This window comes from Miscanthus floridulus, chromosome 9 (genome assembly GCF_019320115.1).
Source record: "Miscanthus floridulus cultivar M001 chromosome 9, ASM1932011v1, whole genome shotgun sequence".
NCBI classification, from domain to species: Eukaryota; Viridiplantae; Streptophyta; class Magnoliopsida; order Poales; family Poaceae; genus Miscanthus; species Miscanthus floridulus.
In genome coordinates, this window is record NC_089588.1 from 7,975,085 (window position 1) to 8,047,173 (window position 72,089).

The following is a 72,089-nucleotide window of genomic DNA, read 5'->3' on the forward strand; positions in this document are numbered from 1 at the left end:
ATAAAGGTTACACAGTTTGATGTGTAGCCTTTTGGTGAAGTTGCGTTCTTGTTTTTTGGTGGTGCCTGATTTAGTTTATAACTTGTTTAGAGCTGTGAATAAATCATTTGCTTATCATCTTAGACTGCCTTATGTGTTGCTTTTCGTCTATGATGAAGAGAACCAGAACCGGACCATCATCATTTCGTGGTTCAGTTTTCGTTTTGTTATTATGACCATATTAGCAGTTTTGTGTTGAGTCGAGTGTGGGCAGATTGAACATGATTATTCCCTTGCGATGGTACGTAACAAAGATCATGCTGGTGACTATATATAAACTTTTTTTTTATGAAAACTTTATTTTTTTATTTGCCTGATCATAAAAAGTCATCATCTCAAATGTGCCTGGAGTACTATCCCCAAGTCATTTTGCACCCCATTTGAGATTTGACTAGAAGCGCTCCACCAGTTTGTAGGTAGCGGTACTGCAGGTGTAGTAGTATACTACTGCTCCACCAGTTAAGCGGTGCTCATGTCTTGGGCTCTTCAATTTCTGAGAAATTTGCCCTCCTTGTTCTCTGCTTTCTTGTTCAATGTGTATGGTACACTAGTAGAGAACAGACCTTTGATCCTCGGCCAAAATAGGCTCTAGTCCCGGCATTTTTTGCGCCCGGGACTAGAGAGACCTCTCTCGATAAAGTTATCATTAGCTGCTATTGCCTGTAAGTAATAATTCTTTCAATCTATTATTAAACTCATCATATGTGTGTATATGCATATAAATTATCCTAACAAGTACTATATATATGCAGATTTATAATGACAGAGCACAGAAAGAAAGGCTGCAATGAAATTGGTTTTGTTGAGCCCCATATAATATTCAAAGACCCAGTTACTCCAAAGTCTAATTGGAAGTCTGAGTCAGAGAGTAACCTCATGAACTTCTTAGTGAACCAACGCCACAAGAAGGATATACTCTTCCCCTACAACTTCAAGTGAGTGTTAATAATGTCGATCATCCTTAATGGCTCATATGTTGATTCTAGTTAATTAATGAGTGTTATGCGTTATATCCTATAAACACATGCAGCAATCACTGGATATTGATGGACATCGATCTGGTGAAAAGTCACTTGATAATCTATGACTCGATGAGAAAACCACAACAAGACTACCAAGATATGATAGATATTATCCAGAGGTAATTTCGGTATCTCTAACAACTATATATACACACAAACTTGCATTGATGATTAACTATATCTGATGACGTGGCAAATTTTTTATTGGGCAGTGTTTGGAAAACCTTTATTGAGAAGCAACACATGGAAAAATGCAAAGCGCCACTGAATGTAATCCCTTTGAAAGTAAGTCCCCTAAATCGCATCATCTTTATTAATTAAACATATAGCTTTCACCGGATCACTAGATTGGATGACAAATCTTTTTCTCGTAAAGTGGTGTGTGAGGCAGGAACAGGGGAACAACTACTGTGGTTACTATGTTTACAAGTTTATCAAGGATATCTCCCAAATAACTCCTACAGAGAGACTCAAAGTACGTTAAAAATACACTATATATTCATTTAATTATTATTATTGATTGTGTTACTATGTCTTTATATATATATATATGTATGTATGTACATATATTAATTTATTTTCCTTTAATTCAAACCTGTAGGCTCGATGGTTGGAGGAAAAGGTCATACGGCAAGACCAGGTCAAAGCAATTCAAGAGTCTATAGCCGGATTTTTTAATGACCAGGTCATCGATTCCAAGGACGAGTTCTACTTCGACCCAACACTGCCATAGAAGCCAAACTAGAGGATGAGAGGAAATTTGTTATATCACAACAACTGTAATGCAATCTTTTGTAATATATGCACATGAAATAATATAATGTAAAATACACATATGCATGCATGCATGTATATATATATATATATATATATATATATATATATATATATAGTTCTATGCTTGAATTGTGTCATTTAATACGTTCATTGTGCTTGAACCGAAACATACTATACGTGCGTATAAATGTATTATTAGCAGCGTACAATACGACTTCGAAAACCTATTTTGAAAAGAAAACAAAAAAATGAAAAGAAAAAAGAAAAGAAAAAAAAATAACCTTTAGTCCCGGTTGGTATTACCAACCGGGACTAAAGGGTGCCGTCCTCGTGGCATGTCAGGAGGCACCTTTAGTCCCGGTTGATGTTACCCACCAGGACTAAAGGTCCACCATTAGTCCCGGTTCCTGACCCGGGACTAAAGGACCCCCTTTAGTCCCGGATGCTTGCTCCCGGGTGAGGAACCGGGACTAGAGGGGGTTCCCCACCGGGAGTAAAGCTCTGTTCTCTACCAGTGGTAAGTGAATGTAGCTTATATGTAACACTTTGGTTGCAGATGAGACCATGATATTTTGATTCATATCATCCCTCGCCTAGGTACACTGAAATTCCACGGCATGCCAAGCCTTGTTTGGCAGCACATTGTATTCACCTCAATCCACTTCAACACACGTGGACTAAGGTGGATACGGGTGCAGCCAAACAAGCCCTAGTGTGGACGATGAGCGTGGAACATGCAACGATAGGTCGTATTCAGGTTGCCGGATCCGACTACCATGGCCCACAGGGACCAATGATGTAGTGCCGCCTGAAGCGCTACATGGAATTGATTGACCATGTTTTAATGTTCATCGTCATAAGGAAATAATTATTACTGTAAAACTTGGTGAAGCGTGTTAACCTCTGTAGAGGCAGCGTCTACGTGTTATATAGCTCCCTGAGCTGACCAGGCGAATGTCTTGTACAGACTACAAACCAACATCCTGAAGATCAGCCAGAGTTTACAACATACTTATGTTATCTATATACTAACAACTAATATCTATCTTGTACAACAAACACTAATGTTGGCCAATGATCAAGTGTCGGTTCTCAGTTTATTACATGATATAAGAGATAAACACGGACACATAAATCTTCATTTCGTAAAGAAAACCATGGCAATATGTAATACAGGGTAGTAACAAAATTCAAAGCACTCCTGAACAGACTTCCCTCCCACTTCCATTATTCACACATGCATGCATTGGCTAATTTTAGTTGAAGCGCCGACCATCGCCTTGCTTCATGCTTGCTAATCAGTTTGTGTTTGTCTTGCTCTTGCCCATGTAGCAACAAGGACATATACTTTGTCGTACAACTTGTCCGAGAGTCGAAAGCAAGCAATTCTCCAGTTTCTCTTGAACAACAAAACACCAAATGCAATCCATGTACCAACCACGAAGCCGCACCCGAGTCCAAGATAAAAGAATGGTATCCCATAACCTTCTTCAGTTCTTCCCAGGCCACCCTGCTTTGGTGCATGACGCTCGCTCGAGCAATTGTTTTGAAGAGGATGTCCACAAAGACCGATGTTGCCAATGTACATAGATGGATACTCTGCATACAGGGTATCAAGCTGTACTCCCGATGGAATTCTTCCTGTAAGATCGTTGTATGATAATTCCAAGTAACTTAAGAACGTCAGATTTGATACAGTGGCTGGTATTTCCCCTGAAAGCATGTTCCTCGAGAGGTCCAATGATTGCAGTGATTGCATTTCCCCGATCTTCTTTGGAATAACTCCAGTCAAGTGGTTCCTTGATAGATTCAAATTCACAAGCGCATCAAGAACAACTATTTCTTTTGGAATTTCACCGGTTAAGTCGTTTGAAGATAAATCAATGCTCGTCATCCTTGTTTCCAAAATTCTTTGAAAGGAACCATAGTTCAATTCCTGCCCCTTCCAGACCGTAGACAAACTATTAAGACGAGAATCAATTATTGTCATGCCTTCAAAACAACCCATCATGGATGTGTTTGTCATAAATTTAAGATTTGATAGGTAGATCGGCAGAGAGCCTGATATTTTATTGTTATTTAGATCCATGTACTGAAGGCAAGAAAGGTTTGTGATGTTCATTGGAATGCTACCAAAGAACTTGTTGTGACTTAATCCTATAACTTTTAATGATGTTAAGCTTCCAATCCACATTGGCAATCTTCCAGAGAATTTGTTCCAAGACAAATCTAGGAACTGCACATTTGTCAATTTTTGCAGAAAAGACGGGAACTTTCCTGACAAACTATTGTTACTTAAGGCTACGAATCCCATATATTCTGTTACCCCGAGGCACAATGGTGGTTCTCCCTCCAAAAAATTGTTGGATAAGTCCAACTTAAATAATTGTTGATATTTACAAAAAGATTCAGGAATATGACCAGTGAGTCGGTTGGAGAACAAAGACAACAATTCTAGATTGGCGGATCCAACAGCAGAGTGACCAGTGAGTCCTGACAACAAGTTATTCGATAAGTCCAAGAAACTTAAGTTTGGTGGCAGCGTGGGTATCTGACCAGTTAATTTGTTTGAACTGAGGTAGAGTTCCTGAAGTGACATGGAGCCCATATCAGCCGGCAAAGTTCCGTTGAGTTGATTGTTGGAGATGTCCATGAACCAAACATTTGAAAAGGCATCGGTGAACCACTGTGGAATCCTATCAGCTATACCTGCACTCGAGATATAAAGATGGGTGATGTTCACATTCCACTGAAGCCACCCAGGAAACAGTGGGCCCATCTGGCAGGATGCAAAGGATACATACTCTAATGTAGACGGTGGTTGCCAGTCCGAGCTGATCTCAATCTTGAGGGCATTATATGACAAGTCTATATATTGCAAGCTCCTTGCACTAGCAAAGTGTTCCTCAGTTATCGTGCCATCCAGTTTATTTCTCTTTAGATCAAGATGGGTCAGATTACTAAGCTTACCAATCTCATATGGAACATGTCCTGTGATGTAGTTCCCACCTAGATTCAGAACAACCAAGCTCATGAATTGCCCTATCCATCTTGGTAACATCCCGGTTAAATGGTTCCAATTGAGGTCCAATTCTTGCAATTTGTTGGGTGAACATCGAGGTAGATTCCTAAACAGCTCAGCTACGTCGCCATATAAGAGAGTGCATTCAAGGTTGAGAACCTCCAAATTGCATAGGTTCTTAAGATCCATGGTCATGCTGCGCATGTTCTTGTCATCATCATGATAATCAAAAAAATGTGAAAGATCAAGGACTTGCAGGGATGTCATTTCTCCAAGAGCATCCGGAAATGGACCGTACATACTAGTGGAGCTGAGGTAAAGGAATCTAAGGCTTGTTATGTTCCAGAACCAGCTGGTCACCATTGGATGGTGGAAGGAGTTCAGGGAGGCACCGAGCTCCTCGAGATTTGTAAGGTTCAGGTGCGGCAGCGACTGGTTTGCGCTTGCAAGAGAGCAGCCTGAAAGATGGAGGGCCCTCAAAGAAGGAAGCATGTTCATGACACGAGGCCAATCCGCTACTGTGCTGAGGTTCACTCGGTCCAAGTAAAGATATTGTATGGAAGGAATGTGCGTTAACCATGAGAGATCCATCGAGTTCATACCTCCATAGTATAAGTTGGAAAGATCTAGATACTGCAGCCTTGACAAGTTGCCAAGCTGGGGAGGCACGCCACCGTAGAATGGTATGCCAGAGAGGTTAAGACACTTGAGATTCTTTAGAGAGCCCAAGAACTCGGGAAGACGACCCGTTGGCCCTGCTAGATCATTCCAGCTGAGGTCAAGGTGCTCTAGGTGATCCAGAGCAAGCAAAGAAGGACTTATCTGGCCGGCCAAATTTTCTGGTAGGAAGCTGCCTCCACCTGCAAGTCGAAGCTCGTGGACGTGGCCAGTTCGGTTGCTGCACCGGACGCCTCTCCACCGGCAGCAGTCTTGCTCGTCGTGGCGACCGTCTCGCCGCCACGAGCTGAGGACGCCGCCAGGGTCGCTGGTGACTTCGTGCTTGAATGCCAGCAGGGCGTCCCTCTCGTGTGGTATGCAGTTCGGGCTCGCTCTGTTACCACCAGCGGCTGGCTGGAGCTGCTGCTGCTGCTGCGTGGCGAGGAACAAGCAGCAGCAGCAGAGCAACACGAGCATGGCAGCAGCTAGGCGATGCATGGTGGCAACCATCGACAATAATGTCGCTATGGTAGAAGAGAATGGCAGGATCAGTTCTGGAGTCAGAGTGGATCCGTTCTGGAGTGAGAGTGTTATTATTATAGTAGACGGATGCAGAGGATACTGCAGCAGATCAAGTTGGAATTAGAAAGATCTAGATACTGCAGCCTTGACAAGTTGCCAAGCTGGGGAGACACGTCACCATAGAATGGTATGCCAGAGAGGTCAACATACTTGAGGTCGTCGGTCACCTGCCGTGTAGAAGCGTACTGGCGCACTCCTCCGACGCGGATTGGATTGGGTGGGGAAGGCCGCTTCACTGCCTCTACAGTACAGTACTCCTTCCGTGTAGAAGCGGTCAGGCGTGTGTCAGTGTGGTCATCATCGATTCGATTATTGCCTCTGCCTCTCATCCCCTCACAAAAGCTTACTGTACATTAAAAGCTTACTCCCCTTCGTGCCAAAGAAAAGATGTTCTCACCTCTCGACAAGTTAACTTTTTTTTAAAACTTTGATCAAATATATATAACAAAATATTAATATTTATAATACATAATTAGTATTATTAGATAAATCCTTGAATATATTTCATAATAAATTTATTCAGAGATATAAATGCTATTAATATTTTAATAAATCTAGTCCAACTTAAAAGAGTTTGATCAGTACGCATCCCATAACAGACGGAGCAAGTATACAGTACTAGTTGATTGATTGATTGATTTCTCGACGGGTAAGGAAAAGCGCCGCGCTGATGGCCTCCGCGTTGCACCCCGTCTACGCGGACAGACAGGACGCTAATTGCTTGGCTTGGGTGCCTCCTCTCCATCTGTTTGTTTCTATGGTCATCCAGAAATATATAAAGAAATATGTTTTGCCGCGTGTAAACATGTGGCACTCGGCAAATAATTTCTTTTTCTTCTCTTCTGACCTTGAAACATTTTCTACTCTCCACATACAACATGTGGTATTCTATGTTAAAATTTGGTATATTTCTGGATCTGTTTGTTATATTTAATTAATTTATTGCATTTCTAGGAATTTTTAGGTATAAGTCAAATCTGAACAGCAAGTGATTCAAATAATAGAATAAAATGAGTAGAAAAATGATATTCATGTTATTGAGTCCAGTGTGAGGCCTTACCCGGGAAATGAAAAAACAATTCGAACATCTTGGTCCAAAAACACGACCACGAACGTGTGGCCGATTGGTTTTCAAATTCTAAAACAAGCAAACGAAGTCTGAAAATCATGAGATTTGTCGTGATGTGATGATATCATATATGGAGGCTGTGGTAAAAAATTGAGAAGGTTTCGCACAATTTGTCATGTACGATGTTTACAAACCGAAGCATCTCAGAAGAAGGATCGTAGCGTTGAGAAGGATCCGGTATGATTTGTAGTCAAAGTGACGGTCGAATTGGGGTTTGGCTTCAAAACTTTTTGTATAGGCAATAGAGAACATAGATTGTTTCATGTGAAATTTGGGTAATTTTTTGGATCCGTTTGATAATTTTAATTTATTAAGTGCAATTATAGAATTTTAATTGATATAAATTAAATTTGAGGTGTAACTGCATAAAATAATATAATAATATTAGTAGAAAAATCAAATATATATTGTTGAGTCAATTTGACAAGGTATTTTCAAAGTACATCAGAAAAAAAGAAAAAACATGTTATGGAAAAGAAGGAAAAGAAGGAAAATGAAAAAAAGTGGGGTTAGCCGAGTGCCCCATTTGACACTCGCCCCTATCCGACACTCGGCAAAGCCCGATCCGACACTCTGCAAACCTTCTTCATTTCTAGCCGGCGCTCCCTCACCCGCACACACGCACATATGCAAACTCACCGGCACACACGCACCTCCAGCGCCCGCGCCACTCCACCGGCGCCGGCACTTCTCATGCCCGCGCCGCTGGCTCCCTCCCGCACCACCGGCCTCTCGCGCCCGCGCCGCGCCCGCCCCTTGCCCCCCCACCGCCGCCCCCTGCCCCCGTAGCCGCCCAATTGCCCTCGGCCCCTGCCCCCGGCCCCCGCCGACGCCGCCCCCTATCCCCGGCCCCCTACGCCACCCCGCCGCTCTTCAACGCGTCTCTTTGCCAGTTCCTAGTAGGACCCATCGCCGGCGACGAGCACCAACATAGGTATGGCGGCCCCTTCTATCCCCAGAGTACGATCCGGGTGGCCCATGACCTTGATGGAGAAGTGATCATGAGGGCGGGAGGAGGCAAGAAGCATGGCCGGTTCTGTATTGGCGATGGCACAATCGACACGGCCAGTACTCCCATGACCTTGTAATATTGGAATGAAATATTGTAGGCTCAGTTGTAACAAGAAACGAGGCTCTGGGAGGAGCTAGAGGCGAGGATGGAGGTAGAGCGGTAGATGATGGAGGCAGAGCGGCTGCAGATGTTTCAAATGATGAGGGGTGTTTACGCTGCAATCGGTCAACCTCCGCCATCGATGCCAGTCCCTCCTCCTCAACCTGCTCTAAATACTATTTCCTGCACTGTGAGTCACTTCACAACCTTATAATCACCGTTTCTAGTTTATGCATAATCAATCTTTTCTCCTTTGTGATGTGCGTTTGTTTCTAGTTTCTAATTTCTAGTTCATTTCTAGTTTGTAGTTAACCTTGTAATCACTGTTTCATTCTTAATCACTATAACTTAGCTACTTTTAGTTTCCGCAGAATTAATCACTATTTTTAGTTGCTAGTTTATTTCTAATACTTGTATGTTTCGTTCTCAATCACTGTGAATGATTTATCTCTTCTCCTTTGTGTAGAATCAATCTGCGGCATCGAATGAGCCTTATGATCGACCGTGGTCACAGTGACTACGTTTATTTGCATTTCTGATGAGCCTGGAGGGCGATAGTGAACAAACTTATTTGTGAATCTGATTTTTTTGCATTTGTGATTGTGAATGAACCTACTTGTGATTCTGAAGTTTATTTGCATTTATGTGTTATCGATATATCTAAATGAACTGCCTGTGATGCTTATTGTGAACTATCTGTGATGGATATAATGTTTATTTAAGTGTGGTACGTTATATGTGACCGAACCAAATAAACTGAATATATATGGTATCTTTGCCGAGTGTTACACTCGACAAAAGGGCTATTTGCCGAGTGCCATGCTAAATACACTCGGCAAAGAAGCCACGTGGCAAAAATCTATGCGTTCTGGGCCAAAATTGCCATCTTTGCCGAGTGTCACTATGACACTCGGCAAAGAGGCAAAAATCTAGGCCTAGAATGGCCAGTCTTTGCCGAGTGTCCGGGATGTGACACTCGGCACTCGGCAAAGAAGTCATGTTTGCCGAGTGTCAGGTCCTGGACACTTGACAAACAAAGGCATGTGTTGCCGAGTGTCATGGCCGGGGCACTCGGCAAACAAGGGCATGTTTGCCGAGTGCCCTGGCCGTTAGACACTCGGTAAACGCGCCGTAACCGTCTCCGCGCCGTCACATTACTTTTTTTCGCCGAGCGTCGGTTTTAGCACTCGGCAAAGTCTTTGTCGAGTGCCCGATAAAAAACACTCGACAAAGAAACTTTTGCCGGAACCATGTACGCCGTGTGCTGTTTGCCGAGTGTAACATTCGGCAAAGCCTTTGCCGAGTGTTTTTTGGGCTTCGCCGACACACGGCAAAGCTACTGTTTCCGGTAGTGAACAATCATGCTGCTGACTATAACTTTAATTTTTACGTCTAGTCATAAAGTAATCTCAAATGTGTCTGGAGTACTACTGCATCTCAAATTCATTATGCACCCTATTTTACTGGCACCTCTCCAGTGCGTCGTCAAGATTACAAGGTACCATGCATGTTCGTCACTAGGCAAGTAGGCAGTGGAACTCCTGCTGTAGCAGTGTACTCCACCAGGGAAACTGTGCTCATATATTGGGCTCTTCAATTTCTGAGAAATTTGCTCCCCTTGCCTGTTCAATGTTTGTAAGTGAATGTTACTTATAGTGTACTTTGAGTATGCAACTGTTTTTTTTTTTTTAAAGAAACCGGCAGGACACAGGAGAGGAGATCAGCTGCTCAATCATACAATCTCCGAACTAAAACAATGTTTTGCCAGAAAAGAAACTTCTGAATGTCAGTGCAATCCATCTTTTTTTTTAGAACAACCAGTGCAATCCATCTACCTAAGCAACACCACACAGGAACCGATTTTGAACTGCTGGATCAAAGTCAGAGTGGGCCCACACGGGAGCCATCCATCTGGAAGAGAGGTGGGACCCATCTCCATCTGGAAGAGATGTTGGCCAAATGTAAAATCAGAGAAATCAACCATGAAATTTAACGTGGATGTGGATATTATGTGTGTCAGTAAGTGGTGTGCTAATTCTACACTGAACATAAGTGTAGTCACCTCTTTCTCACTTCAGCAATTAACGGTTGACGATGATCATGAAACAATGGTCATGGAGGAGACGTGAGCCTTCCTTGATGTGGATGACGAACATGGAAACATGGCACCACAACACGAGTAAGCAAGTAGGCAGAATCCAACATCAAAACAGGGACGCTGTGATCAACATAAGCACAAGCCCGAATTATTATTAGCATTTAATTTGGCCATGTCTAAGGTAGTGATATTACAACTCTTACGGCAAAGGGTGTGGATATCACATTTTTCATTCCAAAAAGAAAACCAGCAACATTATGTAACAACTTCTGCATACACTTTGATTCATGCATGCGTTGGCTAAATTTAGTTGAAGCTCTTGAGAGTAGTATGCCAGAGAGGTTGAGATACTTGAGAGAGCCCAAGAACTTAGGAATATGACCAGTTGGCCCCTCTAGTTCGTTCTCGCTGAGGTTAAGATGCTCTAGATGATCCAGAGCAAGCAAAGAAGGACTTACCTGGCCGACCAAATCTGGTTGATCGGCCAGTTCGGCTGCTGCACCTGACGCCTCTCCACCGGCAGCAGTCCTGCTCGCCGTGATCACCGTCTCGCTGCCACGAGTTGAGGCGGCCTGCAGGGTCCCAGGTGACACCTTGTTTGAATGCCAGCAGGGCGTCCCTCTCGTGCGGTATGCTGCTCGGACTCTTTCTATTGCCACTGTCGGCTGGCTGGGGCTGCTGCTGTGCATGCGTGGTGACGAACAAGAAGCAGCTGGACAAGACGAGCATGGCAGCTCGGCGATCCAGCATGGTGCCAACGATGGATAATAATGTCCCTATGTTCAGCTTCCTGTGAGTGGTTCTATTGGAAGCCATGGTATGGTAGGTAGAATGGCAGGATCAGTTCCAGTGTGTTAGAGGACTGTAATAGGATGGATCGGTCAATATATGGGTCCGAGCCTCCGAGGTCGTCAGTCACATAGTGTGTTCATTCAAGCGGTCATCTCATCCATTATTCCCTGTCACCTAACAATCTAATTACTGGTGCGTGCTGGGCAACTTGCAGAAGCCAGAAATAACCATATACCTGGCCATCTTCTGCTTGCGCAGATCCTCTTGCGCGATCGCCTGAAGAACAAGGGACCTGCCGCCGCCGTCAGAGTCCACTAACATAACATGAGCACTTGACTCCACTATCCTGAAGACTATAGGTATAGGACTCGACTCGAGCACAAGACACGATTACACGACGTTGGCTGACATGATAACAGACTAAACTGAAATACCTGAAACTAAATACTTAAACTGACCAAACTAACACCACAGCTAGGATTACATCCTTCACTGTCCAGTGGCAGACTAGCAGAGCTCTGCGCCCGGCGGCTGCGTCATGCATTTGTGCGCCCCCCGCTGTGGAGCTCGTGCCCGGCGGCTGCGTCCCCGCACGGCCGGTGCTCGCTCCCAGAAACGCCCGTGCGTTGCACAGCTCGCGCCGGCGGCTAGCGCTCGCACTCGGAGGAGCCCGCGTGCTGCAGAGCTCGCGCGCCCCGCGGCCGGAGCCCGGAGGACCACGCACATCGAAGCTCGCCCATGGCCACAGCAGCAGCAACCCGCAGGCACCCCCAAGCGCCACCGCCTCACCCCCGTCCATGATCCACCACAATGAGCTCAGAGTCTCGCACCGTCGATTCCCTCTTCGAGCTTCGCGGCCTCGTCTTCTCCAATAGGACCATCCACGACACCGACGGGTGCCACCTACATATCGTTGACTACGGCCTTGGCTACGGGTTCCGGTGGCCGGGCCTAATGCGCGTCCTCGCCGCAAGGGATGGCAGCCCGCCGGAGCTCCGGCATGGACCTGCCGTAGACTGCTGCCGGAGTGGACGAAAAATGCTAAGCGTTGTAGGCTTTTGCTTTGAATTCGTGCTGAGTTGTTGGATACAGAATGGAGGGTGGAGATCGCAGGAAAGTTACAATGTAACTTTGCTCCGTAAAGTCACCTAATCTGGCTCCCTAATTTACGCCATGTTCGCTTGAACTTACAGCTATGGTACAATATTTTTCTCTCGTAACAAAACAGCATCGCCGGCTTATCGGCCGCAGAAACCATTATCCGAACAGCCCGTTGGATGGTTCAGTGTGCAGTTTGTAAACGGTCAGCGTGTTGTATCAGCTACTTTGGGCGTGTAATAATTAGTACTCTTTGTTCTTGTAGTCTTAACCGGAGCTGGGTTTGGTTTGACCCGCTACCATATGTGGCATGTCGAGGATCTCACATATGGGTCCCACATGTAAGCGGCAGTACAGTTTGGCTCCCTGAAGTTTGTATCAATTTTTGGACCATCTTAACGATCTCGAACGAAAAAACTCAAAACGAGGAATTTATAAATCTCATCGACAACAACAATTTTTATATACAAATTATCTTTATTCGACAACGAACAAGACTGATATTATTTTTCTAAGGTAACGAGCCATAATTCGCGATTAATATGCTGCTGGAATATTATATTATTTTTTTAGCCTCTTAAGGACCTCAAATGAAAAAACTCAAATATAAGAATTTATAGATCTTATCGAGAGCTCATGGCACAAAAAAAACAATAACTTTTAGAATGGAGTATTTTCGAAAGGAGTCATTAAATGTTCAAAAATAATATAAAATTCAGCATAATAGTAATCATGACCAGGCTTGTCTGGGGTGAGACTTCCTCCTACTTCATGCCTTCACCACCGTCATGCTCTCTGTAGAGGCCGCCTGAAGCGTGTTAACCTGAGCTGACCTGGCGAACGTCTTGTACAGACTACAAACCTACATCCTGAAGATCAGCCAGAGTTTACAACATACTTATGTTATCTATATACTAACAACTAATATCTATCTTGTACAACAAACACTAATGTTGGCCAATGATCAAGTGTCGGTTCTCAGTTTATTACATGATATAAGAGATAAACATGGACACACAAATCTTCATTTCGTAAAGAAAACCATGGCAATATGTAATACTGGTAGTAACAAAATTCAAAGCACTCCTGAACATACTTCCCTCCCACTTCCATTATTCATACATGCATGCATTGGCTAATTTTAGTTGAAGCGCCAACCGTCGCCTTTGCTTCATGCTTGCTAATTAGTTTGTGTTTGTCTTGGTCTTGGCCATGTAGCAACAAGGACATATACTTTGTCGTACAACTTGTCCGAGAGTCGAAAGCAAGCAATTCTCCAGTTTCTCTTGAACAACAAAACACCAAATGCAATCCATGTACCAACCACGAAGCCGCACCCGAGTCCAAGATAAAAGAATGGTATCCCATAACCTTCTTCAGTTCTTCCTAGGCCACCTTGCTTTGGTGCATGATGCTCACTCGAGCAATTGTTTTGAAGAGGATGTCCACAAAGACCGACGTTGCCAATGTACATAGATGGATACTCTGCATACAGGGTATCAAGCTGTACTCCCGATGGAATTCTTCCTGTAAGATCGTTGTATGATAATTCCAGGTAACTTAAGAACGTCAGATTTGATAGAGTGGCTGGTATTTCCCCTGAAAGCATGTTCCTCGAGAGGTCCAATGATTGCAGTGATTGCATTTCCCCGATCTGCTTTGGAATAACTCCAGTCAAGTGGTTCTTTGATAGATTCAAATTCACAAGCGCATCAAGAACAACTATTTCTTCTGGAATTTCACCGGTTAAGTCGTTTGAAGATAAATCAATGCTCATCATACTTGTGTCCAAAATTCTTTGAATGGAACCATAGTTCAATACCTGCCCCTTCCAGACCGTAGACAAACTATTAAGATGAGAATGAATTATCTCAGGGTTGGCATAACAACCCATCACGGATGGGTTTGTCATAAATTTAAGATTTGATAGGTAGATCGGCAGAGAGCCTGATATCTTATTGTTATTTAGATCCATGTACTGAAGGCAATAAAGGTTTGTGATGTTCATTGGAATGCTACCAAACAACTTGTTGTGACTTAATCGTATAACTCTTAATGATGTTAAGCTTCCAATCCACATTGGCAATCTTCCAGAGAATTTGTTCCGAGACAAATCTAGGAAGTGCACCTTTGTCAAGTTTTGCAGAAAAGACGGGAACTTTCCTGACAAACTATTGTTACTTAAGGCTACAAATCCCATAGATTCCGTTACCCCGAGGCACAACAGTGGTTCTCCCTCCAAAAAATTGTTGGATTAGTCCAACACACCCAGTCTCTGAAATTTACAAAAGGATTCAGGAATATGACCAGTGAGTCGGTTGGAGAACAAAGACAACGTTTCTAGATTGGCGGATCCAACAACAGAGTGACCAGTGAGTCCTGAGAACAAGTTATTGGATAAGTCCAACCACGTTATGTTTGGTGGCAGCCTGGGTATCTGACCATTTAATTTGTTTGAACTGAGGTAGATTTGATGAAGTGACATGGAGCCCATATCAGCCGGCAAAGTTCCGTTGAGTTGATTGTTGGAGATGTTCATGAATTCGACATTTGAAAAGGCATCGGAGAACCACTGTGGAAGCCTATCAGCTATACCTGCACTCGAGATATCAAGATATGTGATGTTCACATTCCACTGAAGCCACCCAGGAAACAGTGGGCCCATCTGGCAGGATGCAAAGTTTACAGTATCTAATGTAGATGGTGGTTGCCAGTCCGAGCTGATCTCAATCTTGAGGGCATTATATGACAAGTCTATATATTGCAAGCTCCTTGCACTAGCAAAGTGTTCCTCAGTTATCGTGCCATCCAGTTTATTTGTACTTAGTTCCAGATGGGTCAGATTACTAAGCCTTCCAATCTCATATGGGACATGTCCGTTTAGGTTGTTGAAAGAGAGGTCAAGGATCTGCAAACCAGTAAATTGTCCTACAGATGTTGGGAGAGATCCTGTGATCTTGTTCCAGTGGAGGTTTAGAATGACCAAGCTCATGAATTGCCCTATCCATCTTGGTAACATCCCGGTTAAATGGTTCGAACCGAGGTCCAATTCTTGCAATTTGTTGGGTGAACATCGAGGTAGATTCCTAAATAGCTCAGCTACGTCGCCATATAAGAGAGTGCATTCAAGTTTCAGGACCTCCAAATTGCATAGGTTCTTCAGATCCACGGTCATGCTGCGCATGTTCTTGTCATCATCATGATAATCATAATAATCACAGTAAATATATGAAAGATCAAGGACTTGCAGGGATGTCATGTCTCCCAGAGCATCCGGAAATTGACCGTACATACTAGTGTAGCTGACGTCAAGGAATCTAAGGCTTGTTATGTTCCAGAACCAGCTGGTCACCATTGGATGGTGGAAGGAGTTCCTGGAGGCAACGAGCTCCTCGAGATTTGTAAGGTTCAGGTGTGGCAGCGACTGGTTTGCGCTTGCAAGAGAGCAGCCTGAAAGATGGAGGGCCCTCAAAGAAGGAAGCATATTCATGACACGAGGCCAATCCGCTACTGTGCTGAGGTCCACTCCGTCTAAGTTAAGATATTGTATGGAAGGAATGTGTGTTAACCATGAGAGATCCGTCGAGTTCATGCCTCCATAGTATAAGTTGGAAAGATCTAGATACTGCAGCCTTGACAAGTTGCCAAGCTGGGGAGGCACGCCACCATAGAATGGTATGACAGAGAGGTTAAGATACTTGAGATTCTTTAGAGAGCCCAAGAACTCGGGAAGACGACCCGTTGGCCCTGCTAGATCATTCCTGCTGAGGTCAAGGTGCTCTAGGTGATCCAGAGCAAGCAAGGAATGACTTATCTGGCCGACAAAATATGATCGGAAGGTGCCTCCACCTCCAAGTCGAAGCTCGTGGACGTGGCAGTTCGGTTGCTGCACCGGACGCCTCTCCACCGGCAGCAGTCTTGCTCGGCGTGGCGACCGTCTCGCCGCCACGAGCTGAGGACGCCGCCAAGGTCGCTGGTGACGCCGTGCTTGAGTGCCAGCAGGGCGTCCCTCTCGTGTGGTATGCAGCTCGGGCTCGCTCTGTTACCACCGGCGGCTGGCTGGAGCTGCTGCTGCTGCGTGGCGAGGAACAAACAGCAGCAGCAGAGCAACACGAGCATGGCAGCAGCTTGGCAACCATCGACAATAATGTCGCTATGGTGGCAGGATCAGTTCTGGAGTCAGAGTGGATCAGTTGCTGCCTTGCTGGAGTCAGAGTGGATCAGTTCTAGAAGAGAATGGCAGGATATATCAACATACTTGAGGTCGTCGGTCACCTGCCGTGTAGAAGCGTACTGGCGCACTCCTCCGACGCGGATTGGATTGGGTGGGGAAGGCCGCTTCACTGCCTCTACAGTACAGTACTCCTTCCGTGTAGAAGCGGTCAGGCGTGTGTCAGTGTGGTCATTCATCGATTCGATTATTGCCTCTGCCTCTCATCCCCTCACAAAAGCTTACTGTGCATTAGTAGAGTACGTACTCCCCTTCGTGCCAAAGAAAAGATGTTCTCACCTCTCGACAAGTTAACTTTTTTTTAAACTTTGATCAAATATATATAACAAAATATTAATATTTATAATACATAATTAGTATTATTAGATAAATCCTTGAATATATTTCATAATAAATTTATTCGGAGATATAAATGCTATTAATATTTCAATAAATCTAGTCCAACTTAAAAGAGTTTGATCAGCCGAGTGTCAGGTCGTGGACACTTGGCAAACAAAGGCATGTGTTGACGAGTGTCATGGCCGGGGCACTCGGCAAACAAGGGCATGTTTGCCGAGTGCCCAGGCCGTTAGACACCTGGCAAACGCGCCGTAACCGTCTCCGCGCCGTCACATTACTTTTTTTTGCCGAGCGTCGGTTTTAGCACTCGGTAAAGTCTTTGTCGAGTGCCCGATAAAAAACACTCAACAAAGAAACTTTTGTCGGAACCGTGTACGCCGTGTGCTGTTTGCCGAGTGTAACATTCGACAAAGCCTTTGCCGAGTGTTTTTTGGGCTTCGCCGACACACGGCAAAGCTACTGTTTCCAGTAGTGAACAATCATGCTGCTGACTATAATGTGGCAGAACCTCCAAGGTTATAGGGCCCACATGCACCTGTCACTGTCCAACGACCTTTGACATCTCTGCATATGTTCCCCGTAACTTAAGAAGACTGTCGGGTGTCCTCGGAGAACCCCGAATCATCCACGATTTCCGAGCAGGATCACATTACAGAGTCATTGCAGTATTACAACAGTTTATTCAAATAGATACATCAGAGTAATATAGCGGAAGTCTTACAATAACTTAATTTACAAACCATTTATTTCAAATCTTACAAACTAAGTTCGATAATAATTACAAAACATAGTAGTGGAGTGGTATTATAACATAATACAAACACACAATTCGATTGCCCTGCCCAAGGGCCACACATTTACTTATCGTCATCGCATGGGACAACAGTCATGCAGCACGGCCCAAAACAGACCTGCTCATGAGGCTCACCTGCAACAAGGCTCAACGAACCCTGAGTACAAAAGTACTCAACAAGACTTAACTGAAATAAAAATTTATATAACTTAGGAATGCAGGCTCAGGGTTTCAAGGAAGGCTTTAGCAATAATCAAGTTCTTTTGCGTAAAAGCTCTTTAACAAAATTCTTTATATCAACATTTAAAACTTCATAAGACCACATACAAAGCTGACACGATCCGTATTGAGATCATGAAACTTCGTATCCAACACTTTCTCAGATCATCCTCAAGTTCCAGTTATTAAACTACGATGATGAACAGTGAGTTGAGTCTCTATAACCGAGGAGCAACGACGATTCGAACCGATTATAACCCAGCTGGGAATTCCAGACCACACGACATATGCAGGTCCCCGACCTACATATACCAACCTACCCTCAGATCCTCTAATACAAGAATGGGTCCACGCCACCCGAGAATACAGTACTCCACCAATCCAGCCCATTGCCACGTGGGTACACGCTATTCCCGCCATCTCTCCACTCCCAGTGCGCGACTAGCCATTCTCGTAATAGAATCGCCAAGTGAAGGCTTACCGAAGTATGCGGTTAGTACCACAAAGTCTCAGCTCCCATAGTTCAACAACGGTACGGGCCTTAATCAACATAGGCGGAAAGAACCCGCTCACAAGACCTCCATGCCTTGTGGCTCACACACACCGAGTCCGCCCGGTCTAGATTTATTACTCCACATACTCATATTTCATGATAACATAAGTAACCAAGCGTAACTAGAGATCCATTTAAAACTTGCAGGTGACAGGCAATCACCCGACTTTCATCGTTCTAAGCATAACTAAGCATAACTAGGCATATACGAATTAAAACTGGTAACAAGGTAGATATAGAAAAACAAGGTTGGTAATGCACCAATTAGGTTTCCACTTAACTCCTAATCACTTAATGCAGTAAAGAAAAGCCAAAGCGTAAATAACTTTGTCAACACAAGGTAGGGTTAAATGCATTCGGGGCTTGCCTTCGTTGACGGAAAAGTCCGGTTCCGGAATCGTTCCACAATTATCAAATCCGACCTCAACAAACGGATTAACTTCCTCCGCAACTTAATTAACTACCACATGTTCACCTTCGTTCACTACACGTAGTAACAATGCCATGTTTAACATGATGCAGAATATAAAACATGATGCTCGATGATGGATGCAAAAGTTAAAAACTTGAATACAACTTTCCTTCGCGGTACAGTTACAAGCCAAACACTAACTAAACCTTTTTCATAAACTCAAACATATATTTTAAGTACCAAGGATAATTATCAACTAATGACCCAAGGTCATCACTCAATCCAAAATTCAATCAAAACTTAATCATTAGAGGTTACTATTTGCTTTTATGAATTATTTATTTAATTAAAAATTATGAAATAAATCAACTTGTTCTAATTGAGCTCACATTTTTTTTAAATGTTCATCATATGATAACTAAGTGGACAAACAATTTTCATAATTTTTGGATAAAGAAATAAGCCTAGAAAAATCATGGAAACTCATTTATTAATTAATTGAGCAATTTTTATCACATTGAAAAAGTCCTGAAAAACAATATTTCATATTTTTCCTAAATAGTATTCATCATAGAGAGGCCACACAAAATTTTTCATAATTTTTGGATCTCTAAATAAATCTACACAAAAATAACAAAAGCATACACTATTCATTTATTTCTGAAAATAGAAAAATTCCATTTTGAACACTGAGTCACTGACAAGGTGACCCCACCTATTATCGTCAACGTCCAGCACTGACTCCGGCGACACGCGCACTGACCGGCGATTCCTCGCCGCCGGTGAGACCAACGGCGACGGCAAAGACACCAACACGTTCACCAAGACTAGGCACACCTACTGATGTCCCTAGTTGCATCGATTGCTGCACAGAACGAGCATGGCACCGGCCATGGCGGACACGGTGGCTCGGCGGCGTTACCCTGGCGACAGGAGCCCAGTAGCGATTAAACAAAGTGCACGAGAAGTATCAGCATCTCACCCCGAACACGGTTGAGCAAAGAGCAGGGCCGGAGGATCAACGGAGATGATGGTCGGTGTGCACAGCACCCACGGCGGAGCAACGATTGTCGGTGGCGGTGTACCGGCGACTGCGGTGATCAAAATGACCAAACAACCGGTCATAAAGCATCATGGGATCAAGGCGAAACTTAAGGTACACTGAGCACGAGCAAAGGCTCACCGGATGGCGCTGACCACGACGAAACGAGCTCGACGGTGAGGTTGCCGGCCGCGAGGAAGAATGGCGTGGACATCGGGTTCTCAGTGGAGGCAAGCGTCAAGGGTGGTTCGGCTGAGTGCGCAAGGAACCAGCAGAGCTGTGGCAAGCGTTACCGAGGATTGGAAGGCGCTACGACGACGGCAAAAGCTCAACGGAGCTATGGCAACGGCGGTGGCGGTGAAAACAGAGGAGGAGAAAAGAACGACGGCGACGGCGTCTCGAGTTTTAAAGGACGGCCAGGAAGCTAGAGGAAGCCATGACGGAGCCTTTTCCCACGCCAGCGCGATGCCACAGACGGCCACGACACGCCTAGAACGCCGAAGAAAGTCACCGGCGATGTAGCTTGAGCGGCGGACACTGTTCACCTTAATTACAGAATTGCCATTCGTTTTTAATTCCAAATTAACCCCAAATTTGTAGAACAACTCAAAAATCTCCAAAAATAAAAGTTGTTCCAAATTCAAAGTTCTACAACTTTGCTTTATAACCATTCCCAAATTCATTCTACATTTTGAAATGCAAAGTTGAATTCAAAATTGGGACATTTAAAGAATTACGCCTTTTCAAATTACTTCAAATTTTATAAAACAACTTTGAAAACTCAAAAAACCAACTTTGTACAACTCAACAAGCTCTACATGTTTGCTTTAAGGCTCAACCCCAAAATATGCTCAGATTTTGAAATGGATTTTTCGGGTCAAAACTAATCGCTGGAAATCAGGGTTTTCGAAACTTCAAATCCAAACCAAACTTTGAACTCAATTCAAACCATACAAGGCAACACTCATAACATAAATGTAAACTTGTTTTTAGTGAATGCATATCAAAGTTTGCAATATGACCAAATGCCTTGCAATGCATATGATGACATGTCCTGTTTTAGTATTTAAAACACCCAAGGTGTTACAATCCTCCCCCCTAAAAGAAATCTCGTCCCGAGATTCAAAGTCATAGGGTAAGTAATGAAAAAGGAAATGTGTCAATCCAAAAATATCCAAAATCTATTCATAAAACAGCTAAGGTTCCTTTACAAACATGGTTTGTAACCACAGAGCAAGACTAACATTATTCTATATCGACGCAAGAAATTCTGGAAATTTTTCTAGCAAATAATCTTCAGATTCCCACGTAGCTTCTTCTTCGGAATGTTGATTCCATTGTATCTTGTAGAACTTAATTGTTCTCCTTCGAGTAACACAATCTTTCTGATCCAAAACTCGGATAGGATATTCGGAATAGGTCAAATCAGGTTCAAGTTCCACTCCTACTTCAACATTCTGCTTAGGCACTCGGAGACACTTCTTCAATTGAGAAACATGGAACACATCATGTACAGCTGCGAGATGTTCTGATAATTTCAAACGATATGCCACTTTTCCATACCTCTCTAAAATTTGAAATGGTCCAATATATCGAGGTGCCAACTTGCCTTTAACACCAAAACAGGTAACTCCCTTCATTGGTGATACTTTCAGATATACAAAATCCCCTTTGTTAAACGTCAATGGTCTACGTCGTTTATCAGCATAACTCTTTTGTCGGGACTGAGCTATCTTCAAATTACTTTGTATTTGCCTAACCTTGTCTTCTGTTTCTTTCACAAGGTCAACTCCAAAGAACCTTCTTTCTTCGGGCTCAGACCAACTCAACGATGTTCTGCATCTACGACCATAGAGTGCTTCAAATGGAGCCATTCTAATGCTTTCCTGATAACTATTATTGTATGAGAATTCGGCCAAAGGTAAGCATTCGTCCCACTTTTTGGAATAGTTAAGGACACAACATCTTAACATATCTTCAAGTACTTGATTGACTCTTTCAGTCTGTCCATCCGTCTGTGGATGATAAACTGTACTATACAGAAGTTTTGTATCCAATGAAGAATGCAATTGTTTCCAAAAGTTGGAGACAAACTGTGTACCCCTATCTAACACTATAGTCTTTGGTACTCCATGGAGGCTCACGATTCGGGCTAAATACATCTGGGCATATCGGATAGTGGTATATGTACTTTGGACTGGAATAAAATGTGCTGACTTGGTTAGTCGATCTACAATCACCCATATTGAGTCAAATCCCTTTGATGTCTTGGGTAGACCAACAATAAACTCCATACTAATGTCCTCCCACTTCCAAGCTAGAATAGGTAATGGTTGTAACTCTCCAGTGGACCTCAAATGTATAGCTTTCACCTTTTGACAAGTATCACACTTGGCTATATATCTAGTAATCTCTATCTTCATTTTAGTCCACCAAAATCTTTGTTTCAAGTCATGGTACATCTTGTTACTTCCCGGATGGATAGATAACCTAGTAGCATGTGCCTCTTCAAGAATTGACTATCGCAACTCAGGAACTTTTGGTACCACCAGGCGATTCTTGAACCATAGCACACCGATCATCATCTATGCTGAAGCATTCCGCTTTTCCATTCCTGACTCTTTCCTTGATATGGGCTATACCCTTGTTTTCCTTCTGAGCGGCAATAATCTGATCTCGAATAGTGGCTTTAACAATAATGTTGGTCAAACTACCTTGTTGAATTACCTCTATATTCAACATCTCCATCTCTTGACATAAAGTCAGACCCATTGTTCTTACTGTCAGGCAATTGCAATAAATTTTGTGACTGAGGGCATATGCCACCACATTGGCTTTACCCGGGTGATAATGTACTTCCAAGTCATAATCTTTAATTAGTTCTAACCATCTTCTTTGTCTCATGTTTAATTCTGACTGAGTAAAGATATACTTTAAACTCTTGTGGTCGGTATAAATATGGCATGTATTACCAAGCAGGTAATGTCGCCAAATCTTCAAAGCATGGACAACAGCTGCTAACTCTAGATCATGAGTCGGATAGTGTTCTTCATGTTGCTTAAGTTGCCTGGATGCATAGGCAATGACTCGGCCTTCTTGCATCAATACACATCCAATACCAATACCCGAAGCATCACAATAAACATCAAATGACTTTTCGATATCAGGTTGGGCTAATACTGGGGCAGTGGTTAACAATCTCTTCAAAGTCTGGAAAGCCTCTTCACAATCAGATGACCAGACAAACTTGACTTGGTTCTTCAACAATTCAGTAATGGACTTAGATACTCTAGAGAAATCTGGAATAAAACGACGGTAATACCCCGCCAGTCCCAGAAAACTCCGAACCCAATGAACTGTGGTTGGTGGTTTCCAATCAAGCACATCCTTCACTTTGCTTGGATCAACAGCAACGCCTTCAGCTGATAAGACATGTCCAAGAAATTGTACTTCCTTAAGCAAAAAATCACACTTGCTGAACTTGGCATATAGTTGATGTTCTCTCAAGCGGGTCAGAACAATTCTGAGATGTTCCGCATGTTCTTCCTTATTCTTGGAATATACTAGAATGTCATCAATAAACACTACTACAAATTTGTCTAGCTCAGTCATGAATACTGAATTCATCAGATACATGAAATGAGCTGGAGCGTTTGTCAAACCAAAAGACATTACCAAGTATTCATATAATCCATATCTTGTGGTAAATGCCGTTTTGGGAATATCTTCAGGCTTAATCTTGATTTGGTGATAGCCTAACCTCAAATCTATCTTGGAGAAAACTTTGTCTCCGGTCAGTTGATCAAAAAGCAAGTCTATCCGAGGTAAGGGATACTTATTCTTAATGGTCACTTCATTCAACGGCCGATAATCGACACATAACCTCAGGGTCTCATCTTTCTTTTTCACAAATATTGCAGAACATCCCCAAGGCGATGAACTAGGTTGGATAAACCCTTTATCAATCAATTCTTGCAACTGAGTCTTCAACTCGGCCAATTCCTTAGGTGGCATCCTATAAGCTCTCTGAGAAATCGGAGCTGTTCCTGGTTTTAACTCTATGTTAAACTGGACATCCCTCTCAGGTGGTAGACCGGGTAAATCTTCAGGAAACACATCAGGAAACTCACACACTACCGAGATATCTCTAATCTCTTTGACGGCAGTTGCACAAACTTTGCCCACTGATCTTCTCAAGATTGGAAGTTGGATGAGAAGTTGAGAATGACTATCTAGCAAACTCACCCTTATTGTTCTATTCAAAGCATCTATAACAGCCTTATGCTGATACATCCAATTCATTCCCAAGATCACATCTATATCCTGATCCTTGAGAATAATCATGGTAGTGGGAAAAATATGCCCACCCAGGTTTATGGGTACCTGGTATACCATTTCCTTAGTACACAGATGTCCCCCGGGCGACTGTATAAAGAAATTTTCCTTTGTTGCCCCAATTGAAATTTCACACTTCATGACAAATGTTCTATTGATGAATGAATGCGATGCGCCAGAATCAAAAAGTATAACAGTAGGGTGATTGGCGACAGGAAACATACCCATCATCACTGGCTCTCCTTCCGGAATTTCCCCGGCTTGAATGTAGAACACTCGTCTGGTCTTCCTTTCATCTTTGCCCTTCTAAGCACTCTGATTGTTATTCTTGTTCTGTGCCTATCCCTGTGGTTGATTGCCAGGGTTCTTCTAAAAATTGGGATTGTACTGTTTGGGATACGGACATTCCCTCGAGAAATGACCAGGCTAGCCATAATTGAAACAGGGATACTTGTGACCCTGGGGTGTTGGAGCAGAGACCCCAGAAGTATTCGTCTGCTGTGGATTCTGATAAGTTGTAGCAGGATGGACATTTGATTGTTGCCCGGCTTGAAACTGCGGCGGACGATAAGGAGGACGATAATGGTTTACTGGATGATAAATCACCCTTTATCTCTTTTGATTTCCCCCAAAAGATCCTGACGGCATACTCTTTTTCTTCTTGAGCTCCTTATGCTGCCGATACTTTGCCTCTGAAGCAATTGCAATATTCACTGCCTCATGATAAGTGACATTGGTACAAGTTGTCATCATAGTCTGCAATTTGGTATTCAAACCTCTCATGAACCATTTCTTTTTCTTGGCATCTGTGTTGACATGTTCAGATGCATACTGCGATAGGTGATTAAATCTTCCCACATATTGCATCACTGTTTGATCCCCTTGCTTCAAAGCAAGGAATTCATCTAGCTTCATAGCCATAACTCCCTCCGGGACATAATGGGCTCTGAAAGCAATACAAAACTCTGTCCAAGTTAACGGAACACCTGCTGGTTGCATGGCCATAAGATTCGCATACCAGGCTCCAGCTGCACCACTATGTTGTTGGGCAGCAAACACCAGTTTCTGAAACTCTGTGCATGGAATAAGATCAAATTTCTGCTCCATGGTGCGAAGCCAGTCATCAGCCTCCAGTGGTTCATAGGCCTTGGTGAACACTGGGGGTTTTGTATCTGTGAAGTCCACATATGTAGCCTCATGCCTAGGATGATTTTGGCCACGATTCCCATGCATCTAATTCTGATTACTCTGAGCCATCTCATGAAGCAAACGAGAATTTTCAACAGTCGATTGACTAATGCAGCGATAGCATCAGCCAGATTTGCCGATACTGGTGGTGGATTGGGGATATCATCATCATCTTATGAACCCCGCGTACGATGCATCTGTTCATAACACCCAAACTTTATTCACAAGTCTTTATTGAATTGCAACAAAAGCTTATTCCAGACACATTACATAGGGTTTACTAATTTAAACACAAACCCGCATGAACCTAAACAAGACTAGTGAACTTAACTAGCACTCACTATTATACAACTCTACTCTTCTCCTTGATCACCTCAAACTTCGGGTTCTGTATCCATTCCGGAAACATTTCCGCCCTCATTATCACTTTCATCGATCATTACTAATTCTTCAGGATCTTCTTCTTCCTCTTCCGATACACTTTCATCGGCAAGAATGACACCTGGGTCCATTGCATCAGCTTGGGGTTCATGATTAGGATCTAGGAGATTGCTCAACCTATGAACATCTTCATGCAGAGTGGTATTATGTTCTTCTGTAATCTGCCCACCTGGATGGTAGAGCGGTGGTGAGACGTCTTAATTGCTCCTGTAATCTGCCCACCTGGATGGCATCCATGGCCCTATCTCTAGTAGCCTGTGCTAACTCTGTTGTAAGCCTTTGTATCTCTGCCTGGGGATCAGCCCTAGAGCTGCTACTGCTAGCACCGTCATTCCTAGGGGCAAGCTAGTGACGAGGAACTCCTTTGGGTCCAGTGGACTTACGGGGCGTCATCTTGGTACGAGCCATACTATAGGAAGTAAGATCAATCCGAGTAAGACCATTTGATCAAAGTCTAATGAGCAGCCAGGATAGATTACACAACTCAACCCAGACTCACTACCCAACCTAGACTCAGAGGTGAAGGAAGTAACAAGTGAATTAATCATGATGCATGAATCGTTCTTACGAACAAAAACATCAAAACTTATAATGAACATAAACATCAGTTGTTATTATATAGGGCATAATAAGATTACTACTCCACCACACAAAACCTTTTTAATCAAATAAGGAATGGTGAGAATGAATTAAGACAAGGCAGAAGCAACTTGGACCAAATTAACAAGTTAAGTTTATTTGTCCCAAATCATTTTGAAGTTTTTGGTAAAACAATACAATAAAAAACTTTGTAATGATCGCTCTGATACCATTCTGTGGCAGAACCTCCTAGGTTATAGGGCCCACATGCACCTGTCACTGTCCAACGACCTTTGACATCTCTGCATATGTTCCCCGTAACTTAAGAAGACTGTCGGGTGTCCTCGGAGAACCCCGAATCATCCACGATTTCCGAGCAGGATCACATTACAGAGTCATTGCAGTATTACAACAGTTTATTCAAATAGATACATCAGAGTAATATAGCGGAAGTCTTACAATAACTTAATTTACAAACCATTTATTTCAAATCTTACAAACTAAGTTCGATAATAATTACAAAACATAGTAGTGGAGTGGTATTATAACATAATACAAACACACAATTCGATTGCCCTGCCCAAGGGCCACACATTTACTTATCATCATCGCATGGGACAACAGTCATGCAGCACGGCCCAAAACAGACCTGCTCATGAGGCTCACCTGCAACAAGGCTCAACGAACCCTGAGTACAAAAGTACTCAACAAGACTTAACTGAAATAAAAATTTATATAACTTAGGAATGCAGGCTCAGGGTTTCAAGGAAGGCTTTAGCAATAATCAAGTTCTTTTGCGTAAAAGCTCTTTAACAAAATTCTTTATATCAACATTTAAAACTTCATAAGACCACATACAAAGCTGACACGATCCGTATTGAGATCATGAAACTTCGTATCCAACACTTTCTCAGATCATCCTCAAGTTCCAGTTATTAAACTACGATGATGAACAGTGAGTTGAGTCTCTATAACCGAGGAGCAACGACGATTCGAACCGATTATAACCCAGCTGGGAATTCCAGACCACACGACATATGCAGGTCCCCGACCTACATATACCAACCTACCCTCAGATCCTCTAATACAAGAATGGGTCCATGCCACCCGAGAATACAGTACTCCACCAATCTAGCCCATTGCCACGTGGGTACACGCTATTCCCGCCATCTCTCCACTCCCAGTGCGCGACTAGCCATTCTCGTAATAGAATCGCCAAGTGAAGGCTTACCGGAGTATGCGGTTAGTACCACAAAGTCTCAGCTCCCATAGTTCAACAACGGTACGGGCCTTAATCAACATAGGCGGAAAGAACCCGCTCACAAGACCTCCATGCCTTGTGGCTCACACACACCGAGTCCGCCCGGTCTAGATTTATTACTCCACATACTCATATTTCATGATAACATAAGTAACCAAGCGTAACTAGAGATCCATTTAAAACTTGCAGGTGACAGGCAATCACCCGACTTTCATCGTTCTAAGCATAACTAAGCATAACTAGGCATATACGAATTAAAACTGGTAACAAGGTAGATATGGAAAAATAAGGTTGGTAATGCACCAATTAGGTTTCCACTTAACTCCTAATCACTTAATGCAGTAAAGAAAAGCAAAAGCGGAAATAACTTTGTCAAACACAAGGTAGGGTTAAATGCATCCGGGGCTTGCCTTCGTTGACGGAAAAGTCCGGTTCTGGAGTCGTTCCACAATTATCAAATCCGACCTCAACATACGGATTAACTTCCTCCGCAACTTGATTAACTACCACATGTTCACCTTCGTTCACTACACGTAGTAACAATGCCATGTTTAACATGATGCGGAATATAAAACATGATGCTCGATGATGGATGCAAAAGTTAAAAACTTGAATACAACTTTCCTTCGCGGTACAGTTACAAGCCAAACACTAACTAAATCTTTTTCATAAACTCAAACATATATTTTAAGTACCAAAGATCATTATCAACTAATGACCCAAGGTCATCACTCAATCCAAAATTCAATCAAAACCTAAATCATTAGAGGTTACTATTTGCTTTTATGAATTATTTATTTAATTAAAAATTATGAAATAAATCAACTTGTTCTAATTGAGCTCAAATTTTTTGTAAATGTTCATCATATGATAACTAAGTGGCAAAACAATTTTAATAATTTTTGGATAAAGAAATAAGCCTAGAAAAATCATGGAAACTCATTTATTAATTAATTGAGCAATTTTTATCACATTCAAAAAGTACTGAAAAACAATATTTCATATTTTTCCTAAATAGTATTCATCACAGAGAGGTCACATAAAATTTTTCATAATTTTTGGAGCTCTAAATAAATCTACACAAAAATAACAAAAGCATACAGTATTCATTCATTTCTGAAAATAGAAAAATTCCATTTTGAACACTGAGTCACTAACAAGGTGATCCCACCTGTCATCGTCAACCTCCAGCGCTGACTCCGGCGACATGCGCGCTGACCGGCGATTCCTCGCCGCCGGTGAGACCAACGGCGACGGCGAAGACACCAACACGTTCACCAAGACTAGGCGCACCTACTAATGTCCCTAGTTGCATCGACTGCTGCACAGAACGAGCACGGCACCGGCCATGGCGGACACGGTGGCTCGGCGGTGTTACGCCGGCGACAGGAGCCCGGTAGCGATTAAACAAAGTGCACGAGAAGTATCAGCATCTCACTCCGAACACAGTTGAGCAAAGAGTAGGGCCGGAGGATCAACGGAGATGATGGTCGGCGTGCATAGCACCCACGGCGGAGCAACGATCGTCGGTGGCGGCGTACCGGTGACTACGGTGATCAAAATGACCAAACAACTGGTTATAAAGCATCATGGGATCAAGGCGAAACTTAAGGTGCACTGAGCACGAGCAAAGGCTCACCAGATGGCGCTGACCACGACGAAACAAGCTCGACGGTGAGGTTGCCGGCCGCGAGGAAGAAAGGCGTGGACAGCGGGTTCTCGGTGGAGGCAAGAGTCAAGGGTGGTTCGGCTGAGTGCGCAAGGAACCAGCGGAGCTGTGGCAAGCATTACCGAGGATTGGAAGGCGCTACGGCGACGGCAAAAGCTGAACGGAGCTATGGCAACGGCGGTGGCGGTGAAAACAGAGGAGGAGAAAAGAACGACGTTGACAGCGTCTCGGCTTTTAAAGGACGGCCAGGAAGCCAGAGGAAGCCACGACGGAGCCTTTTCCCGCGCCAGCGCGACACCACAGACGGCCACGACGTGCCTGGAACGCCGAAGAAAGTCGTCGGCGATGTAGCTTGAGCGGCGGACACTGTTCACCTTAATTATAGAATTGCCATTCGTTTTAAATTCCAAATTACTCCCAAATTTGTAGAACAACTCAAAAATATCTAAAAATAAAAGTTGTTCCAAATTCAAAGTTCTACAACTTTGCTTTTATAACCATTCCCAAATTCATTCTACATTTTGAAATACAAAGTTAAATTCAAAACGGGGACATTTAAAGAATTATGCCTTTTAAAATTACTTCAAATTTTATAAAACAACTTTGAAAACTCCAAAAACCAACTTTGTACAACTCAACAAGCTCTACATCTTTGCTTTAAGGCTGAACCCGAAAATATGCTCAGATTTTGAAATGGTTTTTTCGGGTCAAAACTAATCGCTGGAAATCAGGGTTTTCGAAACTTCAAATCCAAACCAAACTTTGAACTCAATTCAAACCATACAAGGAAACACTCATAACATAAATGTAAACTTGTTTTTAGTGAATGCATATCAAAGTTTGCAATATGACCAAATGTCTTGCAATGCATATGATGACATGTCCTGTTTTAGTATTTAAAACACCCGAGGTGTTACATATAACTTTAATTTTTACGTCTAGTCATAAAGTAATCTCAAATGTGTCTGGAGTACTACTGCATCTCAAATTCATTATGCACCCTATTTTACTGGCACCTCTCCAGTGCGTCGTCAAGATTACATGGTACCATTCGTCACTAGGCAAGTAAGCAGTGGAACTCCTGCTGTAGCAGAGTACTCCACCAGGGAAACTGTGCTCATATATTGGGCTCTTCAATTTCTGAGAAATTTGCTCCCCTTGCCTGTTCAGTGTTTGTAAGTGAATGTTACTTATAGTGTACTTTGAGTATGCAACTGTTTTTTTTAAAAGAAACTGGCAGGACACAGGAGAGGAGATCAGCTGCTCAATCATACAATCTCCGAACTAAAACAATGTTTTGCCAGAAAAGAAACTTCTGAATGTCAGTGCAATCCATCTTTTTTTTTTGAGAACAACCAGTGCAATCCATCTACCTAAGCAACACCACACAGGAACCAATTTTGAACTGCTGGATCAAAGTCAGAGTGGGCCCACACGGGAGCCATCCATCTGGAAGAGAGGTGGGACCAATGTTTTAAATAGCCGGCTAAGCCATTTAGCTTTTTATATCTGAAAATAGGCTATAGCCAGCTATAGCGGGCTATAGCGGCAGCTAAGAGCTAACTTGTACGTGGAAAAACTTAGCTAAATCCTTCTCAAACAGCTATAGCCGGAGATAGCGGAGGCTATAGCCGGAGATTTAAAACCTTGGGTGGGACCCATCTCCATCTGGAAGAGATGTCGGCCAAATGTAAAATCAGAGAATTCAACCATGAAATTTAACGTGGATGTGGATATTATGTGTGTCAGTAAGTTGTGTGCTAATTCTACACTGAACATAAGTGCAGTCACCTCTTTCTCACTTCAGCAATTAACGGTTGACGATGATCATGAAACAATGGTCATGGAGGAGACGTGAGCCTTCCTTGATGTGGATGACGAACATGGAAACATGGCACCACAACACGAGTAAGCAATTAGGCAGAATCCGACACTAAAACAGGGACGCTGTGATCAACATAAGCACAAGCCCGAATTATTATTAGTATTTTATTTGGCCATGTCATCATAAGGTAGTGATATTACAACTCTTACGGCAAAGGGTGTGGATATCACATTTCATTCCAAAAAGAAAACCAGCAACATTATGTAACAACTTCTGCATACACTTTGATTCATGCATGCGTTGGCTAAATTTAGTTGAAGCTCTTGAGAGTAGTATGCCAGAGAGGTTGAGATACTTGAGAGAGCCCAAGAACTTAGGAATATGACCAGTTGGCCCCTCTAGTTCGTTCTCGCTGAGGTTAAGATGCTCTAGATGATCCAGAGCAAGCAAAGAAGGACTTACCTGGCCGACCAAATCTGGTTGATCGGCCAGTTCGGCTGCTGCACCTGACGCCTCTCCACCGGCAGCAGTCCTGCTCGCCGTGATCACCGTCTCGCTGCCACGAGTTGAGGCGGCCTGCAGGGTCCCAGGTGACACCTTGTTTGAATGCCAGCAGGGCGTCCCTCTCGTGCGGTATGCTGCTCGGACTCTTTCTATTGCCACTGTCGGCTGGCTGGGGCTGCTGCTGTGCATGCGTGGTGACGAACAAGAAGCAGCTGGACAAGACGAGCATGGCAGCTCGGCGATCCAGCATGGTGCCAACGATGGATAATAATGTCCCTATGTTCAGCTTCCTGTGAGTGGTTCTATTGGAAGCCATGGTATGGTAGGTAGAATGGCAGGATCAGTTCCAGTGTGTTAGAGGACTGTAATAGGATGGATCGGTCAATATATGGGTCCGAGCCTCCGAGGTCGTCAGTCACATAGTGTGTTCATTCAAGCGGTCATCTCATCCATTATTCCCTGTCACCTAACAATCTAATTACTGGTGCGTGCTGGGCAACTTGCAGAAGCCAGAAACCATATACCTGGCCATCTTCTGCTTGCGCAGATCCTCTTGCGCGATCGCCTGAAGAACAAGGGACCTGCCGCCGCCGTCAGAGTCCACTAACATAACATGAGCACTTGACTCCACTATCCTGAAGACTATAGGTATAGGACTCGACTCGAGCACAAGACACGATTACACGACGTTGGCTGACATGATAACAGACTAAACTGAAATACCTGAAACTAAATACTTAAACTGACCAAACTAACACCACAGCTAGGATTACATCCTTCACTGTCCAGTGGCAGACTAGCAGAGCTCTGCGCCCGGCGGCTGCGTCATGCATTTGTGCGCCCCCCGCTGTGGAGCTCGTGCCCGGCGGCTGCGTCCCCGCACGGCCGGTGCTCGCTCCCAGAAACGCCCGTGCGTTGCACAGCTCGCGCCGGCGGCTAGCGCTCGCACTTGGAGGAGCCCGCGTGCTGCAGAGCTCGCGCGCCCCGCGGCCGGAGCCCGGAGGACCACGCACATCGAAGCTCGCCCATGGCCACAGCAGCAGCAACCCGCAGGCACCCCCAAGCGCCACCGCCTCACCCCCGTCCATGATCCACCACAATGAGCTCAGAGTCTCGCACCGTCGATTCCCTCTTCGAGCTTCGCGGCCTCGTCTTCTCCAATAGGACCATCCACGACACCGACGGGTGCCACCTACATATCGTTGACTACGGCCTTGGCTACGGGTTCCGGTGGCCGGGCCTAATGCGCGTCCTCGCCGCAAGGGATGGCAGCCCGCCGGAGCTCCGGCATGGACCTGCCGTAGACTGCTGCCGGAGTGGAGGAAAAATGCTAAGCGTTGTAGGCTTTTGCTTTGAATTCGTGCTGAGTTGTTGGATACAGAATGGAGGGTGGAGATCGCAGGAAAGTTACAATGTAACTTTGCTCTGTAAAGTCACCCAATCTGGCTCTCTAATTTACGCCATGTTCTCTTGAACTTATCAGCCCGGCTTATCGGTATAATGTTTTTCTCTCACAACAAAACAACATCGGCCGGCTTATCAGCCGCAGAAACCATCATCCGAACAGCCCGTTAGAAGGTTCGGTGTGCAGTTTTGTAAACGGTCTGCGTGGTGTATCAGCTGCTTTGGGCGTGTAATAATTAGTACTCTTTCTTCTTATAGTCTTACTGTCTTAGGCGGTGTTGGGTTTGGTTCGACACGCTTCCATACATGGCATGTCGATTTAGCGCTTACATGGATCTCACAGATGGGACCCACGTGTCAGCGGCAGTACTGTTGGGCTCCCTGAAGTTTGTATCAATTTTTGGACCATCTTAACGATCTCGAACGAAAATACTCAAAACCAGGAATTTATAAATCTCATCGACAACAACAATTTTCATATACAAAGTATCTTTATTCGACATGATATTATTTTTCTAAGGTGACAAGCCATAATACGCGATTAATATGCTGCTGGAATATTATATTATTTTTTTTTATCATCTTAAAGACCTCAAATGAAAAAACTCAAATATAAGAATTTGTAGATCTTATCGAGAGCTCATGGCATGAAAAAACAATAACTTTTAGAATGGAGTATTTTCGAAGGGAGTCATTAAATGTTCAAAAATAATATAAAATTTGAGAACAACAGTAATCGTGTTGCGCTGCCTGTCGAGAGAGAGCGTATCCCCTTTTATAGTTCAAAGGGTCAGCCTTACAAGTCAGAGAGAGAAGGTGTACGGGCGCTGCCTAGTCTTGTCGTTGCCCACGTCGTCGGGTACGGGATGACCATCGCCCTCAATCCCTGTTCATGCTCACGTCGTCGGGTACGGGATGGCCATCGCCCTCCATCCCTGTTCGTGCTCTGTCGCGTCGGGCAGGTAGCACAGTGTCCGCCCGACATGGCACAACGGCACTGTGCGATGCGTGTGCGGGGCGTGGAGAGGTACGGTCCTCTACACGGCGGTTGACTTGAGTGTTTTCCCTTATCCGCTCCACCTGCTCCCCGGGCCCACACCGAGCGGGCGTCCCCGGTCGGTCCTGGCCGTATCGGTCGGGAAGGAGCGGTGTGCGTAGGTCCAACATATCTCCGGTCGGGGGAACTCGGTCGGAGTCGGACTGTGGTCCTGCCCTTGACCAGGCCTCCTAGTCGGGGCGCCGACCAGGTCTCCTGGCCGAAGGAGCTGGTCGGCGGCCGGATCGTGGTCTCGGCCTGTCATCGTGTATCTGGGCGGCCCAGGCGCGCATCGTTGCTGCGCCGTCTGCTGGGCCGAGTGTTGCGGAAAAGCGGGCCCATTTGGGACCCCGGGTCTATGGACCCGACAGCTGGTATATAAGCCGCTTGTGCTGATTTGTACGGCTGATTTGTTGTGAGAGAAAAACACTGAACCATGGCTAATAAGCCGGCTGATAAGTTCAAGCGAACAGGCTAACCATAGACTAATTAGAAGTCAAAGCTAGATTTTAATATATAATCATAGAAAACAAGTGTAGAATTTGCTAACCTTGGGAGAAAAGACATGGAAGATATTGATGCTTCATCAATAGAAGAGGACAACGCTTCGTCAATGAGGGGCATAATAGACCATTTGCATGGACTCATTCCTGGAGCTGGAGCTAGGCTGTGTGCCAAACGGTACCATCTGCTCCTCAAACTCCACAGTGGAGCTGCTACGGAGTTGCTGGAGCAGAGCTGCAAAAACTGGAGCAGAGCGGCACCAAACATGCCCATAATGTATAAGACGGTCCAAGCTTCCAATTTTTAGAAGAGGACGAAGGAACTGATGAAAACTGGTAGATTCTATTGAGAAATGAAGCTTATCAAAGAAATTAAATACTATGTTGATTTGGCGTCCTGAGAAATTTACAACTACTTGATAGGAAAGGAAAACAAGATGAAATAAAGATAACAATAGTTTTAAACCAAGAAATTGATTGGCTGATATATGGTTGTCCGTACCGGTGATGTAGTTTAGATGGATAAAGGGATGACTAATGTAATCAAACAAAAAACTATTTACAAAAGTTAATTTAAGAAAAATCCAAATGTTATATGATGAAAAGAAAAATCTAGCTAGACCCGTGTTATTTGCGCATGCCTCCCTGCTAGTTCTAACGACAACACAAATGTTCTCGTGGCCCTGAAAAATAAGAAAAAAGAAATATGGAGACCAGGCACACCATGTTCAGACAGCGATAACGTTGGCGTGTCGTGTAGAGCGGCAAAATAGAAGTTGCCCTGCAGAGCAGGCAGGTGTTGTTCTCCCGCAGCCACTTGGCAAGTTGGTGACGCAGGGACATGTACCTGTAGACTGCAGGGGAGGAGACCAAATTTGGGGTTCTCGAAACTGGTGTGAAGCTGTGAGCTCTGTTTTTTCTTTGAAAAAATCAGCTCTGATTTTGGTATTTGTTTGTTTGTATTTCACAAACTGTACACGGTTTGAAATTTGAATTAGGTATTAATTAAGCTCCTGATACAATGCAATGGATTAGCAGGGCATATATCCCTGGAGCAAGAACAAATTAAGGATTCAAGACATGACATGTATAGTCATGATAAACAGTATTTGACGTTGGGTCAAATCCCAATAGCTTATTCGGTCACAAACTCAAAAATACAAGTACATGACTAATGACTTGATAGTACAATACATATGCGAAGTGGATGATAAGGGAACAAAACTCGTGAAACTAACGCCGGCCGGATAGATAAAATGAAAACCAAAATGGACATGACCCAACACCACAGTCAAAAAGGCTTGAATACACACATGAGAAACACGAACTGGATGACCTACACCAAATAATATTGCAAATCAAAACACATGAAGCCAGGGCGGACAGATAAAACGAAATAGCAAAATGGGCCTGACGACCCAACATCACAGCCGAAGGCTTCAGTACACATGAGTAATAAGCAGCGCAATAGCTTGATTACAGACAACATGTTCAACACACAGCTAGGTTGAATAGTACATGTTCAACAAATCAAGCCAATCCATGAGGCCAACATCGGGTCCAACACATAGTTGACAAACTGAAAATCTGAAACACAACATAAGAAGTTCAACACTACTGGTTCGGAACATGGTCACATAAGCCCAAGCATGATTCACCAGATTCAATAAAAGGTAAGTATGTAGCTAAGCACAAAAGCACAAGCTGACCATTACTGTGCTCATTGCAAAGCTAGAAGGATCAAGTTTCTTTGCTTCTAATGGCCACTGCGGGCCTGTGAAATAGCCTTAATTTTAGGTTGCTTCTTCCTTGGACCTTTACACTTGCACTGTGCATGCATAACCATAAAAATCAGGAATTCTCTCAGCAAAGAAACAGCTATGCTGATCCAAAAATAGAACATGTAGTAGAGATTACCTTATTGATCGTGATCCTCCAGAAGTTGATTTCCTTTTTCGTTCGTTGGTGGTTCCAAAGTTTGTCTATGGTGAGAAGGAAACTAATTAGAAGTGAAAGCTAGATTTCATATATAATCATAGAAAACAAGTGTATAATTGCTAACCTTGGTAGAAAAGACATGGAAGATGTTGATGCTTCATCAATACAAGAGGACAATGCTTCCGTGAGTTGGTGCGTTGGTGGTCCTCTGCATAATAAGCAAACAAAACCCATGAAGTTAAGCTCGATAGAATAAACTGACAAAATCAAAAACCAAAATTTGCAGGACCTAACATCACACCAGTTGGAGGCTTGAGTACAAAAGATTAACAAGCTGGGTGTTTTAATTAGCACCCATGGCTAGCCGTGTAGCTCACAAATTGCTTACTTTTTGGTAGTGGAAGCAGACGGATGCCATTCCCCTGTTGCGCGCTTCGCGATGCCGGCATTGGAGAGCATGGCCCAGAGGTGCGTGATGAACTCCCCGCCTTTGGCCAGGTGCTCGATGTGTGCCTCCGTGTTCTCCGACGGCGCGATGTACAGGATTGTCTCCGCCCAGAACTCTGCAATGAACCTCCAGCGTACCTTGTCATCATCGATCATCTCCAGTTGTCGCCCCAGCTCAACACGCTAAACCAGGTAGAGGCCACCCATGCCAATGACAAGGCCATGAGTTTGGTTTTGAGGCTCAGCGTCGCCGTTACCACTACGACTAGTGTGGAGAAGATCGCGGCCATGGAGACAGCAGCGGTCCCATTCTCTCTCAAGGCTCGCGGCATCATGAACAGCACAGGCTGCAGGGGCGTGCTGGTTTGCAGTGCAGCACACCAGCCGTGAGCTAAAGATTTGGGAGGATCGCACGGAGACGGGGGTACACAGGACAGGCAGGAAGAATAGGAGAGGACCTGCTTGGGTTGGGTCGCTCCAGATGCAGTGGAGGACGACGGGATTAATACTACAAGCAGCGCTACCTAGCTAGGTCTTTCTTCTTATTCTTTTCTTTACAGATGGAAAAGAAAAGGGCTTCTTTTTCTTTAGCGTACATTTTTAACCACAAGAACAGACTGTTTGCCTTCCGTCGCCGCTAAGCGTTGTGTGGTTCGCACCACGTTCCTCCAGACGCGCTTTGCCTGCCACTCAGGGGAAAGTAAAAATCTGCTCTCAGTATCTGTATTTTCTTCATCCGTCATTGTCCGTTACAACTATAGGTCAGACTCTCTCGGCCGTCAGTGCCGTGTGGTCAGGGGCGAAGGGAGCTAGGATTTAGATATCAACCGGTAACAATCATACGTGATGAAGTACATATACGACTAGTGGAAGGCGCGCGCCCTTGCACGCTGGTAGCTACAGGGCAGTTTATACATAAAGGATTGCACAATAGAATAGGGTGAAGCCATATTTAATTTCATAAGATACATCAGGCTGACAATGCATTTTCAAGCTGGCATCACAAGAAGCAGTTGTAGGTTTCATGAGCAGCATGTCCTAATTTGCATTTAAAATCACGGCCTGTAATAAGCACGGACCAAATGTAAACAAGACGGAACAAGGTGGGCCTCTATGTTTTCAAATCATGGTCATCATCGCTATCAAATGATAGACAGTAACACGGGGCATGATGGATTAAACCAATACTTGAGTAAAAGATCCGTACTTACATTTACGATACAAAGAGAGAATAGACAGGGTCTAAAAGTAGAGGTATTCTAAGATAAACATGCAGTGTACACAGGAGTGAAAACGTCTAAAAGTCCATAAACGTGTTACCCAGCTTTGTCCTGGAGGTGGTGTTATATACATATATGTTTGAGATGTCGAGGTAGACTGGCAGCTACTTGGGTTCTGCTGACCCATATCTGTACTATTAGAAAGAGGGTTATTTTTTACACTATGATCCATATCTGTTGCTGCATTTGTAGCATGATCTTAACATTCGACAGTAACATGTGACCAAAATAGCTGAGGTTCTCGCAACATCCTATATTAGATAATAATTCATCAGATTTATAACTCTACAAATGCAAGTGTCTCAGGTCTTTTCAAAGTTACGTTCATGTACAACTATTATGTCTTAGAATCATAAATTGAATGAGTTCTTACAGTTTAATCTCACACAAATCCAACTTATTGGTGCTTGATCAAACACCTTGGACACAATAACGATGAGATCCATGAGCTGGAGACCACACCGCTGGGCTGCTGGTAAGAACTGTTCACTTTCAGCAGCACCTATTCTGGTACGAAACAGAAACCACTACCGGAAACGTCAAATTTGCCGAGTGTTTTTATGTTTGCCGAGTGTATTCTCTCGGACACTCGGCAAACAAGTTATTTGCCGAGTGCTGCGCTAAAAACACTCGGCAAACAAGTTATTTGCCCCCTCCCCTTCTCCCCGCCGGCGGCCCCTCCCCTTCTCCCCGCGCCGCGCCCGCACGCCCCCTCCACTTCTCCCCGGCGCCGCCCCCTCCACTCCTTCCCCAGATCCGGCGGTGGCCCCTCCCCTCCCGGCCGGATCTGGCGGTGGCCCCTCCCCTCCCGACAGGATCCAACGGCAGCCCGGCCACCCCTCCTTCCCCCGGCCGCCGCCCCCTCCCCTTCTCCCCGGCGCCGCCCCCTCCACACCTTCCCCAAATCCGGCGGCGGCCCCTCCCCTCCCGGATTCGGCGACGTCCTGGCGGCCGCCCCCCCTCTCCCGGATCCGGTGGGTGGCGTGTGGCGTGGTGGCGGGCGGCGTCCGGCGTGGGGCGGCAGTGGGCGTGGCGGCGTGGTGGCCGTAGTGGGCAGTGGCCGGTGGCGGCGTGGTGGCCGTGGTTTGCGGCGGCCGGTGGCAATTTGTTTTTTTATTTCTTGCGAAAAATGTTTGCCGAGTGTTTTTTGGGCACTCGGCAACGTCTTTGCCGAGTGCCCGACGAAAAACACTCGGCAAAATTAGTTTGCCGATGAATTTTTTGCCGAGTGCCCTTTACCGAGTGTTACAATCGGCAAACCCTTTGCCGAGTGTATTCGTGGCTTTGCCGTGTGCCTAGGGCACACGGCAAAGCTCCCGTTCCCGATAGTGAGCAAAGAATGGGGGATTAGAGGAGGAAGTAAATCTCTAGAGTAAAGTTGATGCTCTTAAGCATTGTCTCTTAGCTATCTAAAATGCAGCAAATCTAAGAAACAATCATTCTCTGATAACCTACACCACACTCCCTTCAATAAAACCATTCTTTGGAATTGAACTTTGTAATAATAATAATAATTTTATAGGCTTCCTCAAGCACAAATAATATGACAATTGAGAAGAGTGGTTCATCTATGTATAGGAAACTAAAAAGTGATGTAAGGTGGACATAATAAGATTGGAAACTAAGTATTTACTCATTTCAGCAATGTGGAAACTAGATTTTTCCTGTGTGCCGTATATATTTTTTGTCGGTTCCACGAAAACTCACAGTAAAAATATAATTTACCCTGTCGGTTCTCCAAACTCACAGGGTAATAATATAACCCTGTCGGTTTAAGTGATACGCACAGGGAAATTAGCTCACAGGATAATTACCTACAATTCCCTGTGAGTTACGCAATTTCTCTATCACATATGTACACGGGGTAATTTGGGATAAAAAACGCGCCAATTTTCCCACCTGCGCTTTCGCTGGCCCGGCTTTGCGCCTATGGACTCTATGGATCCAAAAGGCAAAGAATGAAAAAAAAACGTCAGACCTTATCCATCCCCCAGCGCCCTCAGCCTCTAGTCACATCCGCATCTCCACCCGCCGCCTAGCTCCCGTTCTGTCGCGCCTCCGCCTCTCCACCCGGCCAACTCCCAGTCGTCGCCGCCTCCGCCTCTCCAGCCACCCAGCTCCCTGCCGTCGCAGCGTCCGCCTCTCCACCCGCCCCGGCCAGTGGCCCGCCCGCCTCCACTCTCCTAGCTCGGCCGGTGGTCCTCCCGCCTTCAGCTAGGAGGCGGCGGCCCGTCCGCCCAGCGGGCTGGTGGCCCTTCCGCCTCCGGCCGCCGGCGTCCCATCCTCAGCCGTCCGTCCGTCCGCAGCCAGTCGTCCGTCCGCCTCAGCTCCGCCTAGATCGACGCCCGTCCGCCCCGAGCCAGCCGCCCACCTCCTCGCAGCGAGTCGCCACCACGCCGACGCCCACATCGACGTCATCGCTTGCGTGATCCAAGCCTCTGTACATGCGCATCTAAGGTTTGCCTTGGACCCACTGCACCGGTCGCAACACCCCGCAGTCTTTCTTCCATCTAATGTCATGTGAATCTATAAGTAATTGCATGGCGTGAGCCCTTCCCTGAACCCTTTCCCTTTTTTATGTGGAATGTGATGGATTATGTGGTGGTCATCGTAGGTAGCATCTTCGGTCACTGGATCCGTCACCTTCCGCAAGAATCTGCTCTGCCACTGGTTTGATTGGAGAGATCTATTACCTTCAGCCACATTTTGCTACGCCACACATCAGAAATTGAGAAGCACCGTTGAGGTTCACTTGTAGACTTAAATTTACTGATGTTCCTTTCATAATTGCTATTGCTAATTTTATTGATAAGCGATGTTTCTTTCACTGTTTCTACAACCTACATCAGCAATAGAAGCACCCACATTCATCTTCAGTTGTCCTTTTGCTTCAAGGTACCACTATTTCTTTTCGCTCTATTTAGTAATATGCTCTCCAACTAATAGAGATGAATGGTTGTTATGTTATGTTTGCCATTATGTTTTGCTTTGCTATTATGTGGTTGTATCAGTTTAGATTTGTTAACTTTGCTAGGCAAATGTCTTGTGTTCGAGAATGATAGGATCTCTTTGAAGTTGTACAATGCAAGCTTTTTTTTTGAAACAATGTGACATAGACAACATGCATGGTATGAATTAGTAATTAACACTTTCATATTTGAAAACACAGAGATAATTGAAATGCCACGCACATGGATGTATAGTGGTTGGCAGCGTGGGAAAGCTCCATCTAGTGAATGGACTGAACAAACTACAGAATTCCTGGATCATGCATTCTCTTTATTAGGTGTGGTTGAAAATGAGACCACTAAGTGTCCTTGTGCCATGTGTCGAAACTATTTTAAGCATAAAAGGCATACTATTGAGCTCCATTTGTGTAAATATGGTTTTAAAGAAGGCTACGAAATCTGGACAGAGCATGGCGAGAGCCATGTTAGTCATGATGATTTTTTTGACGGACGTAAAACTACTCACAAAAAAATCAGTAACCAGCCAGCGTCCGGTGTCTCCTTCGTCGAGCCTGACCCCTCCCTCTCCCCTGAAGATCCATCTTGCTAGGGTGGACGAGATTCACAGTTGAGACAACCTCAATCCAAGCTGTGAAGGCATTTGCTAGATCTGCAGCTAGTAGATCTATTTTTTTTTGTTTCATTCATAACACACATGATTAATGTAGGGAGTAACTTAGTGGTTCTTGGAGGAAAGGGATAGCAATGGTTCTGGAAGGGCAGAGAGAGCAGCGGTGCCATCTCGGGGCTTGTTTCATTGGTAGATTAGGGGGTTTGTAGTTTGATTCATTCATACATTGGGCTGGTTTTATGTGGATGTATGTTGAGCGGCAAATTGAAGGCATCTAACAAATGCACTACTAATTTGACATACAGCTAAATAGCTGTTATTAGAATTGGTGCTTCACTGTTGTCTTCATTAAGATAAGTGTTACTTTATTTTTTTTATCAATAACATGATAAGTTGTTCATCAGTATTGCCTTTATATTGTATAGGCTGTTCATCAGTGTTACTTTTTGTTGTGTTTATGAATGTGCTCTGCTATGTTGTGATGCTCATTCTCTTTTATTACACACTGCTGTCATCGTCTTGTGATTGCCATCGGTTATCACTAGTTAATATGATTGGTATGCTTTTATTACACACTGCTGCTATCTTGTGATTGCCACCAGTGTACATTTGTTAATTTGGTTGGTATACACGTCTTCTGTTATGGAATGATAGATATGCCACATTCCTAGATATGTTGTATGCCTATATGCATGGTCTAAATTAACAATTAAAAATTTATATTTGCAATACAGAGATAGTTCAAATGTCACGCTCGTGGATGTATAATGGTTGGCAACATGGTAAACTTCCCTCTAATGAATGGGTTGATGAAACAACTGAATTCTTGAATCATGCATTCTCTTTATCGGATGTGGTTGAAAATGATACCATCAAGTGTCCTTGTGCCATGTGCAGGAACTACTTTAGGCAGAAAAGGAATACTATAGAGCTTCATTTGTTTAAATTTGGTTTTAGAGAAGATTATGAAACATGGACAGAACATGGTGAGAGTCATGTTAGTCATGATGAACATAGCACTGTAGGTACTGAGGAGGGTTGCAATGAAGTTGACCGTATGGATGATATGCTATTTGATCTGGTTGGCGGACATCCACCAGCTATAGATGATACGTCAACATCCTCTACCCAAGCCTTTTATAGAATGGTTGCTAATGCTGATGAATTGGTGCATGATAAAACTACCCACTCGTCACTTTCTGATGTAGCTCGCTTGCTTGCTGTGAAGTCAATGTACAATATGTTAATTGACCACTATGATGATTTCTTAGAAATAATCCATGAACTCCTGCCTTCGGACTCTAAGTTGCCAAAGAACTTCTATGAGTCGAAAAAATGCTAGATGGCCTAGGTATGCCATATGTTAAAATTGATGTGTGCTATAACAATTGCATGCTTTTCTATGGAGATAACAAGAACAAAGATAAATGTGACTTCTGTAATGCCAATCGATATGAAGAAGGCCGGAACAAAGTTGCACGCAAAGTTTTGCGTTATCTTCCAATAACGGATAGACTACAAAGGCTGTATGCACATGAAGAAACAGCCAAGCTAATGCGATCGCACAATCGCTCCATGTCTGGTAAAATAGTCCACCCTTGTGATGGAGAAGCATGGCAGCAATTTGATGTGGACTTTCCAGATTTTGGAAGGGAGCCTAGAAATGTGCGACTTGTTGTTTGCACTGATGGCTTCACACCATTTAGCTTGAATGCTGCTGCATACTCATGTTGGCCGGTGTTCATTGCTCCACTAAATCTGCCCCCAGGCATACTCCTAGGACCAAAGTATATTTTTCTTGCCCTTGTAGTCCCTGGCCTTGAGCATCCTGGAAGGAAATTGAATATTCTGATGCAGCCCTTGGTCGATGAACTAAAAAAACTGTGGGTGGGGGTCCAAACAAAGGATGCTTCACTCAAGCACAGCTTTACAATGAGGGCAAGTTACCTTTGGTCAGTGCATGATTTTCGTGCTTATGGAGACTTTGCTGGATGGAGTACCAATGGCAAATTAGCATGTCCATGTGGATATGGTTGCCAAGGATTTCATCTCCGTCATGGACGTAAGGCTTGTTGGTTTGATTGTCATAGACGCTTCCTTCCTATAGATCATCCATTTAGAATGCAAGCTAATGCATTTCGTAGGAACACAACAGTGCTTGAGGAACAACCTAGGCGCTTAACAGGGCAGGAAGTGGAAGACCATCTACAGAAGTTTGTAGATGATACACCAAACTATGGAAAACTACACAATTGGACTTTTGTGAGCTGCTTTAGGCAACTTCCATACTTTTCTAAGTTAAAGCTCCCACACAACATTGACTTAATGCATAATGAGCGAAATGTAGGTGAAGCTATTTGGAACACTTGCTTTGACATAGCTGAGAAGACCAAAGATAATGTGAAAGCTAGACTAGATCAAGCTGATATATGTGTCCGGCCTTCGCTGAATTTAGTGAGAAATAACAAGGGGAAGTGGAAAATGCCAAGGGCTCCATTCTGCATTGACAAAGATGACAAGATAACCATTCTTCAGTGGTTCCAAGATCTGAAATTTCCTGATGCATATGCAGCCAACATCAGGCGTGGTGTTAACCTAGTGCAAAAAATGATTTTAGGCCTCAAAAGTCATGACTTCCACATCTCTGTTGAGCGCCTTCTCCCAGTTGCATTTCGGGGATTTCTTTCAGAGGATGTATGGCATTGTTTGGCTGAGCTTAGCTTTTTCTATAGGCAGTTGTGTGCTAAAGAGCTTAGTAAAGACATTGTTCGTTCTCTAGAAGAGAATGTTCCCGTGCTGCTGTCCAAACTGGAGAAGATATTTCCTCCTGTTTTTTTCAACCCTATGCAACACTTAATCATACATTTACCTTATGAGGGACGATTAGGAGGGCCTGTCCAACCCCGTTGGATGTACCCGTATGAGAGGTAAATCTCAGAATCAGTTTTGTGACATAAAAATTTATTTATAATTTTGTCCATGATATCTTCGTATCAATGTGTAGGTTTATCAAAAAACTTAAGAAGAAAGTAAGAAATAAGGAACGTATTGAGGGTTGCATTCTTGAGGCTTCTCTAGTTGAAGAGGCTACAAATTTTGTGTCCTTGTATTTTAGAGCAAGCGCTCGGTCTACTAAAAACAAGATGCCCCGATATGATGATGATGCCTCTACGTTTGAAAGCGTATGTGACCTCGAAATTTTCCAATACTCGGGTAGATGCATCAGCCCAAGAGGTACCCGTGAGCTCTCTAGAGAAGAGTACAAGGTTGCCTTTCTGTACATACTAACTAACATACCTGAGATGGATGATTTCTTTGAGTACATACTTCAAATCACAATCACTCATTTATTTCAATTAAGTTATGATATGTGTGCATAATAGTAATTCTATTAATGTAGAAAATTTGACAAGGAGCAGTGGAAGAGCCGTGTTGTTCCAACTGAACAGCAGAAACATGAATTGAGACTAAATGGCTAGAATTATGGCCGTTCCATAAAACAAGGGCCATATTTTTTTTGAATGGTTCAAGGACCAAGTAATGTCTCTATGCATATGAGATTGCATTTGTGTTAGTTTCACAGCAGACACCGCTAACATATAAACTACATTTTGCAGTGCATGCAATCATCTATTGTTCACAAAGCTCTGTGTCAAATGTCATATGGTTTCTGTACCCGAGTTCACTGTTATGGTTATGATGTCAATGGTTATAGATTTTGTTCTGAGTAGTATGAGAAGGGAAGATCTGGACTAACCACTTGCAATACTGGTGTTTGTATGTCTTCTTATGATGAAAGTGGCAATGTTCTTGATTATTATGGTGTCATAGAAGACATCATCAAAATTGTTTGGGAAGGGAGCATGCCACTTGAGTTGGTTTTATTTTATTGCCGTTGGTTTGATCCAACACCCAATGGACTACGGCGCACTGAGAACTTGGGTTTGGTAGAGATTAAGCACACATCAAGATTATCAAATGTTGACCCATTTGTCATGGCTGCTCAAGTTAGTCAAGTTTACTATCTACCTTATCCATGTAAAAATAGAGAAGATCTCATGGATTGGTCAGTAGTGTATAAAGTTGCTCCACATGGACACATACCTCCAATTAATAGCAATGCTGATTCTAGTCTTGGTGAAGGGCCAACTCAGGATGTTGAATTCTTCGAAGAGGACGGATTAGATGGCACCTTCGTTATTGACTTGGGAGCTGCATTGGACTCTATAACATCATTGGTCTCAGATGAGATTATTGATCCTAAAGACTTGGAAGAACTAGAGAAAAATCCGGCTGAGATTGAGGAAGAAAATGAAGCTATAGATGAAGAGATAGAGTCTACAGATGAAGAGAATGAAGATTCAGATGAAGCTTACGATTGAATTTCAATGTTTACTGTAGTATTTTGTGTATTGTACTCTCTATTTTGTGAACTTTGTGTTCTCCAAGCCTAGGATCTACTGTATTGAACCTTTATTAATGTATATGGTATTGCCTATGTACTGTGTACTTCGCTACATTCAAGTCATGGCTCCAAACTTGTGAAAATTATGTTGTACAGAATGTTATATTTGTATTTTGAATCTGCATGGTAAATCTCACTTATAATTTTCCATTGCAGATGGTGAGTAGCATTCGTCATAGCCGTAATAGTCGTGCAAAAGGGAGTGCTTCTCGTGTTTCAAACTCAAGTGATGGTGCCTCTCAAAGATCAAGGTCTGATCCTCCTTCCCAAAGCCTTAATGCTACTGAACCTATCCGTTCTATATAGTTAGCTAAGCAAAGGGGGAGAAAGCAGGGGTGTCTAACAAAGTTAAAAATGCCGGTGCGTGGTCGCAAGGTTGCCCTTGAACCACTTGGTGATACGTGAGTACACAATTATCTCTACATTTTGTCTCCCAACTTTTCAACCCTTTTACTAACCATTGTTTACATGTCTTTCATCTTGTACTGGTGAAAAGGCAATTTACTTATGTTGGTTATCATGGTTATAAGTACTCTACTCAAGTTGGGGTTATTATTAAGAGAGAATACCCGGGCCTGGTAGATGACAAGGATCAAAATGGTGTAGTTCTTAACACCCGCCCATCACTGGAGTGGGCTGATTATTTCCTAACACCAAAGGATAGAACGGACATACTGCTGGAGATCGTGTACTTTCTGAATTTTGGGTAAGTAACATGAATTTTGTATAAGTTGACACACATGTACCATAACTACTATGGTTACTATATGTGTAATTATTTGTGGTCATTCCTTGCATGATGAAATGACTTTCTTCGCTTTTGCATGTAGCGTTTGTTTCAAGTCAAAAGGGAGGATCAGCAAGAAGCAGACTGTGTTTTGGAAAATTATGTTAGGAAAAAGGTCAAGGACATTTTGTACCAAGCTCGTGTGGATACTGTCAAGGTGTACTACAAGGACGTACTGAAGCAGAACCTAGATGACAAGTTGGCATGACCGATAGAGCTTACATATGAACAATATCTGAATAGCAGAGTGAAGTGGTGCAAGCGTACTGCATGGCCTTCTCTTTGTCGTTATTGGTGCTCAGAAGAGTTCCTCACAAAACGAAAGAGGGGGCAGGAATCTCGGTTATCTTCTGATGATATTGCTCAAAATCGTGGTGGATCTAGACCATTTGGGGAGACAAGACAACTTTTGGTTGGCACACTTCTTCTCTTTATATAAATTACATACAGAACTCTCTTGAGAATGGTATGCATACTTATTCCTTATTGCAGGGTGAGAAATTTGGCCCTGGGAGTGCAACTGATATGATAACTTTCAAGGTGATGAAGTGTGGCATGAAAAATGTGGATGGCACTGGCAGACCTGGTGCAATCAACAGCCGCAAAGCACAAAAGATTGTGGTATGTATCTAACAAGCTGCTGCTTGTAGGTTCTGACATAATACTTCATGTTCAATCTTGTTTGGTTATAGACATTAGAGTGGTCTATCTAGTAGAAAATGCAGCCATCATTAGAGTGCTCATCTTAAAATATAATTTGGGTCTATTGAATAAATGGCTTCATTTTAGACTAAATAGTTGTGTTTAGCATCTTTAGTTTGTAGCAGCTTGCCAACTAGTCCTAAACATGGCTGATAATGTCTTTTCCTTTCTAGGATGAGTATACAGCAAAGTCCTAGGCTGCTCATCCAGAAGGGCTGGAGCAACATGAGTTGGATGGACAAATTCTGTATGATCTATTTGGTGCCTTGCGCCATGGTCGTGTAGCCATTGCAAATGGTGCTGTCAAATTGGCTGATGTGCGGGCTGCTGCCAAGAAAAAAAAATCCTACATCTTCAAATGTAGCATCTTATCGACGCATGGCCAAAGATAATCAGAATTTACGTCATGCAAATAGGTGTTTACATGAGCTCCTTAATCAGATGGGGGAACTTAATAATGACCTAATACTGGTATGGATGTGAATTCGTGTGTCTATTTATTGATTAAAGAAAGCACACTCCTAGTAGTTTATTTTTGAACTACTATACTTGTTTGGATGTAGGATCTTTATCGCAAATTGGATCAGGACTCAGGAGGTTCCAGAAAATCATAAAAGGCGCCTTGCAGCTCTACAAGCAAATGTAAGTGCATTAACTTGATACTTGTACCTATGAAATCGGTATTAATTATGACAAAAAAACCAGCTGGTCTAAACCATTTTAAGTAGACAACTAATATGTTTTGATGTCAGAATGACAACACGCAGTGCAGCAGTGAGGGAGTGGCCTCATGTTGATGGCTACTGTAGTTTCCTACTTTCCATCTTAGTAAGGAATTTATAATTTAGTCCCACGGGAATCTGAAGGTTTGACATAGCTAGTAGATGATGAAATAGACTTTGAAATCTTGTGCATGTCTAAATAATTCTTTTAGCTCCAGAATTTCATGGAATGCTAATTCATTTTATTTCTCGTCAGGGCCACTATTCACTTGTATATGTTTCATGTATGGTGCTGGTGTAAAGGGAAATCACGTATGAGACAATTAATTAATGTTTATCAGTCCTAAAATCCAATTGATATTTACATGGTATTATTATTTTGCAGCTGCCCACTAGTTCATCCCATGTTGGTGAGGACTTGGATGGTGAGGACATGGATGGAGAGGACGAAGAGGACATGGATGGCAGCTACATGTGTTTACACCAGAATTTGGAAGAAAAGTCGTAGGGACTTGAAAGCTCCAAGATCATGTCATCAAGGAATCAATTACGTGCAGATCAGAACCAGCTCATTCGAACACAGCACTAGAATCGGCTTTCTTCAGATAGCGCCAGCAGATAACGACAAAGAATACGATTGGTGCCAGGACAAGGCATGTTGGACTCTACAAAAAGGGAATGATTAGAGTCCAAGTTAACTTAAAATTAGGAATGTTTTCTTCCTACCAAAGATTGTACCGAGTCGTGCTTGAGTAAGATTCGTGTTTAGGCTCCGGGGAAAAATATTGAACCCCGGCTATTGTAAAAAACACAATCAATCCAATACAAGTCAATTACTTTTTTTAGCTCCGGCCACCCCTTTGGAGTAGGAGTAGAGTAGATCTCGGCGAGTTCTTTAGAGAGTACGGCTGCATCGATCCGGTCGACCTCCACTGCTTGTTTGTAAGTACCGTCATGGCTTATACCTCTGTTCGTACAGCTGCATCGATCCGGTCGACCTCCACTGCGACTCTGGTATAAGTTAGTTATCGATTCTTGTCTAGTTCAAGTATGGCTGCATCGATCCGGTCGACCCCCACTGCATGAACTAGATTACGGTCAAGTTATCGGCTATACCTAAGGATGACAGTCTTTGGTAGATTCATTAAGTTACCAATATTGCTTATTGCTTTCATTGTTTATCTAATTACAGCAATATCACTCTGCCCGATTGAGATTGATTTGGATCGGCCTTATATCTTTTTTAACCCATCATTTGCTAATCTAAAATTGATCTAATCTACACCTTAAACGATGAGTTATGTTTTATCGGCTGTTTTATATCAATCTTGATCATGCATAGCGTGCAGTTAAAGCATGTTGCATCTTGAGTAGATCTATTGGTTAGCGAAAACTGTTCCATGGCCCATTATCACGGCCTATGTGATTCTGCCTCACACCCCACTGTTAGCACCGTGGAGTGGGGATGTTATTCGATAGATTTATTCCTGGTAAGGCATGACATCAACTGTGCGCTTTGCCTGAATCGACTGTTTAGCCGATATCGAGTGCTTCCACGAACGATTCACATTACGAGATCATTGAAGTAAAGATAGGTTGAAAGATGTGTTAACCCCATGATCTTATTATTGTATTACGGCCTGCATGATTCTGCCTCATGCCCCACTGATATTAGTAATGAGTTAGGGTCATCGAGTCTATTGTTGTTTCTACGGCCTGCATGATTCTGCTGCCTCATGCCCCACTGGTAATAGCGGTAGATGAGATCTAATATGTTCATTAGATCTATTTTTATTAAATGGTTGAATGGTGTCGAGCTATTTCTTTTGTATAATAGGGGTTCGGTTACTTGTAATCATTGGCTTGGCATAAACCAATCATTGTTGACATCTTATTGCCATTGATTAATATTTGCTCAAATACTGATATTTATCTTGAATGACAACCGATTCTTCTTACACAACCCCATGAACTTTAACTGATTTATTCTTATGAATATGCTGGAATCGACTATTTAGTCGATCTCCTTTCATATCGGCTCTCAGAGCCACACATTCGGGACTGTCTGACAACACCGGCAAGTTCCGCCCGAAATTGCTGATAAACTTTCTCTGCTTGTCAATTGCAGGATCAAATTGACTGGCATGTCTTGGGAGGATTGCACAGGATCGACCATCCCTGCGCTGAAGCTAGGTGGATCTGCTCCATCGAGCGGACCCTTTCGGCTTGCTCGTGTGTCCCCGGCACGGAGACGAAATTTCATGCCGACACATGTTCTTGGCACGCCCGGTGGTACCCCACAATCGTCTGATCGCTTACAACAACGACGACATCCTTATGATCTGCTATGAAGACCTACTTGATGGAGATAAAGATGTCATCAGCAAAGCTATAGAAGAATTTCAAAGCAAGTGTTTGTTGTCCTACACCAAAACATGTGACAACACAATTGTTCAGAAATTTCCACTACCAAGAGTTCTATTACACGGGCAGACAGATACAGTTGAAGATGAAGACAGGCATTTCTTTATGGAGACCGTAGACAAATCTGTTCGTGATGCCATATCAAGCCATAAGGAAGCTTTCTTGAATACATTCCACAACGCCATGAAAGAGGCGATTCATGGGATTCCAGTTGGTCAAGGTGGGCTGACTTATTACAACATTCTAGATCCGTCGACCCAAGGGACTAATCAAGTCGGTACCAGCTATCAAGAAGCAGCACCAGCCAGTAATGGTGATGTCCAGGTAGTTTAGGGTTCGTCTGAACAAGCTCAAGGTACTACTATGAATCAGATACAATATAATCCTGTATAATCAGTACAGCATGTGCAACAGCCGGTGGGGCAAGGTCAAAACCAGATGATCAATTTTGGCACATCAGACCACATATCGTCGTCGGCTCAAAAAATAGCACCGTCAGTTCAAAGGATCCGTAGAGATATAGAACCTCATGTCTACAACCAGAGACTTCAAGTGGCAAACCAGCAAAGGACCCAACAGATAGAGATTCCACAGGGATATCATTATGGCACGGATTATAATACCCTCCACATGATTCCAAATCTAGGGTATCAAGGCACATGAGATTTCAATCAACAGATGGGTCAGCAGATGCAGAGAAATCCAAACTCAAATGCTGATGAGTTGCTGCTGAGGGTGATCGAGATGATGAAGAACCAGTTCGGTCTGAAGCCAAAAGGGCTGACCTTCTCGTACAAACGCCCATATCCAGAATGGTATGATTTGGTTGCTCTTCCCGCAAATTGCAGGCTCCTAGAGTTTGCTAAGTTCACTGGCCAAGACAACACAAGCATGATAGAGCATGTCAGTCGGTATCTTACACAGTTGGGCAAAGCGTCTGTTGAAGAGGCCCATAAAGTTTGTTTCTTCTCCCTGTCCCTGTCAGGGCCAGCCTTCACTTGGTTTTCATCACTGCTAGTCAATTCCATTTCCAATTGGGCTGACCTGGAGAAGAAGTTCCATACATATTTTTACACTTGGACTGGAGAAAAGAAGATAACGGATTTGACAACTATAAGGCAGAGGACTAATGAATCGGGCACTGAGTTTCTTCAGAGGTTCCAAGAAACCAGAATTTTGTGCTTCTCATTAAACTTGGTTGATGATCAATTAGCTGCTTTGGCCGTGCAAGGAATGCTGCCAGTATGGAAGGAGAAGCTGCTGGGACAAGAATTTGACAACTTGGGTCAATTGGCTCAACGAGTGGCAGTGCTCAATAGCCAATTCTAGAGTATGCGCAGAGATACCCAATTCCAGAAGAGTACCACAGTAGCCGAGGCTTATAATCCATATTCGATCGATGACGGCTATGAAGATGAAGAGGAAGAGGTTGCCGCAGCTGAATGGAATTGGGGTAAGAAGACAGTAATGGTGCCAAATCCTTGGGGAAGAGGAGTCGGGGAGAGCTATGACTTCGACGTCACAAAATCAGACAAGCTCTTTGATTTCTTGCTTGAGAAGGGACATATCAAAATGCCGGATAATCATGTTATGTTGCCCCCTGAATAGTTGAAGAATAAGAAGTTCTGCAAGTTCCATAATGCTACTTCTCATTCTACTAATGAATGCAGGATTTTCCAGCAGCATATATAGAGGGCTATTCAGCAAGGAAGGCTCAAATTCGATACGCCTCGGAAGATGAAGGTTGATGATAATCCTTTCCTAGCAGATCAAAACATGATCGATGCTAGGTTGCTCAAAGGGAAGACTAAGGTCCTGACATTGACCAAATCAAGAGAAGCTGGAACAGTTGATCCCAAGATGCAAATATCGGCTGACGAGTACAGAGAGATTAGAAAACGTCGTGATCAGCAAAAGAGCCGATATGAGCAGGGGAAACGTCCAAAGGTGGAGCAGCAAAGCAACGAGTTACATCCCGGTTCCTGTTGAATAAGTGGCAGCGGCAGAAAGAAAAGGATTATCAGCGTTGGTTAGAGAATCAAGAATACCAGCATCAATTGGAGAAAGAGAAGTTTGAAAGGAAATAAGCTGAATCACATTGGAATTGTCCTTTCTTCAGACATTGCTGGAATGAAGGTTTGAAATTGCCTACCAGACATGACTATCTACAATGCAGCAATCAATATTGGGAGTTTAGGCAATCTCAAATCAACCACCAGTCTATCCATGCTCAAGATGCATCTCATCATAATAACATGGATCGGCGCCTAAAAAATAAAAGTGTTCGTGATCGGCTTGGAAAACGATCTATTGACCAAGACTGGGCTGATTATGAAGAGGAAGGCAACGAGAAAGGGTACGTTTGGCAGGAAGGCCAATGGTGTCCTGGAGGTTTGACAAGAAGCTAGAAGAGAAGGGTGCAACACTTAAGGAATAGAGAGTTGGAGCAGGCTAAGGCATCCGGTAAACCTCAAGTGTGGAGTGCAAAGCAAACAGCCGATAGAAAGCAACCACCGGCTAATATTCAAATGGCTTTTCTGTTGCCATCAGAGTTCAGAGCTCCAGCAGATCAAGAAGTTTATTCAGATTACAATGAATCGGAGTATGAAGAAATAGTTGCCAAGTTGACGGTTATACAACAAGCAATATTTGATAAGCTAGTCAAACATCGGCACTTAAAGGCTTTATACATGAAAGGTTTTGTTGATGGGAAGCCGATGAACAAGATGTTAGTGGACGGAGGTGCTTCTGTCAATCTTATGCCTTACACCACTTTCCGTAAGCTTGGCAAGGGACCAGGAGATTTGCTCGAGACTGATATGATGCTCAAAGATTTTGGAGATAATACGTCTAAGACCCAGGGGCAGTAAATGTCAAACTGACAATCAGGAGTAAAACTCTGCTCACCACATTCTTTGTCATCGATGGAAAAGGTTCATACAGTTTGCTCCTCGGTCGTGACTGGATTCACGCAAACAGTTGTGTGCCATCGACCATGCATTAGTGTTTGATTCAATGGCATGGAGATGATGTCGAGGAGGTTCGCGTTGATGAGTTTGTGAGCATCGCAACAGTCGATCCGGTCTTTTGGGAACTAAGAGACTTCGAATGCCTTTCTGGCAAGGTATGGGAAGGAGGCTTCATTAGGATTAATAATGAAGGCCAATAGCCGGTTCAAGCAATCGGCTCTGAGAGCTTGTTTTGATCAATAATCGTGGCTTCGCGTCGGCCGATTGGATTAAGGGAAATAAGTATTGATCCTGGAGATGGGCTTAGGCCGACGTATGTGAACGCTAAGTCGAATCATAAGTAATAAGATCTATTGAAGGAAATTTTGTTTCGCTCAGTAAGAAACTTGGATTGGAACGGTCGATTGCTTAACCTTCGATCGGAAAAGTTCTGGTGCAACCTATCAATAGCAACCAAAAGTGTTTGAAGGGATGTTATCCTAGCATTCAATCAGTACTCGATACCCAATTTGTTTAGTCATCGGCTCTAATAGCCAGTACCAGAACGGTATCGCCTTTAGCTCAAAAAATGGAAATAACCTTCGAAGATATGAAAGCCGATATGATATGTATCGCCTCTAGAGCAAGAAATAAAAACAAAAACAGTCATACACAAGAGCATTGCACTGAGACACATTCATGAGAGAACAGGAGTCTTTGTTCCTTGGTTTACCCTAAGTACAAACTACTTAAAGACCTTGTTTACTACATCCTGGGAGGATGTGATGTCCACGATGGCCTCCGCGGTAGCAACAAATTCTTCCATTAGGTCCTCATGTCCCTAAGGGTCGCCGCCCATTAGAAAGCTAATCTCCATGGCATGGAGGTCATACCCAGTCTGGACTTGCGCCGTGGTCAGCACCATCAACGTGCCGTGACGAACACCGTGGAGAGCAATCTCCTGAACGCGGGTCGGGATGTCTTGGAGACGAGCGTCAATGAGGGAACCCCAAGCATTGACGGCATCCACGACCGTGTTTCACGCCAGTTGGAGAGATTCCAACTGCACCGTCTGGGCTGGCGATCACAGAAAACTATCAAGATAAAGACGGTGGAAATCAGAATAGAAGCATTCATGGAAGTCGTCTTACCTGCCACCGCGGCGTCAAACTCAGCCAGCCGTGCGCGAACGGCACTGGCCTCCTCCTCGGCTGCATTAAGGGCCGCTTGGAAGACCCCTAGACGGATCTCAAGCTGGCCATTGTTCCGAATCGCCTCAGCATAATGGTCCTCGGCCGCCCTCCATTTTCGGAAGAAGCGTCGGGCATCGTCACCGTTATACAGGTTGGAAGAACCCGATGACGAGGCTAGCATAGAGGATACAACGTCAGAAGGTCTGTCGGCCCTAGGGAGAGGATGAAGACTGTCATTCACAACAAGCCTACAGGCAAGTCAGAACAGTTCATCATCATAAACAAGAAATGTCAATCTCACCTCATACGTCGGAGACGCTGGTTCGTTGGCATGTTCTCCGGGACCTCCTCCGCCACGCACTTGCCTTGGTTGTCCTCGCCGGCCATGAAAGATGATTGGATCTATGGAAGGGAGAAAGAAAACCGCTATAGGGTTTTGGCAGGCGGAGGAGAGCAAAGGAACAGTTGTGGATGGAGATGTGTTCGAGGCCGAAGCCCTCGACTGGTATTTGAAGGCATGAAGCGAAGAGGTGGATGCCCCGGGACGCGCAAAGGGCAATCGCAATTAATAGAAGGCGAAGCGTCTCCTCGCTAATACCGAAGGGAATACAACGCTAAATGACTAAGGATAGAAGATCGAAGGGCTCTCTTGATAAAGGCCGTGTTATCAGACCTAAATGGGATTAAGATCGGGCGTCTAGAATTGGCTATTTTCAAATCGGCTCTTTAGCCGAAACAAACAAGAATCTTATGATAGATGGCTTGGAACACTTGAGTTGCCTTCGGCTACACACTCTTAAAAATATTGAGGCCAATAAAATGAGGGTTGCAAAATATTACAGTAAAAAGTCGAGAATGAGCAATTTCTCGAAGGAGATTTGGTCTGGAAAGAAAATTGCCGGTCGGGTCAAAGAACAACAAGTTCGGCAAATGGTCACCTAATTGGGAAGGACCTTATCGAATCAAATGTTGCGCGCCTGATAATGCTTATATTGTAGAAACACTGAAAGGATAAGAAGAATTTGGCAGAGCAATCAAATGGGGGATATTTAAAGGAATATTACCCTAAGCATTTGGATTAATACTTGACCGCCAATTTGCTCAGCCATCGGCTCTAATAGCCGATACCAGAAGAGTATCGCCTCTAGTGCGAAAATAAACCCGAAGGGGTAAGAGCCGGTACAATGTGTATCGCCTAGCAAACACGGACGAAGTGATACATATAGTGTGAAGTACAAAACAAAGGCAAGATCACTCAAGGCGGAGAAATTGTTTGCTAAAATCACCTATTACAAACTACGGGCCAGAAAACACTTTGGCTACTATGTCATCGGCCTGGGAGATAAAGGCTACGGAGTTAGCAGCACTGAAGAAATCCTCAATCAGGTGTTCATAATCCCTACGGCGTGCCGCAGCTGGAAAACCATGGGGAAGGGACCAAAGTTCGTGGCCAGAATGGGCTTGCGCAGAAGCCAATGCCATGGCGGCACCATGGCGAACGCCATGCAAAGCGACCTCCCTGACACGGTTTGGGATGTCGTGCTGGCGAACCACCGGAACGGCGCCTCTGGCATTGACAAATCCCGCCGCATACTCCGCAGCCAATCGGAGGCTCTCCAGTTGGGCACACAAATCTAAAAGATTCAAAGGAGAGATGATCAGAGTCTTGGGCATGAAATTGAAAGGAAGCAGAGGTTACGATAGATATCTCACCCATGATTCTGGCCTCGGCCTTGGCCAACTTATCCTCCACCGAATCGGCTTCGGGAGGCGATCGGCATTGAGCCATGGCCAGGGTTGATTCTGCGAGAGAGAGACATTTGCGAGACCCTGGCCATGATGGTCAATGGTGGCAAGCAGGTCATCATTGTCAATCCACCTCCTCGGATAGCTATTGATAAAGAAAGACCCAGAGGCCGAATAGAGTCAGCCCTATGACCCGGCGCATCCTGAGTTGCACCCTCTCAACGATGAAGGCGCTGGCGCGATGATGCAGATATGTCGAGGGCTCCCTCCATAGACCTCTTGCTGTTCTCCATGATCTCAAACATGCGTAAGAGCAGGAACTATACTAAGGATGCAGAAGGTTTGAGATGAAGCGGGTTGTTTTTTGATCCCCAGCCGTGGCCCGTATATATAGCCCAGGAAGGCGAGGAGATAGGTTTCGCCGGAAGTGTAAAATTGAAATCAGATACGGAAGTGCATCGGCACTCCAGAAATTTAGGAGACGAATAACGAAGAGATAACAATTCAGACTTATTGCTTCCCCGAATTACAGAATATCATGGGTACGAAGAACTAACATTGACCAGGGATCGACCCACCAAAGCTTCTTTAGATTGAAGGGAGTCCGAGTCCCCACAAGGCCGAGGGTCATCATGAACCAAGTCACATCGGCCCATTGATAAATTGTGCCAGAGAAGGGGAAAAGCCACCTGCTTAACAGTACCCAACTAATTTCTCGGTGACTGGGAAACCGCTGGAAAGAAGCTTGTGGCTTTCCCGATGGGCATTTGACGAAACGAACAAGGGAAAGGTGTCCACACATTTTAGCCCTCGCAAACACTAGAATAGCTCTGCGAGCATGGTGAGAAGACACAGGTGATATCACCAGACTTCTTCTAGCCGCAGTAGCTGATCCTCTTGCTCGACAAGGCACTAGAATGGGCGACACAATCACCCTATGCACAAGAATTCTTCTAACCACTCAAGATCTTCATAGCAACAGGATAGACCATGGAGGGTCCGACGGAGTTAGAACTCGAGAGGGCAGATGGAAGAGGAACATAGCTGAATCATTGAGTTGCTCTCGCCGGGGTCGGATAGGCATTTTATAGCCGGCCTGGAAGGATGAATCCAAGTGCCCATGAAGCAATGATGCTCTCGTAAAAGTTTTGAAGTATGGGCTCATGAGCTGGCATAGGCGGCGACAAACAGTAGACCCCAGATCAAGATTCTCTACCCGTGACTGCAGACCAATCGGGGATACAAACGTGATAATTTTGGAATAAAATTACTTTTATCCCAAAATTAGGGGCCATGTGTTTACACCAAAATTTAGAAGAAAAGTCGCAGGGACTTGAAAGCTCCAAGATCATGTCATCAAGGAATCAATTGCATGCAGATTGGAACCAGCTGATTCGAACGCAGCACTAGAATCGGCTTTCTTCATATAGTGCCAGCAGATAACGACAAAGGCTACGATTGGCGCCAGGACAAGGCATGTTGAACTCTACAAAAAGGGAAAGATTAGAGTCCAAGTTATCTTAAAATTAGGAATGTTTTCTTCCTACCAAAGATTGTACCGAGTCGTGCTTGAGTAAGATTCGTGTTTAGGCTCCGGGTATAAATATTGAACCCCGGCTATTGTAAAAAACACAATCAATCCAATACAAGTCAATTACTTTTTTCGGCTCCGGCCACCCCTTTGGAGTAGGAGTAGAGTAGATCTCGGCGAGTTCTTTAGAGAGTATGGCTGCATCGATCCGATCGACCTCCACTGCTTGTCTGTAAGTACTGTCATGGCTTATACCTCTGTTCGTATGGCTGCATCGATCCGGACGACCTCCACTGCGACTCTGGTATAAGTTAGTTATCGATTCTTGTCTAGTTCAAGTATGTATGCATCGATCCGGTCGACCCCCACTGCATGAACTAGATTAAGGTCAAGTTATCGGCTATACCTAAGGATGGCAGTCTTTGGTAGATTCATTAAGTTACCGATATTGCTTATTGCTTTCATTGTTTATCTAATTACAGCAATATCACTCTGCCCGACTGAGATTGATTTGGATCGGCCTTATATCTTATTTAACTCAACGTTTGCTAATCTAAAATTGATCTAATCTACACCTTAAACGATGAGTTATGTTTTATCGGCTGTTTTATATCAATCTTGATCGTGCATAGCGTGCGGTTAAGGCATGTTGCGTCTTGAGTAGATCTATTAGTTAGCGAAAACTGTTCCATAGCCCGTTATCATGGCCTGTGTGATTCTGCCTCACACCCCACTATTAGCACCGTGGAGTGGGGATCGTTATTCGGTAGATTTATTCCTGGTAAGGCATGACCTCAACTGTGCGCTATGCCTAAATCGGCAGTTTAGCCGATATCGAGTGCTTCCACGAACGGTTCATATTACGAGATCGTTGAAGTAAAGATATGTTGAAAGATGTGTTCGTCCCATGATCTTATTATTGTATTATGGCCTGCATGATTCTGCCTCATGCCCCACTGATATTAGTAATGAGTTAGGGTCGTCGAGTCTATTGTTGTTTCTACGGCCTGCATGATTCTGCCTCATGCCCCACTGGTAATAACGGTAGATGAGATCTAATATGTTCATTAGATCTATTTTTATTAAATGGTTGAATGGTGTCGAGCTGTTTCTTTTGTATAACAGGGGTTCGGTTACTTGTAATTATTGGCTTGGCATAAACCAATCATTGTTGACATCTTATTACCATTGATTAATATTTGCTCAAATACTGATATTTATCTTGAATGACAACCGATTCTTCTTACACAACCCCATGAGCTTTAACTGATTTATTCTTATGAATATGCTGGAATCGACTATTTAGTCGATCTTCTTTCATATCGGCTCTCAGAGCCACACATTCGGGACTGTCTGGCAACACCGGCAAGTTCCGCCCGAAATTACTGATAAACTTTCTGTTCTTGTCAATTGCAGGGTCAAATTAACTGGCATGTCTCGGGAAGATTGCGCAGGATCGACCATCCCTGCGCTGAAGCTAGGCGGATCTGCTCCATCGAGCGGACCCTTCCGGCTTGCTCTTGTTTCCCGGCACGGAGACGAAATTTCGTGCCGACAACATGGAAGGAGAGGACACGGAGGAGGACATGAATGAAGAGGACATGTATGAAGAGGACGAAGGGGACGAAGAGGACGAAGAGGATAGGGATGAAGAGGACATTGACGACAACAATGGGGGCAGTAATGCTGGATCATACATCGATGACTTCTGTGATTTGGGATATATATGGTAAGGTTGCTATTGGTACATGGGTTGTCAAAGTGACTTTTGTCCATTGAACAACATAAGCTGGTGGCTGTCTTTTGCCTTTTGAACATGTATGGCCGTGGATGGTTAACTTAGTAGTAATTAAATGTTAGATGGACTTGGCTAAACTAGGATGTCGTGGTAGGTGACATGACTGTACATGTATAAATTAGGAGCAGCATATGGTGCTAGTAGTAGAATTTTAGATGTAATTTGTGTTTGGCAGAACCTTTGGTATGTTGGGCCATATTGAATGCTTTGTAAGCTTTTATGGAACTTCTAATATATATGCTTGATTATTGTGCTATGCATATAATGTGTTGTTTGGTGCATCTGGAACATAACATGTAATTGTGATATTTTCCTGTCATCTACTAATTTCTCTGGTGGTGATTTGAGAAAAAAATTGTGATTTCCTTGAGGGGAAACCATCAGGAAAATTAGGTTGAACTGACAGAAATTCAGTATTTCATTGATGGAAAACCGACAGAAAATAGCTTCCCATCCCACAGAATTATCTTTATTTCCCTAAGAGTTGACTGACAGAAAAATTACTAAAACCCACAAAGAAATTAGCAATATCCCTGATAGAAGCCTACAGGAAAATCAATTAACCTGACGGTTGCTGACAACGTACTAGACCTAATGACATTACTTTTTTTGTCAGGCATCCGTCAAAGAAATACCGTCAGGAAAATATTTCTGTCGGGAGGCTCACAGGTAAATTCTATTTCTCTGTCAACCTATCCTTGACGATATATGCTTGTCGGACTCCCGACATAATTAATTTTTCTGACGGTTTTTCCCGCTTTCTTGACGGTTTTTTGGCACACAGGAAAAATGGTGTTTCCAGTACGCCCATAGCTATACCAATGTCAGCTAGTTCAAGAGCAGGGGCATCATTGAATCCATCTTCAGTCATGGTTTTAAGGTAATTGTGTACGGAAAAGAATGCAAGAGCTGACATGTTCATACAGAATGTTAATTCAACAACGAGGAAAGAACAGTGACAAAATGTAACAAGATGTTGGTTGAGTGGTTTTTAGGCTGAAGTGTAGATTACAAGGCTAAAAGGCAGGGAGGAACATTCTGCTCAAGCAAACATCGAGGACTGTTGTTAACTAATCTTGTCGAAGTTCGTAACTTGAAATGGACACTGAATTCTATTCAATCAAAAATGGACATATATATTGTAGGAAAAATAAGGTTATTTACTGCAATGCAGTTACAGTGTCGCTGCATCATCTATTGTAGAAAATTAATGGTTTCTGTGTGCTATGAAAACAAAACCACAGTAATCCGTATAATTGCTTGTGGTAATGTATTTGTAACTAAAAATGAAGTCAAGGATAAATGGGCAAACAACCTGCTAAGGCTCTGTTGTGGTTTCAGATGTAAAGAGTAAAGGGAATTGTTCTTATCAGCCTGCAAAAAGAAAAACATTTCATGTGAGAATCTGTTACAAGCTGTGTCACCATCAAATGTTGCTAACACAGCTAAAGGTTGTGGGCGAAGCTGGAACAATGGTATGCAAACTTTGCCGCCTTTACAACAGTTATTATAAAGTGAGTATAAGTACATAAGAGTATGGATCTGCAATTTTACAAACTGAATGTAAGCAAAATTGTGTATAGAAACAAGGCTTTGCAACATCCAAAAAGGCAACATGGTTTCCCCATGGCCTAGAATTGTATTGATCAGGTATCTGTCAGAGGTTCTGAATATAATGGCTTCACACTTGAAGCACGCAGTAAGCGTCATGTTCAAGGATAGTGAGGTGTGCTCACAGTGTTGCATTGCAGATCTCTAGATAATCACCTAAAACTGAAGTTTCTTTTGTAAGCTTGGCAAATATTGCAAGGATCAATTGTACTGGTACTTTTATTCTCTCAAACCTAAGTTTATCAGCAGCCAGGTATTTTATAGCATATAACTATCAAGTATCTTATCCATGGGTTAAGATCATGCCAGTTGCTAATTTCATTTTTACAGGGTGAGGAATAATTTGTCAGTAAAATGAAAACAAATAAAATGAGACTAAAGATGTCAACCTACAGTAAAGCAAAGCAGCAGACAACTATGGGGCTATGTGCAAAAATCAGCCTGACTTTTTTGGAACGCAAAGAAATCATCGTGACTAAAAATGCTTCTCGGAGCCACGGAAATGGAAGCATCAGCAAGAATCAAATAGTTTTTTTTTCCTTTTGGAGGCACTTATATACCATGTACCTAATGCTACCATGTGCCAAAATAATCCTAAGGCTGACCTTTTTTATGTTGCTATAGAGCAGCAGTTACTTCCCAATAACCTGATCATCCTCCCGATTTTATGACTTGGGAAGGCAAACTTGAAAAATTGCCACCAATTCTTGTTTTGAATGTTATATTTCTTGGCATGCCTTACTATAGAACCTATGGATATCAGATTCAGATATTAGAAATGTTCCATACTGTTAACTCAGAAGTCAGAACCAAATGAGGGGAAAACTGAATTAATAATGTAGTTCTGCAAATGAAACAATGAAGCAACAAAATGTTAAACGAATTGGAACATACGGCTGAAAATCGAAAGGCTGGCTGAATGTTGAATGTCCACGTAGCTGTCATTCTGTGCAGCACCAATTATATGATGGAAGATCCATAATTTTGCATTTGAGAAGTTCTCTTGTACTCAACCGGTCCTTGAGCAATACCCAGAAGAAGACCCTATGTTTGTGCTGAGAACAAGAATTCCAGACCCATGAAAATGCCTGATGAACTTGTCTTCTACTAAGGTGTTTGTAAGTTTTTGAAGGAGCAAAAATAGCTGAACCCCAAACATTTTGCCAAACATCAAAAGGTTGTGTAAGCGCACTGAACCTAGCTCCTCCGTCAGCTATTGTAGCTGAATAAAGGACTGGGTAGACATGGGAAGGTGAAAGAGATCAAATAAATCCTGTGAGTCTTTGACTCGTTGAAATGAGATGAATTTATTCTGGGCAAAGGAGTACAGCTCAGGGAAAGCATTCAAATGTATCTGCCCATTCCATATGTCCTGCCAAAAGACTCGAGTATGGTTTTATGCAAAATTATGGAACTTCAGTCTCACTCGTTCACGTGCGGCCGTGCCTGCCTGGCTACCCGCCGCCCGCTGGCGACTCGCAGAGCGGCAGAGTCGCAGTCGTATGCAGAGGAAAGAGAATGAACAGTCACTAACTCCGCGACTCACAGTCGAAGGCTCAAAGCGTCTCGCGTCGTCACGAGGACCGATGAGTCGCTGCTGCGGCGTGCCTACGTTTGCGACTCTTCGTACGTATGGTTGTTACTAGGCTCACATACGCCGAATACTACTAATTATATAAGATGCTATTAAAAATTAATATGGAGGAAAGACAAAGAATAAAGTACAAATAGCAACATTAACTAGCTAATTAGATTAAGTATCTAATTAAAGAGTTATATTATGGTTAGACTCTCGGTCCCAGAAAATAGTTTGAAGTCCTCGTATATTAAAATTCGAATTTTTTAAATGACCTCAGAAAAGTCATCGTACCGTACATGCAAGGCCGGGAAATTTTGCACTAGCTGGCGCATGCACTACACGTAGGCATCAACGGTCACCATATGCCGACATCTACTTTGTTCGCAGTCCACGTAGGAAATGCAGTGCGATTTAATATTGAGTAAAATGTACTCCTCCCCTCTTAAAAATAATATAACTATGAGCGATGTACCAGTCAAAGTAGCTTAAATTTAATTAAGTTTATAATAAATAATATTAACATTTATAAAGTAGCTTAAGTTTAACTGAGTTTATAGTAAATAATATTAACATTTATATCTCCAACTAGATTTACTACGAAAATATATTCCATAATAATTAATTTAATGATATTTATTTTGTATCATAAATGTTAGTATTTTTTTAAACTTTGGTTAAACTTTAAATTATTTGACTTCTCGAAAAATGAGAATTTATTTTTGGACAGATAGAGTATTTTCCTACCTTCACGTAACATGCCAGTCTGATTTTGAACCTTCAATTACCAAATCAGACAACGGACATACTATAACTGTTGAAACTAATAAATTTGGTCATCTCGCTTCTTTCATACTCCCTTGGTCTCAAAATAAGTATACTTCTAGCATTTAAAATTTATCCCACAATAAGTGCACTTCTAAACCATGAACCACAACTAGTACTTTCGGCTACTTTCTCTATTTTTAATGTGTAATTATTATATATTACTATACCGTTTGATAGGAGTATATATATAATTTTATAGTAGCATTAGTTTCCCCCCTCCATCCTAAAATTGCTCTTATTTTTGGATGGAGGGAGTACGTGGTTTTATATTATTAAAAATAATAAAAATATGGTTTGTTCTCTTAAAATTCATATTAAATCAAAGAAACATTAAACTAGTGTCAAATTTTTTCCTACCAGTTTATCTATATATAAGTATTTGAAACTAGTTTATTTATGTTTGTATTGCTTTTATTGCTTGTAGTCGTGCTCATTATTTATTTATCTCAAATAAGATCAAAACAACTATAAATGGAGTATCAACACATAGATAAATGTTTTTAGAAAAGCAGAACTAGTTTCGTATTTTTTATTTAAAATAAATTAATTATAATTTTTTAGAGATCAAACTTGATTTTTATTATTTTGCAAATAGAAAATCACCTTTAAAATCAGTTAGAGGGCTAAATTTATTCGGTTTCAACAGTTGGAGGGTGTTTGTTACTGGATTTTATAGTTTCTTTTAGACGAAAGAAGAATTATATTAAAATATAGTTGAGTACATCATCATATACAAGCACTCTGGAATAAAATACGTATATCCAGACATTGTTTTTCATCTATTTCTATTGTTGATCCTGGCAACATATCAGGTGCAAACCAACCAACCTATGTAAACTTGGAAACTATCAATCAGGACCACTAGATGTTGATCAAATTGATAGGGTGAGGGGGCTTAAGCGCAAAAAAGGCCAGTGGGTGAGGGGCTTAAGCGCAAAAAAATCCCACCTCTCACCCCATCCATTGAATCAGCATCTAGTGGTCCTGATTGATAGTTTCTAAGTTTACACAGGTTGGTTGGTTTGCACCTGGTACGTTGTCGTTGATCCTCTGATGCATGCAATGGACTAGGAGGGCATATATTCCTGGAGCTCTAGAAGAACAAATTAAGGATGCAAGTTATGACATGTACAGTCATGATAAACAATCACGTACACAAACAATATTGGGCCCAATGACATACTGAGATACAAAAGCGTACGTACACAAATACAAGCCCAGACGACTTGAAAGTAAAATACATACACTATGTGAAAAACAGTTTATAGCACCAGGGTTTTTTTAGGGGCGGCTGGCATTGGAGCAGTCCCTACAGTGGCGTGTTTGGGCTCTAGCACAATAGCCGCCCCTACAAATGGCACAGTAGGGATGGCTGGTAATTCGAGCCGCTCCTACAAATGCATCGATTTGTAGGAGCGGCTGGCAGAGGCGGCTATTACCAGCCGCCCCTGCTGTGTCTATTTGTAGGGGTGGCTAAATCACCGGTCGCCCCTACAAATAGCCGCTGTATATATAGCAACCACCTTCTTCCACCTCAGGCCACTCTCTCTAACCCGAGCAAAAAAGGTTGGGAGGCATTGGGCTCCTCCCAAAAATTGCTCTACTAAGGGGGGAGGTTTTGATCTCAAATACTTTGGTGAAGAGGTTGTACAAGGTAAAAAAAATGCTATTCCAAGCCTTTATTTGAAGTTTTAATGGTTGGTTAGTGATCGTAATTAGAGTTTTGCTTTTCTCTCTCTTCTATGGTGCTTGAGCTTTGTATGAAGCAAATTAGACTCTAGTTTTGAAGCTATTAGTGCAAATTAGTTAGATAAATGAGATTACACTATTTATTAGTCGATCTTGCTTGATTTTAGTTGAGATTACACCCTAGTTTTATGTATGTTTCATGTACATGTAGATATAGATCTAGATCTAGGGTTTGTTTTTTTTTAATTTTAATTTTGTAAATTTATGTTTCATGAAATTGGAATAGGGTTTGCATGAAAGGTAGTGGGTAAAATATTAATTGTTACAAATTGTTGTCATTGAAATTATTTATTTTAATTAATAAATATATTTTTAATTATTTACTGATAAATAGGCCATTAATTAATTACCCTCTACCATGGTGTGTGTTTGATATGCTTCATGTAATTTTATTTTATATTTATATTTATATATATCTGAAGTATATAGAATTATTGTGAAGTAATTAATTATTAATTTGATTCATTTACGTATATATCTGAATTAGTAGTCCTTTAATGTATTTTCTTTGATTGTTGTGTTTTAAAAGATGGAGTACATAAAGTCTTGGATATATGGTTCGTTAAGATTCAAAGCAGGTTTCCGTGAAGAGGTGGACAAATTTATTGAAGCCGCAGAGAAGCATGTAGCGACGTTGACAGAGAATAAGGATACAATTGTTTGTCCCTGTAAAGATTGCAAGAATCTTATGGCATGGACAGATGTAAGTATCATGAGAGAACATTTGATTGTGCGAGGATTTGTTGAGGACTACACGGTGTGGATTCATCATGGTGAAACAACGATTGTTGATAATGATGACGTTGATGAAGAAGACGACGCCGAAACCCTAGAATATCTGTCCCAATACTCAGAAGAGCTTTATGTACAAATGGATCCTGAGTTTGGCAATGAATAATGTGGTGATGCTGGTGGTTGGGATGGTAACGAAGAAGGTGGTGCCAATAATGATGGGGGAGCACGTGTTGGTGATGAAGATGATTTTGATGATTTGGAGGAAATGATTCGTGTCCTTGGACCAGAGATTTTACTAAAGAGCCTGAAAGGTCTAGAAAATTTAGAAAGGGTGACAAAAGCATCAAAGGAGACTATGTATGGTGTTGAAAAGGGCTGTCTGACACATTGGACATTGCTACATTTTGTGCTTGAGCTACTCATCCTGAAGGCTAAGTACGGCTGGTCAGACTGTAGTTTCATTGATCTATTGCGTCTCCTGTCATGGGTGCTGCCACAACCAAACTTAGTTTCCGCCAACACATACCAAGCAAAGAAGGTCATAAGTCCATTGACAATGGGGGTTGAAAAAATCCAGGCATGCCCCAACCACTATATCCTTTTTCATGGTGAAACATTCAAGTCACTGGATAAATGTCCCCGGTGTGGGGTCAACCGGTACAAGAACAATGACCTTTACGGTGGGGACGAAGCCTCCATGGGGAAAAAGAGGAATAAGAAGGGTACAAAAAAGGTGCTACAAGAATCTTAGCCCCTAGAGGATACTCCATTAGGCAACGATGCAAAGCAGAGAAGAATTCCTGCCTTGGTAATGTGGTACCTGCCAGTGACCGATAGCTTGAGACGTATCTTCCTAAACCCTAAAGAAGCCACACTCATGACATGGTGAGATGATGAGCGCAAGGTGGATGATGATAAGATTGCACACCCGACTGATTATAGTCAATGACAAAGGATCGATGAGAAGCACAAATAATTCAGCGATGACCCAAGGAATATACGGTTTGGCTTGAGCACCGATGGAATGAATCCCTTCAATGAGAGGATGACTGATCACAACACTTGGCCAGTGATCTTCACCATGTACAACATCCCAACGTGGTTGTGTCAGAAGAGAAAGTACCTTCTCCTCACTATTCTTATTTCTGGCCCTAAACAACCAGACATTGATATAGACGTGTTCCTCGAGCCTTTGGTGTAAGAAATGGAGAGGCTATGGAGGCATGGGGAGCTGATGTACGATGCGTTTCGAAAGGAGGACTTCATATGTAGAGCAATAATATTTTGTTACTACCAATGATTACCCTGCGTTGTTTGCTTTGTCTGGACAGATCAAAGGGAAGACGGGATGCTTAGTTCGCTTGGATGGTACTACATGGGTGTTCCTGGATGCATCCAAGAGGATAGTTTACCTAAGGAACCGGCGGTTCTTAAAGACAAGTCACAAGTACCGCAGCAAATTATTCTTTAGATTTTATGACAACACCCCGGAGATTGAACCCCTCCGGAGAGACGTCATAACGGAGAACACATGTACAGAATGGTGAAAAGCATACGCGTCGTCTATGGAAAGAAGAATCTGGATGGGACGAACAGAGATAGAATCACACCTCCTTTTGAAGGCGTACCTTTTAAGAAACAATCGATCTTCTTTCAGTATCTGCCTTATTGGCCAGACTTGGAGGTCCCCCATGCCATTGATGCTATGCACGTGCAGAAGAATGTCTTTGAGAGTCTCATTGCTACCTTGATGGACACAGGCAAGTCAAAGGATGGTCTAAAATTACGGAAAGACATGGTGCAGCTAAACATGATGCCACAGCTTCACCCGGTACCTGAGGCTAATGGAAAATACACTCTGCCCGCGGCGTTCTTCAACCTAACACCAGAACAGAAGAGAGCTATATGCACTTTTCTGAGGGGAGTCAAACTCCCGACTGGTTTTTCAGCGAATGTGAAGAAGCTAGTGTCAATGAAGGACTTGTCAAGCCCTTCCTACCAAACTGGGACATCCAGCGCCTACCACTTGGAATGAGAAGGTTCCATGATTGGTACTTGTGTGTTCTCCTAACGAGCATAGACCTCGTACATGCATGATTCCCCGTCGGCACATTTGGAAGCCTAGCCGGGAAAATTATCTTTGACTTCAATGACATGCAGACATGCTTTCACCTCGGAGCAATGGAAATGAATCTAATTCGCACGTGGTGCCTGTAAGTCCTTGCCCTCCCGATATAATATGAATGTAATCTTTGGATTTTGTTGTAACTAACCCACGCCGTGATTTATAGAATGCAAGTGCGCATTGTAAAACAAATGCCAAGTGTGAAAGCCGGGTATATAGACCCTCAAGCTATAGCACAAACAAATTTTAATTACCCTAGACAGTGGAAACTGGATGCCAAAGAGCTAGCTGCTGGAAAGACCCTTCGAGAGAAAGAGGACATCCATGCGAAGAAACTAAGGCAAGAGTCCCTTAAGGTTTCGGCATACATTGTCCTGGCTTTTAAATATCTCGAACATCACTCTACTATATGGCTACTATATAACTTCGAGTAAGTTCAACTCTATACTTAAAACTTTGTTCGATATATTTTATTCAATGCAAAAGAGCTTATCTAGTTCGACGATTAAATTCATGTAGCAATCACTGGATTTGTATTAGCGTCGATGTCGGGAGGAGCATGGCATGGTATTTGATTCAATAGATAGTGACCCGGTGACATACAAAGACTTCATATCGATTCTTAAGACGTATACATATCGACAATCTTCATTAGCTTATATGTTTGTATACATACTTGTAACGTTCACTTTTGGATACTAACAAGTTGCATTTGCTAAAATAATTCGAACAGGGCATTCAGGTTCTATGTCAATGAACATCATGGAAGACATGATCCAGTAAGGAAGGAAAGGCTAGCTATAAAAACACTATGTGCGGTAAGTGTAACTTACTTTAGTACTCCATTACATGGCTGTCAAAAGTATTACTTAACATTTCCATATGCAAAACACACAGTGCCCGAAGCAGAAGCCTGGGAGTGTACATTATGGATACTATGTATGTTCTATGATGAGTAAAACCGATGCCTTCAGGAGACACCTCTTAAGGGTAAGTTTGAACCTCTTCACCCGTAGTATAAAAACTTCACACATGATATGAAATACTAAACCGAAACTTGTTCTCTTGTAGTGAAAAGAAGAGAAAGAAATGAAAAGAGACCCATACAAGGATGACCAACTCTTAGAGCTCATCGGTGACCTTTGCAACTTCATATTGGACCAGATTGTATACGTCAAAGGCACCTACCATGACCGAGATTCTGACTTAGGTAGAAATTCTCAGTACCAACACCTTCGTGAGACTGAAAGGCTAGCTCTAGGCCGTTGATAACAATGTGTATGGAATTTAATATTGGTCTTACCTTGTGGGACGGTTTGGACTTGTGGAACGAATTAGACTTGTGAATTATGTCTATTTAATGATGGATTGTATATATTCTTGTGAATTTGACTTGTAATGGTAGTTTATATAATGCTCTTGTGCTTGTGGTCAGATTTGAAATATATATGTTCTGATCTAATTTGAATTGTAAATTTAAATTTTTTTGACAGAAAAATGTACTGTAGGGGCGGTTCTAGACTGAACCGCCCCTACAAACAGGTATTATAGGGGCGGCTAGTACTACGGCCGCCCCTACAAATCGATTTTTAGGAGCGACTGATAACACCTGTCGCCTCTACAAATCGATTCGTAAGGGTGGTCTAGGAACCGCCCCTACAAATACATGATTTGTAGAGACGGTATGGTAGGGGCGGCTGGCCGAGCCGCCTCCACAAAGCCTCACCATCCGCCCCTAGAAACCATTCCTGTAGTAGTGATATGGGTGCAAGCTAAAACACGTAGTGAATGACCTCAACTAAACAAGCAAATAAAAACCATAAAAGCTAGGGCGGACAGACAAAATGGAAAACCAAATTGGACGTGACCCAACGTCACAATAGGAGACTGGCCGTGTCAGCGCACACATTGCTTGCTTATTATGTGACAGTGGCAGCGGCAGCGCCAGCAGGTGGATTCCAGTCAACTGTTGCCCGCTTGAGGATGCCGGCGTTGGAGAGCATGGCCCAGAGGTGGGTCACCTTTAGCCAGGTGCTCAATGTGTGCCTCCGCGTTGTCGGACGGCGTGACGTACAGGATCGTCTCCGCCCAGAACTCTGCCATGATCACCTTCCACCGCAGCCTGGTGTTGAGCTTCTCCGGTTGCCGTCCCAGCCTGACCTCCTTGTCGAAGGTAGTCTGCTTACGCCGGGGCGGTAGCTTTAGCTTTTGGATCTTGGTGTGCTTATCGTTCTCCTCCATATACGTCGATCCTAGTGCACGCTGTGCATCCTGTATGACATTTTGGAAGACTCGCTAGTAGAGAAACGGGCTGTACTCCCGGTTCTCAACCGCCTTCAGTCCCGGTTTTAGAACCGGGAGTACGTAATCGGGACTAAAGGTCCCCTCCTTTAGTCCCGGTTTCGCGCCAGGGACTAAAGGTGCACCTTTAGTCCCGGTTGGTAAGACCAACCGGGACTAAAGGGCCTCCCGGCCTGGCCATGTGGCGCGGCCCTTTAGTCCCGGTTGGTTTTTTTTTTCTATTTTCAATTGATGATTCGTTTTGGTTTTCGAATAGGTTTTCGAATACGCATTCTACGCTGCTAATAATATACGTATTCTACACGTTTATAATGTTCGAACATTTTGTACAAACTAAAGTATGAACTAACGTATATATTACATGCATATACATATATTGTACGTTATTTTATGTACATATAATATGTATGTATATATGTATATATATATATATGTATATATATATATATATATATGTATATATATATATATATTACAAATAAAGCTTGCATTGTATATTCTATCATATCCTTGGGATAACAAAATCACTCCATCTAGTTTGGCTTCCATGTTTCGTTGACGTCATTGTAGAACTCGCTGGCGGGGTTGAGGACCTGGTCATTAAGAAATCCTGCTATGGTCTCTTGAATTGCTTTCAGTTGGTCACGTCGTATGACTTTTTCCTTCAACCATAGAGTCTTCAATAAAAGTTAAAGGAAAAGTGTGTGTATATATATATATATATATATATATATATATATATATATATATATATATATATGTGTGTGTGTGTGTGTGTTGGTCACTTGATTACTTATATATATGAGCAACAAAAGAAATTGTGAATATATGAATATATTTATATAACATACTTTGAGGATCTCTTCAGGAGTTCTTTTTGTGTACGCCCCGATAAACTCGCAAACATAGTATCCGCAGTAGTTGTTCCCGTGTTCTTGCCTCA

The 72,089-nt window shown here is 43.1% G+C and overlaps 3 protein-coding genes and 2 pseudogenes across 5 annotated transcripts; 2 read left to right on the plus strand and 3 right to left on the minus strand.

Moving 5' to 3' along the window:
• Positions 1–3,132: 3,132 nt before the first annotated feature.
• On the minus strand, positions 3,133–6,060 carry LOC136481277 (receptor-like protein EIX2). The gene has a single exon (XM_066478638.1). It carries the CDS (start codon positions 6,025–6,027, stop codon positions 3,133–3,135), a length of 2,895 nt encoding a protein of 964 aa, XP_066334735.1. The 5' UTR covers positions 6,028–6,060.
• A 7,036-nt stretch (positions 6,061–13,096) lies between these two features.
• Positions 13,097–32,034, minus strand: LOC136479166 (receptor-like protein EIX2; annotated as a pseudogene).
• Positions 32,035–33,844: 1,810 nt separating this feature from the next.
• LOC136481278 (uncharacterized) lies at positions 33,845–37,530 on the minus strand. Of its 3 annotated transcripts, none has more exons than XM_066478641.1 (4): positions 36,988–37,530; positions 36,724–36,807; positions 36,579–36,643; positions 33,845–34,905 (listed from the first exon to the last, which is right to left on the minus strand). In XM_066478641.1, exons 1-3 carry the CDS (start codon positions 37,200–37,202, stop codon positions 36,580–36,582), a joined length of 363 nt encoding a protein of 120 aa, XP_066334738.1. In that variant the 5' UTR covers positions 37,203–37,530; the 3' UTR covers positions 33,845–34,905; position 36,579. The 3 variants fall into 3 exon arrangements, with proteins under 3 accessions (XP_066334738.1, XP_066334736.1, XP_066334737.1); XM_066478639.1 differs by lacking the exon at positions 33,845–34,905 and adding an exon at positions 36,165–36,489; XM_066478640.1 differs by lacking the exon at positions 33,845–34,905 and having other exon boundaries at positions 36,165–36,643.
• A 5,728-nt stretch (positions 37,531–43,258) lies between these two features.
• On the plus strand, positions 43,259–46,287 carry LOC136479168 (uncharacterized). Its single transcript, XM_066477119.1, has 2 exons — positions 43,259–44,832; positions 45,954–46,287. The coding sequence occupies exons 1-2, from the start codon at positions 43,259–43,261 to the stop codon at positions 46,285–46,287; spliced, it is 1,908 nt and encodes a 635-aa protein (XP_066333216.1).
• Positions 46,288–66,514: 20,227 nt separating this feature from the next.
• Positions 66,515–67,156, plus strand: LOC136484400 (uncharacterized; annotated as a pseudogene).
• The last annotated feature ends 4,933 nt before the right edge of the window (positions 67,157–72,089 follow it).

Coding starts and splice junctions, on each gene's coding strand:
- LOC136479168 (XM_066477119.1), top strand. CDS start 43,259: ATGCCATATGTTAAAATTGATGTGTGCTATAACAATTGCATGCTTTTC. Junction 44,833..45,953: donor TGGATGTACCCGTATGAGAG/GTAAATCTCAGA, acceptor ATGTAAAAATAG/AGAAGATCTCATGGATTGGT.
- LOC136481277 (XM_066478638.1), bottom strand. CDS start 6,027: ATGGTTGCCACCATGCATCGCCTAGCTGCTGCCATGCTCGTGTTGCTC.
- LOC136481278 (XM_066478641.1), bottom strand. CDS start 37,202: ATGATCGATGATGACAAGGTACGCTGGAGGTTCATTGCAGAGTTCTGG. Junction 36,808..36,987: donor TCTGCTTCCACTACCAAAAA/GTAAGCAATTTG, acceptor CTTATTATGCAG/AGGACCACCAACGCACCAAC. Junction 36,644..36,723: donor TCCATGTCTTTTCTACCAAG/GTTAGCAATTAT, acceptor TTCTCACCATAG/ACAAACTTTGGAACCACCAA.